Below are 63706 nucleotides of genomic sequence, written 5' to 3' on the forward strand. Positions count from 1 at the left end.
TGAATGCCAGTGACTTCAGTGTGTCCCGAAGAGCCACTCCACGCCCTGTTTTGTGCCCCAGGTGCCTAGCCTGTAGGGTAAATCATAAACCAACAGGCCTTCCCCAACAAGGAGGTCAAGGTATTTCTTCCCAAGGTCCCCTCCCTGCAGGGTCATCTAGGGCTGGCTACGTTCCTTTACCAGAGGCCATGCACGGTTCCTGGCTCCTGATTGGTGGCCCCTCCACAAAGCCCCTTCCTTCTGATAATGGCCTCACCTCTGCCACCAAAAGGCAGAGGGGTGGTGGTATCACCTGGCTGTCACCAGCTGGGGCACTGCACCATCCCTCATGGGTTTCCGACCCCCTCTCCACACCTCCACGGAGCTCCTTTAGGAATGTGCTTCGGGAAACCTACCCTCAGAATGGTCTCTGGGATCCTGTCATTCAGCTATTTGAGGAACACACTGATCACTCCCTCCTGGCCAGGAGAAAAGGGGACACAGGATATCTGGCATTCAGGGGCGTCATGATTCCCCAAAGGAAGCCAGTGGTGGCATGTCCCAAGTACAGGTGGAGGGCAAGGCATTGGAGCATCAAGTGGCTGTGACACCCAGTTGCTATAGCAACCACCGCCCGAGGAATAGTGCGGACGCTGGAGCATCATTTGTCAAAACATGGCCGGGTCCATGGACTGGTGCCACCCACGGACTGCTTGTTGCTGGTCAGAGATGAGATAGGCTCAGAAATTTGGAAGCGTTTGCAGCATTTTGGTCCAGCTACGACATCCAAGTACATGCAAGCATGTGAGCAGTGTTCTTACAGCCCGGGGGAGAAGGGCCCATCCGGACGTTGTCAGAGTTGCTCGTGCTGTGAGCGCATCCTTGGCGTGTCACCAGGTGTGGGGAGTTATGATTATAGTCTTTGCTCTAACCTGAAAGTATTTAAAATGTGGAATCCACTTCTCTCTTTGAAAGATAATTTAAGTTCTCTAACCTACAGAATTAATTGTTGGGACTACTACTAATGAGGAATTGGAGATGCGCTTTTTAAATTTTTTATTTAAATTCAATTTAGTTCGCATGTAGTGAATTATTAGTTTCAGAAGTAGAGTTTAGTGATTCATCAGTTTATATAATACCCAGTGCTCATCACATCATGTGCCCTCCTTTAGAAAAAAAAGATTGTATTTATTCATTTGAGAAACAGAGATACAGAGAGAGATTATTAGTAGGGGAAGAGGCAGAGGCAGAGGGAGAAGCAGGCTCCCCGCCAAGCCAGGAGCCCGATGTGGGGCTCGATTGCAGGACCCTGGGATCATGACCTGAGCTGAAGACAGACACTTAACCATCTGAGCTGCCCAGGTGCCCCTCAGGTGCCTCCTTAATGTCCATCACCCAGTTACCCCATCCCCCCACCCACCACCCCTCCAGCAACCCTCAGTTTGTTCCCTAGAGTTAAGAGTCTCTTATGATTTGTCTCCCTCTCTGTTTTCATCTTATTTTATTTTTCCTTCCCTTCCCCTAGGTTCCTCTGTTTTGTTTCTTTAAAAACATTACTTGCTCCACTTTAGACAAGAGTTTAAAATGAGTATCCTGAGACTCATTTTGAAATTTCTACACTCATTTCTGTCGACATACCTCCGTGTGAGACTAGTTTCTCTACCACTAAAATTACTAAATTTAATAGCCCTGGTCAATTCAATGTATCTAATAAATTAACAAGCAAGAAGCCAGTCCATTAAAACTTCAAAAATGGGAATCATCATTGGGCTTCTTTTTGTTTATTTACAGTTGCAGAATGATGAAATGTTATTACTATAATTATGATTCTTTTTTTTTAAGATTTTATTTAATCATTTGAGAGAGAGAGAGCACAAGCAGGGAGAGAGACACAGAGAGATGGACAAGAAGGCTCCCCCCTGAGCTGGGAGCCCAATGCGGGACTCGATCCCAGGACCCGGAGATCTTGACCTGAGCCAAAGGCAGACGCTTAACCAACTGAGCCACCCAGGCGCCCCAGTGATTCTTTATGTTAATCATCTATATATACTTTCAGTGAAATACACAGCTTTTGTCATTTTAATAGTGTTTTCCCATGCTGTTTATTCTAATTATATTTATTGAAAAGTAATTTTATATGTATTGAATCTAATACTCTGTCTTGTTTTTTTTCATTTATTTTTTAAAGTAAATCACTTTTATTGTATTTTACATAAGTATCAGTCTGCAGTGGATTGAAAATGTCTTCAAAAGACCTTTCCCCACAGACGGTTTGAGAACATTTGAGAAAGCATACCTAGGGCCAGGGAGAAGTTTCGAGCTAAGAACAGCCATCTGGGAATGCAGGTGGAGGCTCTGGAGGTCTTGAAGGTTCTTTTCATCTCCTGAGAAGCAGGGCAGGTGTGGTGGCAGGCCCCAGCCAGGGCATGACTGTGTGGGGCCCAGAATTGCAGTGACAAAGGTTCGGCCCTGCTGGCTTCAGTGACACACGGTGACACACAAGGGAGAGGGGGCCCCTGACACATGAAACAGGGACACCAGACAGACACAAATGAGACAGAACTCTGAATCCCCAAATGTGCCTATACCCCCCTTGACCAGAGGCGGCCCAACCTGGGAAGTAGAGCTCTCTGCGCAAAAGCCTCTCTTTGTGCCTGGCCATACCTGTCTCCCTCAGTACCTGTAGCCCTCAGGACCATGGGGCCTTTGGGGAGTCACAGCCCACCACAACCATTCAGAGAGGTGCAGAGCCCGAGGTTGGAGGGGAGAGCCCTACTGAGACACGTTCCTGACAGAGGGTAGGAGGGAAACCATAGGAAACTCCGGGACCCCCACATCAGCAAAGTTTCTAAGGGTCCAGGAAGTTTGGCTCCAAAGTAGAGGCAAGTTTCTACACCTTATGCCACCTGCCAGGAAAAAGAGAAGCAAAACCATTGGATTTTGGAGCCAACATATAGCACCTTTGAGCTCCTATTCTGACCCACTTCCTGAGTAGCCTGTGGTTGTGAGCAGGGCCTGGAGCAGGAGTCTTCCCCAGCACAGATGCCAGGGTCCCGGAGGAAAGTCATGCCCTCTTCTGCCAACACAATTCTCCACGTGAAACTTGCAGCTGGGCCCTGGGACAGCCTGCACACCTTGACCCTGGGGCAGCAAGTGGTACTGCATGACCCAAAAGGCCCATCAGGAACTGGGTGTTGTCTGCACCAACAAATCACAAAATTGTATGTGCAGAACAGCCTTCCATCTTAAAAATGGAAATGGTAAGCCAGCAAGTCTGGAAGGTAGAGTGTAGGATGAACAGGAAGTTAGGGTTCCTGTTACACCTGCCCCCGCCGCTTCAGTGCTTCTGCCCCAACCACCGCGGGCTCCTTGGGAGATCGCCCTCACAACTAGTTAACAGAGTTCAAGGCCCTGCTCCATGCATGGGCTCCACAGCAAGCCGGAGGTGACTGGTTGCCCCCTACAGTCCCCTCCCCCAGCTCTCAGAGAAAGAACATGGCGAAGGGAAATCTTCCCCGCGGGCAGAACTTCAGGGGACTTACCTGGTTATCCACTCTCTGCGGAAGGAAGTATGGTGGAGGCACAAACACTCGGATTCATGGGCAGTGGCTAACGGGTTGGCTGGCTGGAAAGAGCCTGAAGAGAAGAAGGTTGGAAATTTGGGGGCCAGGTGGTCTGGGTCATTTGAGATGGGCCCAGAGGGTGATGACATCTGGGTCCTGCGTGAACACCTACCCGAGGGCATCCACAGTGGAGGCCACACTCAATAATCAAACGGACAAGTTAAACCACCTGTGCCTGTCAGCCAGCTTCTCTCCCACCTCTCACATGCTTCTTTGAAGGGCTATGTAATGTGGCCATGGTGACAGAGATGGAGGCTGTGCATGGACTCAGGAGCACAGACTTTGCTGCTCCAAGGCCGATCTGGCCACTGTCACTCTTGAGTGGTCAACCTGCCAACAGCACGAGCCAGTGCCAAATCCCCAGGATGGCACGGTTCTTTGGGGGGGATCGGCCGGCCATTTCTTGGCCAGTTCTTTATGTTGGACCCCTGCCACTATGGAAGAATTGCTCTGTCCTCCCTGGAATGATGCACACCCCAAATGCATCTTCACCTTCCCTGTCTGTAGAGCTTCTAGCAGCCCTACCATCAATAGACACAGAGATCACCTTATCTACTGCATGGTATCCCACACAACATGGCCTCCAACCAACAGATGCATTTTACACCGAAGGTGTGCCAGTGGGCTCCCCCATGCCCATCACTAAGAAGCAGCTGGCTTGTGGGAGTGGTGGAAAAGCCTGCCCAAAGGCTCTATTAGGACACCATCTGGGGGAAGCAGCAGTGGAAATGTGAGTGTTCCCCTTTGACCACTTCACTGACACCTTCCTAAAGAAGCCTTGCAATCCCTCCCGGTCACCTTAGATCCTGTGGGAGCTTACAGGTCCCGGCATTCAGGGAGGAATACAATTATGGTTTCTACTACTGGAAGCTGAGAGTGCCCCCTGCCACGTGGGCTCTCCATTCACTGAACCAATAGGCGGATAGAAGGGGTCACTGTACTGGGCAGGGAATGGACCCCCATTACGAGAAAGAAATTGGATTGTTGTAGGCAGTGGGAGAAAGAAGGACTCCATGTGAACCTAGGGCATTCCCTAGGGTGCCTCCTCATATCCCTGGCTAGTACTAGTCGATGGAAAGCACACAACCAATAAAGATGGGCTCACTAAGAAAGGATTCAGATGCTGTAGGAGTAAAGATCTGGAAAAGAATCACCAGATACAGAATGCTGCCTGGTCAAGGCACTGGCAGAGGGTAAGGGGAATGCAGAATGGGCAGTGAAAGAAGGAGCCCCAATTGTCAACACAGGTCTCCTGAACAGCACAAAACAAGGCAATCAGTTTTTTTCTCCACTGTCCCAGCCCACACTTGTTTTCCTGTTATCACACACGAAAAACCCTGGTGGTAGTAAGCATTTTAGGCTTCCAGTAGGACCAATCGAGGAACCAAATTCACCCCCACGATAATGCTATAGCTGGGGGGTTGGCAAACTCTGGCCCATGGACCAAATCCATAAAGCCACCTGTTTTTGTAAAGAAGGTACTATTGGGGCCCAGCCACACTCAGTGTCACTTTATCTGGTGATTCTTTTCCAGATCTTTGGCTATTGCAGCAAAGTCAAATTACAACAAGCAGGAACTGACTCAAAAAGATGCACGCACCCCCATGTTCACTGCAGCAGTATTTATAAGACGCAGAAGCAGCCTATATGTCCATCAGTGGGTGAATGGATAACAATTTGGTATATATACAATGGAATATTATTCAGCTCTAAAAAAGAAGGGAATCTTACCATTTGCAACAATGTGGATGGACGTTGAAGGCGTTAATGCTAAGCGAAATAAGTCAGACAGAGAAAGACAAATATAGTATGAAGTCACCATACGTGGAATCTAAAACCAAAAATAAAAGCAAAAAACCAAACTCATAGACACAGCACAGGTGGATGATTGCCAGAGGTGGGGGTGGGGTGGGAGAAAAAGGTAAAGGGGGTCAAAAGGTAGAAACTTCCAGTTGTAAAATAAATAAGTTCTGGGAATACAACGTAGAGCATGGTTACTATAGTTAATGATACTGTATCGTGTATTTGACAGTTGCTAAGAGAGTAGATCTTAAAAGTTTTCATTATGAGAAAAAAAATTGTAACTACACCTGGTGACAGGTGTTAACTAGATTTATTGTGATGATTATTTCACAATATAGATATGCATTGAATATCATAATTTTGTACACCTGAAGCTTATCTAATGTTATATGTCAATTATATCTCAGTTAAGAAAAGAAAGAAAAAGTTGACCAATCCCTGCTATTACTATTGGAAATTACTGAGCCCCCTGTGGAGACACAAAGTTTTCCTTGAATGAATGGTTGCTGAGAGCAAAAAGGGGTGGGGTATTTGAGATAGCTTCCATTTGCCCCTGCAGACCCACTCCAACCACCTTCATCCTTATCCTGTACCTGTTTGGGCCACCTCAAGGGCTCTCTGTTCCTCTGACTTCCAGCAATGGGAGGCATTTAGCAGGAGATTGGAAGGAGAGTGAGATCAGGGTCAGCCTCCCACAGCCACAGGTCATAGCTCCTCTTGGATGATCTTCTCCACATGGCCCTTCCAGTCTCAGAGTTCCAGAAGCTTCTCCCTTCCCTTAACCCCATGAAGCCCAGACACAGTCATGGGTCTCTGCTGTAATTAGCACCAGAGTCTTGCCTGCCATTTCCCTCCACCCTGCCCATACTTCCACGAAGGATCCTTTTACGAAAATCTCCTCCAACTACCCAATTTGAAGGTATCATCTTATCCTGCAGGAACCATGGACTGGTACAAAATATAACTTGGCTTATTTTTTTCTATAACTAAACTTAATTAGAATCCACCAGGTTTGGGTTCAATTTTAGTAGTTTTCTGGTAATCTCCATTAAATCAAGCTTTCACACTCACCTGTATCACAGACACCTGCCCCTGCCTTCCCTGGGGTTGTATGGAAATAGAGTGACCCTATGATTGACTTATGGGGCAGATAGTCCCAAGTTGACACCTGTTGTCTCAGCATCATTATTAATAGTGCCCCTTTCACTCCCAAAGTCCCAGTTTAGATAGTATGTGCTTTGGTGACCTTGTATAGAAGGTGCTGGGTCTGCCTAGGGCACAATCTTTTTCTTTGTCCAGACTCTCCAGCTGGCATCAGCCACGCTCTGCCTTATCTACTGTGGTTTCTGAGATTTCGATCCTTGCAGTTTCCAGTGGCATCCTCCTCCTCCCTCCTAACAGCAGAGCCTTCCTTGTTCTCTTTCTCTCAGCTTCTTCTGCCTCCTGTTCTAGGCACTTGGGACATTATCAGTGAACAAAACAGGAAGGAGGGAAAAAAGGCCCTGCTTGCAAGGATTTTTCTTCTTTCTGATATTCTAAACAATGTTTTCAAGGCTATGAACTTTCCTCTGAATACCACTTTGTATGCACTCCTCAAGTTTTCGTGTGGATGTTCTTAAACAGTGTCAATTCTAATCCTTCTTCTGCTCTAGGATTATTTAGAAGGGTTTTGCTCTTTATTTTCAAGATTTTTTTTTTTTTTTACTATGCTTTTGTTGTACTGGTATTCCATGTGTGTTCCCTACACCTTCTCTTATTTAGTCCTTACAACAGCTCATCCAGCTAGGGTACCATTCCCATTTTACATATGCAAAAACAGAAGTCTGGAAAGGGCAAGAGGGATAGAGTAGAGATTCAATCCTAACCCAACAGGCTGGAAGAAGCACCCTCTCCCCTGTCCTGAGAGGAACAGGCTCTCTGCTGAAAGAGCCTGCTGGGCATCTGTTCTCAGCCCTGTCCTGAGTTTTGCATCTTCTCAGTGGGTTGCAGCTGAGGGACGATGCTATCCAGTTAGGGATGTGCAGTCTCTCTCTCCCAGGCTGAGAAGCCACCCCTCAGATCCCAGCAGCAGCCCAGGGTCTGCTCTCTGTGCAGCAGAGGGAGAAAGATGCCAGCAGGGAAACTATCTATGGCCTTGCTCAGTCAGCCTTGTTGTCCCAAAGGCAAGGTGGGGTGACCAAAGCCAGGGAGCACTGGGCAAGTGCTGGGTGTCAGGCAAGTAGCCAGGACCATTAGGTGGCCAATTTGCAAAAGGGGCAGTGGGGAGAAGAGCTTTTGCGAGGGGTGACACGAGCCAGTCCTGTGTGGCAATTTGGGACTTGGGGAAGGCTTCCAGGCTGAGGGAACAACAAGGGCCTGGAAGAGGGGACAAGTGACTTCTTGTGCTCACCAGAGAATGGAGCTCATACCTCTGAGCATGGCACCCAAAGTCTTTCATATTATCTCCTGGTCTCCTACTTGCTCTTTGTTGACACACATGGGCACACACACACACACACACACACACACACACACACACACACAACTGCCCAGAAAATGCTGGGCCCTTCTGATAACATCCTGAACCAACATGGGCCATGTGTAGGTTTTGGGGTTAATGGAGCATGTGCCAACCCTGGGAGGTCGCCCCACCTGAAGGTCCCAGCCCCGCCGGATGAATGCATGATGCACCGGGCCTCTCTGGCCCCTCTCCCCATCTGTCCAATGGGCGGATTGGCCCAGAAGGCCCCAGAGTCCCCATAGCCTGTCGCAGTCTGACTCACTCTGCAAACAAGTAACACACAGCTCATTTTCTTCATCTGCTGATGACAAGATGATCTCGAAAAATCCTGTTATGCTGGGAAGGGTGACAGAAAGGCCATCTGGGCAACACCCGTCCCTAAGGCCAATGATCATTCACTTCCCAGCTGTGTTTTTAGGAGAAAATAATTAAGGGTCTGAATACTGCCAAGAGGGTGGCTTTGTGGCTGTCCTTGGCGGTGACCCCACGGCAGAGTCCCCCACTGATTAAGCTCCCTTGCCCTGGCTAGAGCCCCACCTGCGGGTCCTTGTCACAGCCACTTAACCTCAGCTAACGGGGCCCCAGCAATCCCTCTCCGTGGATGGTCCCTCCCCCTCCCTGAGCTGCAGTTCTCAGACCCTCTGTGGCCTCCCCTGCCTCCCCCACCTCCACTGTCCTCTGAGCACCTAGCCTGTGCTATGCCGTTTGCAGAGGGCATCCTCCTCTGTTCTCATAACTGCCTGGGAGCTGGGCTTTCTCAGCCCCATTTTGCAGATGAGGCTCTGGGAGGCAAAGGTGCTTGCAGGGTCACAGGCCAGCAAGACGGGGCACCAGGACTTGGATTCCTCAATATTTCCATTCCCCCTGCACCTCTTCAGATCCAGGTCCTCAGCTCAAAGCCCTGCATCCAGCGCAGTCCCTCCCTCAGTTCCAGACTCACATCTGTGGTGGATGGGGGGAGGGGGGGCTCGGATGTGTCCACAGGCAGCTCAGATCCAACAGGACCCAATCAGTCATCCCTAACGCCCTCAGCCTGCTGCCATCTTGGTTCCAAAGACCAGCAAATGGCTCTCCTGCTGCCCCCAGACCTGGATACTGAGGGCCATGCTGTGGCTCCCTTCCTCCCCACTGCCCCTCACTCATGGCTCCGGAGCTCCGCCCGTGCAACCTCCCAGAGCTCCCTGCTATTGCCAGGCCTGCACCCAAGCCCACCCACCCAGCCTCCTCCTGCCTCAGAGATCTTTGTAGAGTGAAAAGCCCACCAGGTCACTTCTGCTTAAGGACAACCACTGTGCCTCCAACCACAGAACTCGGGTTCTGGCTGGGTGGGGTCCCCACATGCTTCTCTTCTGCCTGATCCCTGTCCTACCCATGTGTGATAGACAAAGGGTTTTACAGCCCATTAGCCATGACTTTAGTCAGGTAACATCAGCTCAGACTTTACTTGGGGATGTCACCCCCACCCCCACGGGGGGTGTGTAACCTAGACCGATGATGACATATACAGTGATTAGCTCAGGGATGCAAGACTCCCCGGACAAGCTGAGGAAATCCCAGGACTTCTGCTGGAAATCTCTGGGGAAGGAAGAGCCCCACTGGAGTTGTTGAGTCAGTAAGACATAAGCCTGGGGCTGCCAGGGGCCAGCAGGTAAGGGAAGCTGACCTGGAGCCAAAGCAGAGCTGAGAGATGGAACACAAGCTCTGAGCACCTGGATCCAGCTGCACCTGGACCTAACCCTGCAATATGGAGTTACGTGAACCAGTAAAGTCCGTTTTTGACTTGCACCAGTTTAAATTTTTTTTCTCCCTATTACACACCATCCAGACCAGTTCTGGGAAGAGTGGGTGGCTGCCTTTGGCTGTTCTTTGCATCATGGCCGGCCCAGGAAGTGCCCAAGGGGTAAAGGAATTCTATCCCCTGGTGGGAGAGAGGGCCATGCAGGAAGTTTCTGAGCGGTTCCCCATCCTTGCCTTTGGTGTTGCTGCATTCCTTCCCGATCCTCTCAAGAAAGGGACAAGATGGTTCCCCTCTTGGGAAAGAGAAGCAATGAGAAAGGAAGGTTCTCACTGCTTCTGTAGCCTCTCTCAGTCTGAGCCCACCTATGACCCTCGGGCACTCAGTGAGTATGATGGATGGGTGTGGTCTTGGACCACCCAGCATCTTCTTTTTTTCCCATCTGAGGACCCTCCCTTGACCTCTCATTCCAGGTGGTTCTCAGCTCCCAGAACTGGTCCCCCTGACTGGGGAAGGGAGCTCACTTCTCTACCTTCCCTGGGGTGGTTCATTGTATAAATGTGGCCACCAGACAGGCCCCCTGTCTGAGGCCCAAGACTACGGGGAGGTGGGGTAAGTGGGGCACAGCACCATGAGGATGCTGTTTGAGCCCCTGGATCTACTTTTTGGGAACAGAACATTTCCTTTCTTTTCTTGCTTAAGTTGATGTATTAGCTCAGCACCATAACAAAATAACCAGGTGATTCAAACAAGAGACATTCGTTTCTCACAGCTCTGCAGCCTTCGGTTCTTTGGGTTCTTGGTGAGGCTCCTCTTCCTGGCACGTAGACTTTCTTGCTGTGTCTTCACATGGCCTTCCCTCGGTGCCTGGGTGCAGAGAGAGAGAAATCTCTCTTCCTCTTCTTGTAAGGACACACATCCCAACAACAGCATCCCACCCCCATGACCTCATCTAAATGTAGTCACCTCCCAAAGGCCTCACCTCCAAATACCATTACACTGGGAGTTAGGCTTTCGACACATGAATTCTGAGGGGTCACAAACATTCAGTCAAACAGCCAGTTCAAAGTGCGTTCCTGCTCCTTGAACCGAGCAGAGGCCTGAGGCCATAACCATGTGGCCCTCCAGGCTGGCCTCATGGCTGGGGTCAGGTTCAGGTGACAGAAGGCAGAAGATGGGCCCAGCCAGAGTCCTGTGCCCAGTGGAGATCTTGAAAGTCCTATCACAGTGGGGCTGTTGAGGCATCCCCGTCACAGGATCTCAGGGACATCTTTGACTGCCAATGAGAGATCACAGTGTCCCATCCAGAATGACGGTCACTGGGCCAGCTGTGAAAGGTAACCTGGCATACAGAGTGGCCAGCACCCCTGAAACAGGCAGTCACCATGCCCTGCCTGTGTGTTTAGGGTTGGTGGGTGTCGAGACGGGGTTAGCATATTCCTTCCAGGAAAGATTCTGCGCTTGCTCGTTATCAGTATCCCTGCCATGACCCCATCCATGCACACTGACACGCCAGGATGGACAGCCAAGAGTCTGGATGTTGGCCTGTTTTCAGTTATTTTTGCTCTCCAACATCTGCAGACACACGAGAAGATCCAAAGTAGTTCACTCCATAGACTGAGATTGGTCAGCTTCATGACGTGGGACAATTTGCATCCCTAGAGGACACAGAGCACCTTGTTCTCCCTGCCCTGGCTCCTTCGCCAAGGAGCGGGCCAGCCAGGAGGGCTGTGCCAAGAGACCAGACCTGCATGTGCCTCCATAGCCTTTGGCCTCACGGGGCCGGCTGGGACCTGAGTCCCAGGCCTGCCACCAGTCACTTTGCAGGTAGGACAGGAGGCCCCTGTTCTTCCTGGGCTAGGATGGGCCCCTCTGCTTCCTAAGAGCATGAATGCCCTTTGGACAAGAAGCCTTTCCTGCCAGGCTTGGAGGCTCTTGATTTCTTTTTTTATGGGAAGATGATGATTGAACTGGGGCGCCTGGGTGGCTCAGTCAGTTAAGCGTCTGCCTTCGGCAGGTCATGATCCCGGGGTCCTGGGATCAAGTCCCGCATTGGGCTCCTTGCTCAGCTGGGAGTCTGCTTCTCCCTCTGCCCCTCCCCTTGCTCATGCTCTCTCTCTCTCTCTCTCTCTCTCTCTCTGATAAAATAAATTAAAAAAATCTTAAAAAAAAAAAAAAAGAAAGACAGTATCCTCAAACTGATTGTGGTGATGGATGTACAAATCTAAGAATAGACTTAAAACCATTGACTTGAGCACTGTAAATGGCTGAATTATATGGTATGTGAATTCTATCTCAACAAAGCTATTACATATAAAACCAAATAACACAGCCTATACACACCCTGTGCCTTCCCCCAAGTCTCAGAGTTGCACAAGCATTTCCTGGTGGGTATGTTTCACACTTCATGACACCAGGCCCCTGTTGACACGTATCGCCACATTTCTCTCTGGAAGGCTGTACTCATTGATGCTTTCTCAGACACTGTATGATAGCCTGCTCTCCTCAATTTTCTGGAAGAGGAGAATGCTTTGCTCAAGGCCATATACCCCAAGGCTGCAGAGAGTCAGAGTGCAAACCTGACCAGCCCAGCTCTGGGCCCGAGGCCTGCTCTCCAGTCTCCACGCCTCCTGCCTGCTCTGGGCCCTAGGACTGCTGCTTTACCAGCAGCACGTGGCCCGCACACAGCCTCCTGCCTGCTCGGAGCCTTGCAGGGTGTAAAAATACTTGCTAGTATCAGACCATCGCACATGGGGGAGGGAGGTTGTGTATGTTTTCACGGATTCTAAATTTAAAAGTCTTAGAGACATACCAGCCAAAGGCAATGGGTAAATGCTGTCGGTATCCCGATTTAAACCCACAAGCAAAAAAAATAAAAATAAAAAATAAACCGATAAGCTATAAAAAGACATTTTTGAGACAATCATGGAATATTGACTATACCCCAATGAATATCAATATTAAAGATGAGGTGAGTGTTAGATAACATAATATATTACTATTAATTTTGTTTGGTGTGATACTGGTATTACAGTCTTAAGAGCCTTACACATCATGAATTATTAAGGAATCAAATCATATCAGGGCTTATTCCAACAAAACAAAAGCTGGAGAGATAGTTGAGACTAAATCAGTTACACGTGAGTAATTGTTGAATCTGGGTGATGGGTATGTGGGGATTCATTAGACTATTTTTGAAATTTTTCAAAACAAAAAGAAGTGTGTGTGTATGTGTGCGTGTGTATACATACTTGCGAAGATCACAGAGATTTTTCCAAAGATAATATTTCTAAGGAAGTTAAAAACTGCACTCTCTGGTTGCCACTGACAAGAAAAGAAAGATGGTTTTTGTAGACAGGTCCAATTATTCCAGAAGATGTGTAAGACTTTCATGGGTCCGCAGAATGGGGAAGCCCCGTCAGCTGTGAGACCCCCTACCTCCTCACGCTCCACGGAAAGTGAAAGTCACGCTAATGATCAGCTCTCACGTCCCAGAAACAGGTGGTGGTGCTACATGCCTCCCAAGAGTTCACAAAGATCAGTGCTTGGAGGACCCGGTCCCAGGAAGGACTCACCTCCACAGCGCACTGCCCAGGAGGGTAATGACCACCAACTCAGTGACTGGGCAGGGGCTGGTGGTAGGGGAGGGCAAACAGTGCATCAGTCCCCGAGGGCAAGGGTCAACCTCACCAGGTAAGCCGGGGGGGGGGGGGGGGGGGGCCCACCCCATCAAGGACAGAATGCGGGAGAAATTCAGGCATGCATGCCTTCAGGCTGGGCTGGAGCCAACGTGGATCTGCTTTCCTCTGTTTTATCTACACTCTTGAATTCTCCCCACTGGGGTCAAGCCAGCACGCAAGGAACACCCCAGTCCTATATTCTAATTCCTAAGTGACTTCACTGGAAAGAAAACTCCTTTTTTCCGATGGGTCCTGCAATTCTCCTCCGGTGACATGCACTGGTTCTTATCAGTCCGATTTAGGTCCCTTGGCCAGGCCAGACCCAACCCCTGTGTTCCGAGGATGGTGCCCTCATTTTGTCTAGGCCTGGGCCAGGCACCCGCCCCAGCAGCCGGGAGGGAAGCCAGCCACATGGGACCCAGCAGGCTGAGAGGAGAGAAGGAGTGATTCCACAGAGGAATCCAGGGTGTTGTCCCCAGAAGGGAGGAAAACAGGCCCAAATGTCCCCCCTACCCACTGGTCACTCCAGAAGTCATAGCCACCCACGAGCCTAGTGAACACCCAGGCAGACCCTCCTTGAAGCCTTCTTCCTGTCCCAGCAGGGTCCAGAAGGTTCTCATGTCTCCACCGCCTCAACGAACATGGAAACCAGGCCGCCACAGGAAGAAAGAATGGCTTCGGGTTTGCTCTGGGGCCCAGACCCTTGCATGGGATGCCTTCTACTGCCCTATGTGCATGGGCCACCCAGAAGCGCACCCTCTCCACTGTCTGATGCAGTGGTCCGGAAGAGTCCTGGACCCCAAACCTTCACTCTCTGTCCTTGCCCTAGGCTCCAAGAATCATAGCCAAACACCACTGCTAGCCTGAACAACTTGGAGGGGACATGGGCCACCACCCTCAGAGAGCCCCTCCTCCACCCAGCCCAAGAACCTGCAGGATATGAGCAGTGGTATGGAGCAGTCCACTCAGCTGCCTACGGGGCCAGGCAGGAAACCAAGGCTGCACCCAGCCTAGGAGGGAGGACGGGGAGATCGTGAAGGGCAAGCCCCTCTAAGGACACAGCCGCACTCAGCTCTGGGCAACCAGAATTGTCAAAATTGCCAGCTCTTCTAACTGGTCAGAGAAACTGGAGGCTCAGCACACAGACCAGGCCCTTCTTAATCTCGTCTCAGCCGACAAGAGGGTGAGAAAGCAAGAATGCAGTATCAGAGTCTCCGCCGAAATCCATGGCAGTCAGAGTGACCAGCCGCCCCAATTTGCCCAGGACCGAGGTGTTCCCGGGGAGGTGGGAACCTCAGTCCTAAAGCCAGGACAGTCCCAGTAAGTCAGACAGCTAGTCTCCTTGGGTTACACCCTCAGACGGGATGACAGAGCATTTCCGGAAGGCAACGTGCAAAGCTAAGGCAACCAGCCGGACTGGGCCAGCTTGAGCAGTGCTCAGCCAGAGCATAACTACTCAGAAACCTGAGGGGCAGGACCCAGACAGGACAGTGTGGGAAAGACCACCAGACTGAACCTGAAGCCTCAGGGAGAAGATTTATATCTTGACTGCACCCCCTCCCTCTCCAGACCTCCTGCTGGCTAGAGCCAACCAGAAGCCAGAGGGCTGGGACCCCCAGGAAGGCCGGTCTCCCAGGGTACAGAGCCAGGGGAGGAGTAAAGAGTGGATCTGGTGCCTTTCTGTCCCAGAGGAGATGCTTGCCTGAAATAATGGAGCCTGAAATAATAGACTGCTTACCATCACCAGCCCCTGCGTCTTGGCCAGGGTACACTGCTGCTCTCCACTCACCAATGTCCAACAGCCAGTGCATGCAATCCCAGATTTCTGCCCGCCCACATGGACCCCCACTCTTTCCTGGCTGGGCAGAGCCCAGGTTTCCCGGGTGCAATGGCCCCAGAAGTGGATTGACAGCATTGGCATTCCCGGGCCAGATCTGGGCTTCACAGCACGATTTGAAATTCCTTCTTTCTTCCATTCTTTTCTAAAGATTTACTTATTTATTCAACAGAGAGAGCAAGAGAGCCCAAGCAGGCTCCCTGCTGAGCAGGGAGTCCAATGAGCCGAAGGCAGATGCTTAACCGACTGAGCCACCCAGACGCCCCAATTTGAAATTCTTTCTAATCAGAAATCAAACTCTGGCTATAAAGCAGTATTTGTGGTACAACCACATTATTTAAGTCATGGCTACCAGGGGCACCTGGGTAGCACAGTAGGTTGAGCATCAGACTCTTGGTTTTGGCTCAGGTTATGATCTTGGGGGTTGTAGGATCAAGCCCCGCATCAGGCTCCACGCTCAGCAGGGAATCTGCCTGAGACTCTCTCTCCCTTTCCCTCTGCCCCTCCCACTCATGCTCTCTCTCTCGCTAAAATAAATAAATAAATCCTTTTTAAAGATAAATAAATAATGACTACCAATGCAAAGAATGATGTTTTAACTAATGATGTATGGTGATTAACATAACAATAAAAAAATTTTAAAAAAGAATGATGTTTTAGGGGGTTGTAAAATGTTGACATGATTAACCCTTAAACATGTTTTTATTCTTGGGCTCCTGGGTGGCTCAGATGGTTAAGCGTCTGCCTTCGGCTCAGGTCAGGATCCCAGGGTCCTGGGATCGAGTCCCGCATCGAGCTCCCTGCTCCTTGGGAGCCTGCTTCTCCCTCTGCCTCTCTCTCTCCCTCTCTCATGAATAAATAAATAAAATCTTTAAAAAAAATGTTTTTATTCTTTATTTCCTAAAATGAATATGCATCTCTTCTGGAAGAAAAAAGTTATAAAGACATAATTAGCCCTATTTTTTTTTAATTAACTTACAGTCATAAAAGAATACGGCAGTTGAGGCTTGTGGCATAACTCCTCCTCGGTCCCTGCAGGACAGAGAAAGAAGGTGGAACGCGTCTGTGGCTCCAAGGAACACCTCAGCAGGATCAGAAGGGATGCGGGGGCTCTTTTGCCCCAGCGCTGGGGTTGGGGGATGGGAGTGGGGTGGAGCCAGCGGCCAACTCCGCGCTAGACAACCCTCCCCCCCTTCCCAAGCTCCGGCCAAGCTCCTGAGGCCTTAATCCCTCCAGACCGACACTCTGGGAGAATTCCTGCCTCAGTTTCCCATCCAGCTCTCCACTTCTGGCCGTCCTCAAACCCTGGTCCCAGGCCAGTCTCTCAGACCCTCCGTCCCCCATGCCTTTTGCGGACAACCCCACCCTCATCCCCAATCCTGCAGAAGGGAAGAGGGAGGAGTGTGGGGAGGTGGTTTCCTGCCCCAAGCCCAGGTCTGGCCTCACTCCTTGCGCTGCTTTGTGCTCCCCACCACAGGTCTCAGCTGAGGACCAGCTACCCCAGGGCAATGATCTCCACCCAGGTCACTATACCCGGGGGTTTCTGACCTGGGTTCCCCGAACCCTGTCTGCTGCCATAGGTACCACTCAAGGTCCGCCTTAGAATCTTGTGCCTCCCCTGCTCCCCTGCAGATGGAGTGATCCAACTCAGAGCTCCAGCTGCAGGCCTCAGTACCCTGCACCCCCAGCTCCCTGGACCCTCTCGTGAAGCCTGGGAATCCGTGTGCTTCACAGCTCTGGGCTGGGCTGGGCTCTCTGGGCTACAGTAGCTGACACCGAGGTCTGCCTGGCATTTCTGCTCTCAGAGGGGAACAAGAAGATCAGGAGTGACAGGTTACTACCCCAGGTCACCCTGCGGCCACAGCCCAGCTGGGGTAAGTAGAGGCTGGTGGCGAGGACCCTGATGACAAAACGGGAGCTGCTGAAAGCCCAGCAGGGCTGGAGTTGGCACAGGAGTTAGAGGGCAGCCCTCATCATACCATGGGTCCCACAACCCTCCCCAGGCCCTAGTGGAAATGTTACAGAAAAAAGCAGCTGAACAGGGCCTGTGGTCAGAGGAGAACAGGCACATTCCAGGTCTACCAGGACAGTCATGGAGCTTAGTGGACTGCGTGGGAGAAGGAAGCAGATCTCCGGGTTGTTTGGGAGAAACCAATCAATGAACAAATCCCCCAACTATATATATAAAAGCTGACCTGAGGTTTGAAAAAACAGTGCAGGTGAAGGAGCCATGTCTGTGGCAGCTCTTTGCAATCCTAACACATGGTCCTACTCTGTCGGCCAGAGGGGTCAAGGTCACTCCTGGAAAGTGAGGCCAGAACCATCCACGGTGATGAGCCAGGCCCTGTGGGCTTCTAGCTCTATTGACTCAGGCTCGTTCTCCCGGGAGCTCAGGTACGGGGCCAGGCTGGGCGAGGTGTTTATGCATGGTCTTCCATCTTCCTTCCTCTGACAGGGGCTAAGCCTGGGCCTCCTGATCCAGACCAGCCCCCTACTTCCGAGCTGGGTGACTCTGGGCAGATTGCTTAATCTTACCAAATCCCAGGGGCCTACTGGGTTGCACCAGGACATGTTCCTGATAAGACCGAGGGCAGGAAGGGGCTCTAACCAGCAGCACCTCATAGGCTGGGGCCACCAGCTGCCTAACTGCACTCATGAACCTCAGATCACTGCTCCCGCAGGTGGAAGGAGTCCGGACTCTATTCCTTTGCCAATGTCAGAAGTCACTTCAGAGTGCCTCAAGGGAAGATGGGAACTTATTGAGCCTTGATACTGAGAATTCCAGGGATAAATCCTGGTTTCAGCCCCAGCTAAACCCAGGGGCTCCCCAAACTGTGCATCTTCCTCTATCCTAGAGATCTGTTTTGCTCTGGATTGCCTCAGTCTCAGACATGCCTTCCCCTACCGCATCCCAAAGTTGACAAGAGGGTCCCCAGCATCACCAGTCTACCCTCCAGCCAGCTGTGCCACCAGGCAGGGAAGAAGCTCAGATTTTCTGATTACCCCCATGTCCCTGAACAGGTTGTCAAGAACCCAGCATGGACCACATGCTGATCCCTGTACCAATGCCAGGGCCAGCGGGACCTAGTGGCTAGGTGGCCAGGCCCAGGCCACATGACTAGTCCCCAAAGCAGGGGGAATAATGGTAACTCAGATGTAGGTACCTCCACAGGGGTCCTAGCATCCACGCCACTCCCCACCAGGGAGCTGTGAATCCCCAAGGAGGAGGAGAGGCAGATCTGGACCCTGGTTGGGGGGGGGTCTTCTCGCTCTCTGTGTGACACTGGATTAGTGTCTCCCTCCCACCACTCCATAAGTGCCAGGTAGGTGCCCAGGCGGGATTATTCTCACTCATCATGAAGTCCCCTTAAGCATCAGGAGAGGCATGAAGCAGCTGCTTAGGAATGAATGAAATGAAATAATGAAATGAAATGAAATGAAATGAAATGAAAGCGACCCTGCACAGTGAAGGGTGAGAGGCAGATACAGAGGCTCCAGGACCGGCTCCGCTATTTCCCAGCAGGGTGAATCAACCAAGCCCCTTCCTTACTGTCACTGAGCCTCAGTATCCTCAACGGGCAAATGCGTAAAACAAACACCTCCTCCCCGTAGGACCTGCAGAGCTGTGGTGAAGCGAGAGAGAGAGAGAGAGAGAGAGAGAGAGAGAGAGAGAGAGAGAGAGAGAAGGAGAGAGAGAGAGCTCACATCAGGAAAAATGCCCCAGACAAGACGCAAAAACCTTCGTTTTGTTCTCTAACACAACTGGGGAGGATCTGTTTAGAATTCAAAAAAAAAATTTTTTTAAGTAAAATAAAAAACACCAGATGGCTTCAAAGTACGCAAATGTTGGGCCAGTTCTCGTGACCTTCCTCGGGAGACCGAAGCCCGGAGCGCAGTGGGAGGGGAGGAGACCGCCAGGAACCAGGGCGGAGGAACGCGGGTCCCAGTGACTCACGGCGGGGCCGGATTTGGGCTCCAGGCCGGCGGGCGGGCGCAGAAACCCCTGGCTGGCGCTGCCAGTGCGCTGAGGACTGATGGGCCAGCGAGGCTCAGGGCGGGGACGGCTCCCCAGGTCACCCCAGCTCCGCTCACGACCTGGGGAATCCCCGCCTTCGAGCTCCAGGTCTCCAGTAAATCCCGGGTTCGAATTCTGCCACCACCAGAATCTGCCAATTCTGGCCGCCCCGTTTGGGCAAAGCCCCTTCCCACCTCGGAGGGGCCCGAGTTTTGTCATCTATCCGTGCGGCTCTAGAGTTCTGACCTCACAGGGAGCGGACCAGGCTTGAAGGGCTCCCGTGCGCCCTCGGAGGGGCCTGGCACACAGAGGGGCGCGCAGGGGAGCGCGTGCACCATGCCGACGTTGTGCTCTGTGCCTTGCACTGCCTGTCTTAATCCTCACCAGGACCCAGTAGGGAGGTTCCACTGTCATCCCATTTTACAGAAGGGAAAACTGAAGCACAGAGCGACTCACTCCCCCGCCCAAGGGCCCACGCCTAGACCGTGTTGAGTCTGGATCTGACCTCACACCGTCAGCCACCCCCCGTCCATCTCCAGGACCCGACGCCCGCTCGCCCCCGGAGCCGGGAACCGCCCCTCACCCAGTTCCCTGACTCCTGGGGGCCCAGTCCTCACCGTTGTCACGACAACCGGGGACCAATGGGGAGCAGGCAGGCGGGAGGAGGCCCCGCCCCGGCCCCGCCTCTGGCGGAGGGCTCCGAGCTAAAAGGGCCGGAGGCCGGGCGGCGGGAGCCGAGGCCCGCGGAGCGCCAGGCGCGCACGGAATTCCGAGTGTCCAGAGCGTGCAGAGTCCCCGAGCCGCGAAGGGCGCAAGCAGCAGCCACGATGTGCGGTGAGTGTGGTGGGCGCGCGTTCCGGGCCCCCAGCCTCTAGGCGCCTGGCCCCGAGAACCGGGCGCCAGGGACCCGGAGGTGGCGCGGATGGTGGCATCGATCTGCCCCCGTCCTAGAACTAGGGGCTTGCACCGGCCGGGCCTGTCTCCTCCTGCCCCCCCCCACCCCGTCCCCGAGTGGCTGTTCTACGGAGGTGTGGGAGAGGAAGGTGCCCAACCCCGGTCTCGGACTTGGTGAGGGCGACCCGGCCCGGCCCCCCAACAGAGGAGACAGAATTGGTCCTGTCCCGGGCCTGGACCTTCACAAATACAGAAGTATCCGCACCCCCCCATCCCAGTACGGAAAGCGCCCCCAAGTCGCCCACAAAGGCGGCCACGCGCAAGCCCACGCATCCCGGGTGCGGGGTGCCCAGCGCGGCTCTCAGCCCACCGCGCCCACCGAGGAGAGGCGACCCCACCTGCACCCTCCCGGCAGCCCGCCGGGCTCGCCCCCGTGGCGTCGGGAGCAGCCCTCGTGCGCTCGGGAAGGGCCTGTGCGTTCTCCTCGCGTCCCAAAATGAACCTCTTTTCCCTGGAAGGGTTGATTGCGTGTTGCCGCCTCTTTGCTGAAAGAGCTCTCGGCGAGGCTTGAGGGGAAAGGCAGCATCGACCGCCGAGCCTCGAGCCGAAGCTGGGAGAAGGAATCCGGGATGGGGAGCAGGGCTGGGCTCGGGCGTCCTGAATTCCGCGGCGACACGGTGCTGTCCGGGGAGGCTGCTGGGCCGTGGGGAGGGCCGCGGCGGCCCGGCGCGCACATCTGCAATTCCTTACTCCCCTGGCTGGGCCGCCTCCGCCGGCTGGGGAGAGAGCCGGGAACTTCTGCTGGGACAAAAGGTCACTGTGCCTTTTTTTTTTTTTCCCTTGAGTGGGATTCAGTTACCCCTTCCAGCCTCCTGTGGCTGGGGGACCTGGTGGGACTTTTGAAGCCATGAAAGGCCTCTGTCTGACTTCGCCCAGGGCTGTGGGGTGGGATGCGCCAGCGGCGAGCCCTGGGCCAGATCTGTACAGGCCTTGTTTCCCAGGCCAGCCGATCCTGAAAGTGAAAAAGAATGTCTGACCAAGGAGCCGGCAGCCCGCTTTGGGATGCAGCCTCCCCCAGCCCAAGCAGACATCAATTTAAATTCCTGAATCTTCAGCAAAAATCTCAGGGCTGCGGGGCATCATTAACAATGTATAGGGCTGCCTGTGGGTGTGTCTGGGCAGAGAGAAGAGGCAAACGTGGCAGTTTTGCCAGAAGCCCTTTTGGTTCTAAACCCCTCGGTGTGGCATTCAAGGCCCTTGATGGGAAGCCGTAGAGCCAGACTAGTGGACCCACCAAGACCCTTGCTCTGGGAGGGTTGGCCCCTCGGGCCCTGGCAGCCTCCCTCCTTCCTCCTCTCAGGTGCCCTGCTGTGCCACCCCGCCCCCAGCACCCCAGCCTTCCTTCCTGCTTCCTACCTGCATCCAGCTTTCTCTGTGGTGCTTTGAGCCTAGTGGAGAGACATGGGCTCAGACTCTCCGGATCTGGGGTTTTGTTCTGCTGTCTTAAGGGGTTGCACATGTTTGGTCCCCTAAGGAAAGGACGAGCTTTGGGCTGTAACTACCTAGGTGCTCACATCAAGGCTCCCCCCTGGCGGATCCCACCCTGCAGGCGTTGGTGAAGCCAGGGAGCCATGTGGAATTCCCACATGGGAAAGTTGTTTCCTTTGCAAGTAGCCAGGAGAAAGTCTCAGCTGGATGCTAATGTGTCTTTTACAGCTCTGCTATACTGGCCAGGCACCCCTCACAGGGAGGAAGCTGTCCCAAGCTCAAATCTCGCAGCAGCAGCAGCCGCCGGCTAGCATTAAACACGTTGTTCTGGGGTTTTTGTGGGTTTTTTTCCCCCTGGATGATGGCCTGTATATGTTTGGCAAGTGATACTGGTTTTCCTTTTATTGTTGTGTCCTTTTGTAGTGCATTTATTTAGGCTTTCAAAAACGTAGTCACTTTTATAGAAAAAACAGTAAGGAAATGGTTGCATACTTGGTACAAGGATACGGCGAAAACTGTGAAGAAGCTCCCGGAAGCAGCCGCTTACCCTCGTCGCTTTCCGTGTGGGGACACTTAGGCCCAAAGAGGTCTGTACCCACCTGTGTCTGAAGAGGAGTTGTTTTAGGTCCTCTTTCTGGGCTGGCTGTGGCCACACTGCGATCCGCCACTTGGAAGCCTCCTCAGAGGTTGAATCTCCAGGGCTGAGTTCCTACAGGGGTCAGCGGTTGCTAATAATGACCAGGCTCAGATTGGTTCTTGCTCCTGGTCGTCTTCCCAGCGTCTCTCGCAGAAAGCCGGACCCAGGCCTAGCTGATCCTCCGCACACTAAGCAGCGCACTGAGAGCTTAGCTGAAGGACACATAGGTCCTCGTAGGTGGTTTTGTTGTGTCTGAGAGTTGCTGGCATTTTGCTGACTTTGTGCCAACAGAAAGGTTGCCATATTCCCTTTCCTCCTCTCCTTTCTTCTTCACTCAGCCACTAGAGATTTACCGCTCCCGGAGAGGTCCTGTGTTTTCCAGGCCCTGGGGCCACAAGGGCATGATCCTGCCCTCAGAGAAGGGGCCAGAAGTTGGAGAGGCGGTGCAGAGGTGGTCACCAAGCAGGGGTGGGATAACGCAGTAGGTCAAACCTGCCAGACGGGGAGGACCCTGGGACCTGTGCCAGACCAGTAGGCACCCGTCTGTCTGTGTGGTACACAGGGCTCACACTATTTCTTACAGCCACCAAATGACACAGTTGGGAGATTTCCCATTAGTAGGTAGGATTTTCGACTTCTCTTGAAAAAAAATCCGAAGATGAGCAACCCCGAGTGTGTCTATCTGAAGAGGGCACCGTGGCCCCTAGGATGATGGGTGCAAGCTTCCTTGGTTCTCCTGCCCAGGTGCCTCACTCCCTGATGTTACCTAATGGCCCCCATTGCAGTCTGAGCATGAGACCCCAGCGTGGTGGAGGCGGGGTGCCCTGACTTTGCCAGGAACAGTGCCACAAGAGCCTGGCCTTGAGTAGGAGCTTCGCAGAGAGAAGAGGGGTGGGGGACAGGTGCACCAGGCTGAATGAAGGCACAGGATGTACTAGAGCATGGTAGCAGGGACCACGCATGCGTGGGCATTGGGCAAAAAGGATTGCACTTCCAGTCTGTGAAATCGTAAAGTTTCCCTATCCTTTAGAACTGCATTTAGTAATTTATGTGGCTGGGTGAAAAAGTTGGCTGTGGAGAATGAACGAATTCTTAGTTTTTGCTAGAAGTTAAAGCCCTCGCTTTGAATTCATTATCTTTTGTCTTAGTTGATGAATTGGTGTCCACCAGCCACTGTAACAAATTACCACAACCTCGCTGGTGTAAAACAACACAAATTTATTTTCTTGCAGTTTTGGAGACCAGAAGTCCAAAAGTCAGTTTTACTGGGCCAAAATCAAGGTGTCAGAAGGGCCCCACTCTCTCGGGATGCTCTGGGGAAGAATCTGTTCCTTGTCACTTCCAGCTTCTGGCGCCTGCCAGATTCCTTGGCTTGTGTCTCCTTATTCCAGTCTGTGCCTCTGTGGTCACGCCCCTTCCCCTGTTCCAGGTCAAATCTCCCTCTGCCTCCCTTTTATAACACTTGTGATTGCCTCCAGGGCCCACCTGGATAATCCAGGAGAATCTCGCATCTCCAGATCTTTAATTTAATTGTATCTATAAAGACCTGTTTCCATATAAGTATTTTTACAGAGTCTAGGGATTAGGGCCTGGTGTCTTTGATGGCCATTATGTATCCTGCTACAGTTGGGCTCTTGCTTTTAGGTGCCTTCCCCAAGAATAGCCTTGTGTTGCTAATCCCAGATGCTCAAGACATGGCCACAAGGATGTTGACCAGAGGGCTACCCGTATACCCTCTATGCCCAACACACACACCCAAGTCCCCTGGTCCCAGAACTTGCAGAATGGACCCACCATAGTCAGAAGGTGAATGTAGGCATCAGTTAAAGACCCCATCCTTCACCGGCATGGCGCCACATACCCAGTTGGACCAAATAGTTCACACAGTTTTTCTAGAAGTCAGGTCTTACGTCCTATAAATATGGCGCTCACTCCGTCTTGCCCTCCATGCATGGACATACTCTTCCCACTCATCTCTTCCCTGCCAGAAGCAGGTATGGTTTTATTCCTCCAGAATCAAGAGGGACCAGGACACACACACACACACACACACACACACACACACACACACACGGTCCATTCGCTTGCATGGTGGTCATGAGAGCTTGTCATGTGCTTAGGGTGCTTGTTTCTCACTTCATCTGAGGAAACAGCCATCCAGGAAGATTACATGACATGGGGGAGAGCTCACCTTTTTGTCCGAGACTTCTTCTGGCTCTGGGAACCCCACCGTATTTGACACCCCTTTCCTCCCTGTAGCAGTTCATTTCATGGACAGATGCCACAGAAGGGACTAAGCTGGAGTTGATGGGGCATAGACTCTGGGGTCAGGTCACTTGCCTTGCCACCTCTCCAAGCCACAAGAACCTTGCAAAACAGAGTCCCTGCTCAGGGATGTGCAGATAAATGTTTGACAAGTGGCTCACCATGGCTATTTTCAGGTTATCATTGTGAGGTCCCTAAGCGTGGAGTTGAGAAGAGATGCGTGTGGTTGGCTCTCAGGAGCTCACATCCTGCCTGCAAGGCTCCCATGGGCCCTCTCAGACAGAGGGTTTCGCAGAGACCAGCTGGAGAGGGGCTCAGCGCTGGAAGTGATCTCCCCACTTCCCCCTCCTCCCTCCCATCATCACGCCATTCCTCCCTTAGTCAGTCTTATTCATCCGGGGTTTCCCAAGTTCACAGGAACCTTCTGGAAATTTTGTGATGTAACATTAGTAGACAGTGCTTTTAAACTGAACGATTATTTTTATACTTAGTGAAATTTGCTTATAAAGGAAGATGGACTTGAGGTAACAAACACCCTAAGGAGAAAGTTCTGGAGATTAATTTGATGCAAAAATAAGCAATTTCATCTGATCATCTGCCTCTTTCACTTTCAAAGGGAATCTTTCCCTGAAAAAAAGTTTGACTTTTTTTTAATAGCCAAATTTTGGCAGGTTAAACAAGACTCACACTTTCTTAAAAGTATTTTTTAGTACAATTGAAAGTATATGTTGCTTCTCCCTTTGCTCTTCGTGAAATCCTAAAATGACAGGGACACCACAAACTTTTTTATTAAAAATAGAAATGCCTTGCAGGCAGGAAGCAGAATCTCCTGTTATCACAGAGATTCCTGTGGTGCGATAACTTTAACCCATGGAGTCCCAGCGAGGCCAGAGGCAGGGGGAGGCTGTGCTGACCCCGAGCCAGGCCCTCGGGTCCCTGTGTCTTTGTGTGAGAACCCTGTCGTGGGACCTCTGCCTTTGCTCTCACTTCTGCGAGGAGGCATCAGCAATTGTCCCCATTTCATCAGTATGGTGTTGCCCAGAGAGGCCATAGCTTCTCTGTCCTCCCTGTTGGCCCAGTGGCCTCCCCGACCTGGGGGCCTCACCCTGGACAGTAGACCTGCACCCCCCTTTCCTAGCATACCACATACACACACCCAAACCTCAAACCCACTGTCACGCCCATACACACTCACACTGACACACACTCCCGCGTACCCAATGCTCAAATTCACACACGTCTGACACTCAAACATACATTCACACTCCTGCACATTCCCACACCACACACACTCATATGTATTCACACACAGCAACATGGCTCACACACACACACACACATACACACACCCCTAACACTCAGACACTCACACATAGACACACTCTCACGAGCACACCACTCGGGAATTTTCTGAGGCAGAAGTCCAACTGGCATGCATGTCCTCTGTCTGGGTGGGGAGTATCCAACTCGAGAACTGGACTAGTTTCTAATCTGTACTAGGCTCGTGGACTTCAAGAAGGTCAGCCCCTTCAATGCTGAGGAGCATGGGATGGTGGTGGAAGAAGCACCCTTACGACTAAGGAGGGGGGTGGTCCCAGTCTGGCTGGGCCCACAGAACGAACCCCTAGCCTTGTGGGGCACAGGCTGAGAAGCAGGGGATGGTGATGGAAGGGGCACCCTTAGTCGGGGGAGGGGGGTGGACCCAGTTGGGCTGGACCCACGGAGCAAGCCCCTAGCCTGGTGGCGCGCAGGCTGGATCCCTCACAGTGATGACAGGGCTTTCATTGTGAAGCTGATGCTTGGAGAGAGGGAGAGATTTTCCAAAACTACAGCCACATTTTCAGAACACAGACCCCAGCTTGCCCACGGTGAATTTGACCTCTCCCCTTGTCCTCTAGACCTCAGACAACCCCTGCTCCCCTCCACCACCCCAGGTATTCCAGGGGTTATAAAGACTCCAGGCGTTCAATGCTCCTAGTTCTAGCCATGTGTTCAGGGAACGTTGCCTCTCGATCTGGTCATTGTCATTATCTGTCACTTGGAGGTTGAGCGTCCCCTGCGTGTGTGGAAGAACCTCACCCTGGTGCCTTTGGTCCTGAGTCACCTGTATGAGCTCTCAAACCATTTTACAGAGGGGGTGTTAGAACCCCCAGCCCCCCAAGGCGAGCCAGGCAGAGGGGCTGCAACCCCCTTTCAAAGGGCTAGTCTCCAACCTGCTTCTCGTCTGGAGCCTTTTCTGGAGTTTATCTCGGCTTTTCTCCCTCTAGAACCTTTGCTCACTCACTTTCCCCCTCAGATTTAAGAGTAGGGCGCTGAAAAGCTGTTTGGAAGCTCTGGAGGCCAGGGTGGGGTGCGGGCACGGGGCATGCGCTGAGCTGGGGTGGTTAGGCCACAGCAGCCTCTGTCCCAGGGCCAGACATTTCTCGAAGCCACCTCGGGAAGATTTCATCATCCTGCCTGTGCAAGGGAGGGAGGGATATAGGGGGGCCAAGATTTACTATCGTTGCCACGGCCTGGAGGGACAGAGAAGGTGGAGGCAGAAGCAGCAACGTCTGTTGGGGGCCAAGAGACGTTTCCTGATGTCAACATGACCCCGGACCCCACGGGGGGGTGGCGGGGACTCGGAAGTCTTCCCATCAGGGGTGAGGTGGGCATCTGTCCCTAGGTGTGAGCTATCTCTCTCTATATGAGCCACTTCTCACCCCTTGGGGTAGGATTGTAAGATGGGGCTTATGCTGATTTTGGGGGGCAACAGGGAGACCCCCCTGCCATCACTCGGATAGCACCTGGCTGCAACTTACTCAGGTCTCTGGCCTTGGAGTCAGAGGTGCCCTGTCTGGGTCCTTGGCCCAGGACCCGGGGAGGGTCAGATGAGATCGGTCCTGAAAGTATTGGCTTCCTGGGTGCCCCGTGCACCTGCTGCTTGGCATCTCACACTCCCCAGGAGCTGGAAGACCCTTGGGGGACCCTGGGCCCGTCCTTTTACGCACTGGAAGGTGTGCTCAGACAGAGCTTTCTCCTTCTTGTGGCCCTTGTTCTTCTGGGTGAGCGGGATGGGGGAGCCATGGAGAAGTCAGTGAAGTCAGACTGAGCTGGATGACAATCCCATGCCTACCAATATCTAATGCCTACAGCAGCACATGGTAAGATGGTGTATATGGGACGTGGGGAAATATTGTGACCGTACAAAGTACCCACGGGCAATAGAAAGGGAATTTCTGCCCTATATCCAGTACCCTCCTCCAAGGCAATCACTGCACCCTCCTGAACCCCCGGGTCTTGGATGCCCTTCCAGAAATACCGTATGCGTCTCCCCACCCTTCCCTGCATAACTTAATCATGTTCTGCGAGCTGCTTTTTCCCTTGACACATCTTGGAGATGTAGCTTGTTTTCCAAGAGATCGCAGAGCCTCGTCTTGTTTTCTGTGGAAGGCCACCTGCCCATGGTCCCACGGTGGCCCTGCCATGTGGCTGTGCTGTGGTCACTTACTGGGTCCCTGCCAAGCATCAGGCTGTCCCCTGTCTTCAATGACCGCAAGCAGCGCTGAGCAACCGTCCTTGTGCGCGCACGCACGCACGCCCCTCTGCACAGCTATCTGTTGGATCCATGCCTAGCAACCGCTCTGGTCAACAGATGTGTACATTTTTAATTTTGAAAGATTGCCAAATTGCCTTCCAGAAAGGGTGCGCAAATTTAAACTCTCACTTGATTGTCAAACTGTTTGATCGTCGCTGATCTCATAGGTAAAAAATGGAGTCTCGGTGGAGCTTTTGTTAGGGATGGTAGGGGTTCCAGAAGGGCATTCTGATGTGAATGGCAAGAGAAATGCCTGGGAGAGCAACTTTATTCCATTTCTTTATTTTTCTAAAATGGTAAGAGCCTGGTGTCAATGCTGGGTGGTTTTTTTGTTGTTGTTTTTTGTTTATTGGTTTGTTTTTCCGCTTCATCTCAAGAGAGTGCAGAGAGAAGCCTGCCGAGAGAGAGCTGCAAGAAAGGAGGGATGGCGCTTAGTTAATGAAAGAGCTTACTGAATAGATGTCTGCATGCAGGAGGTTTTATGTTGAAATTAGATTTATGCTTTCTTGTGCAAAGACCTTGAGAACCACTCCTTGGCAGCCCCCCTCACCACAGGGTTCTCCCAAACTGTACATGAGCGGCTGGGAGCCTCCTGGCTGGGTGTGGACGCAGCTGGTGGTCCTGAGGACAAGGACGCTTTAACCAGCCCCGCCGCCCCTCCTGGGACTTTGGCGGCAGCACCCCCAGCTCCCCACAAAGAAGGCTGCTCAGATCTCAGAGCCAGAGGCACCTCCAAGAACATACGTGCCTGACAGAAGGACTTCATAAGTGCACTTTGGCCCAGCGGAAGGGGAATCGCAGGGGAGAATTAGAGAGCAGAGCCCTAGAGCACTCTCATAAAGGCATTTCAGATTCCCAACCTTTCCTGAGTTGGGATATGAGCCTTTGAGTCATCTGCAGAGTGTCTGCTCCCCTTCGTGAGGTGCCGCTGTAATTCTAGAAGGATTCCCGGGATGCCAGGGAAGACTCCAAAAATGATCTGTGAACAGCTTCCCCCTTCACATAATTGTCTCCCGTGCCTCCGTGGTCTTTACAGTACCTGGAATGTGCCCACGTCTCCACCCCACCCCCAGGAACTTCCTGATATTTTGCAGAATAATTAATGTTATGAAAATTTCACCCGAACATTAAATTGTAGTGGTGGTCGGTCCACAGAGTTGACCCTTGAACAATGGGGGCATTAGGGGCGCCAGCACCCCGTGCCATCGAAAATCTTGTGTGTAACTCTGACTCCCCCAAAATTGAGCTACCGTTGACCGGAAGCCTCACCTAGAAGCATTAACACATATATTGTATGTTATATGGAGCATATACTGTATTCTCATATTAAGTAAGCTAGAGGAAAGCAAATGTTATTAAGAAAATCCTAAGGGAGAGGGGCACCTGCCTTTGGCTGAGGTCATGATCCCGGGGTCCTGGGATCGAGTCCTGTATGGGGCTCCCTGCTCAGCGGGGAACCTGCTTCTCCCTCTGCCTGCCACTACCCCTGCTTGTGCTCTCTCTCTGACAAATAAATAAATAAGTAAATATCTTTTTTAAAAAATCATAAGGAAGAGAAAATATATTTATAGTACAGCACTGTAGTTATCAAAAATAAATAAATAAATAAAAGTGGACCCCAGCAGTCAATCCCATGTTGTTCAGGGGGCAACTGTCCTGAAAACCTTTGAATTATACACTTTAAATGGGAGAATATCATGGTGTGGGACTTATATCCCAATAAAGCTGCTGAAAATTTTTTAATGTTTCCATTAGAAGATAGCTGTTGGATTGTTTGTTTGTTTGTTTGTTTTTAATGTGTAATGGGACAAAAATACATCCTCTGCCCAGACGTGTTGAAGTCTGAAGGGTAGGGTAAATTGTGAGCCTCCTGTGTGACCCAGACACTCAGCACCTTTGCCCGGGGCGGGGGGGGAGGGCTGCCTAAACTGCACACGGGGCCTCAGACTCAGCGGCTCTCACCTGACCTGGACTTAGCCAGGAAGGCAAAAATAGCTGACCGCCAAAATTACCCTCAGCCATGTTAAAAAGAAAGCGTCTGTCCCTGCTCAGAAAGCATGGGGGGCATGTTCTTATATAGAAATTCTGCACTTTCATACTCGTGTGCAAATATATCCCATGTACAGTAACATACAGGACATAAGAATGCAAAATATCATTTTTAGCGCTGTTTAATCTTATTGCCTCGCTTTCGACTGCACCTAGAATGGATTTTAGCAAGTTAAATATTCATCAGCTATGACCATATTCACATTCCTTTAAGGGACGTCCAATCCCTTCTTCAGAGACACTGTATTGATGGGCCCCTGGGTGGCTCAGTCTTTAAGTGTATATATTGTGAAATAATCACCGTAATAAGATTAGCGACCATCTACCCCTCACATAGTTAACACTTTTTCCTTGTGAGGAGAACTCCAAAGATCTACTCTCTTTGCAACTTTCAGATATACAATAGAGTATTCTTAACTGTAGTCCCCATGCTGTGTATTATATCCCCAGGATTTACTTATCTTATAACTAGAAGTTTGTACCCTTTGACCCTCTTTACCTGGTTACCCTATCTCCTGCTCCCCCACCTCTGCCAACCACCAATCTGATCTCTGTAACTGAGTTTGGGTGTTTTTAGATTCCACATATGAGATCATACAATATTCGTCTTCCTCTGTCTGACTTACTTCACTTAGCATAACACCCTCACGTTCCATCCATGTTGCTGCAAATGGCAGGATTTCCTTCTTTTTTATGGCCGAGTCATATTCCATTGTAAATAGATACTATAATTTTTTGATCCATTCATCTATGGATGAACACTTAGCTTGTTTCCATGTCTCGGCTATTGTAAATAATGCTGTAGCAAACATGGGGGTGCAGATATCTGGCAAATTTTTAATCCTGGTCAGACAGGATAATGACAATTCTGTCATCCCAGGAAAACAGTGGGAAAATTAAAAATTAAAATAAAATCATTAAAATCGGGGAAATAAAATCAAGAAATGGGCAGAAGAGATGAACAGACATTTCTGCAAAGAAGACATCCAAATGGCCAACAGACACATGAAAAAATGCTCAACATTGCTCGGCATCAGGGAAACCCAAATCAAAACCTCAATGAGATACCACTTCACACCAGTCAGAATGGCTAAAATTAACAAGTCAGGAAACGTCAGATGTTGGCGGAGATGCGGAGAAAGGGGAACCCTCCTACACTGTTGGTGGGGATGCAAGCTGGTGCAACCACTCTGGAAAACAGTATGGAGGTTCCTCAAAAAGTTGAAAATAGAGCTACCGTACGACCCAGCAATTGCACTACTAGGTATTTACCCCAAAGATACAAATGTAGGTATCCGAAGGGGTACGTGCACCCCAATGTTTATAGCAGCAATGTCCACAATAGCCAAACTGTGGAAAGAGCCTAGATGTCCATCGACAGATGAATGGCTAAAGAAGATGTGGTATATAGGGGCGCCTGGGTGGCTCAGTTGGTTAAGCAACTGCCTTCGGCTCAGGTCATGATCCCAGGGTCCTGGGATCGAGCCCCGCATCGGGCTCCCTGCTCGGCGGGAAGCCTGCTTCTCCCTCTCCCACTCCCCCTGCTTGTGTTCCTCCTCTCTCTGTCTCTCTCTTTCTCTGTCAATTAAATAAATAAAATCTTTAAAAAAAAAAAAGAAATACACTTTAAAAAAAAAAAAGAAGATGTGGTATATATACACAATGGAATATTATGTAGCCTCAAATAAACATGAAATCTTGCCATTTGCAACAATGTGGATGGAACTAGAGGGTATTAGGCTAAGCGAAATAAGTCAATCAGAGAAAGACATGTATCATATGACCTCACTGATACGAGGAATTCTTGATCTCAGGAAACAAACTGAGAGTTGCTGGAGTGGTGGGGGGTGGGAAGGAGGGGGTGGCTGGGTGATGGACATTGGGGAGGGTATGTGTTATGGTGAGTGCTAATGAAAGGGGGGGAATCGGAGGGGGAGAGGAACCCTGAGAGACGATGGACTCTGAGAAACAAACAGGGTTCTAGAGGGGAGGGGGTGGGGGGATGGGTTAGCCTGGTGATGGGTATTAAGGAGGGCGCGCACTGCATGGAGCCCTGGGTGTTATACGCAAAGAATGAATCATGGAACACTACATTAAAAAAAATGAATGAATTAATTAATTTTTAAAATATTGGGGAAATAAACCTTTTAATCCCATTCGTCCCCGAGGCAACACTGCCCAGTAGTTTGGAGCATTTTAAGTTCTGAAGTCAAATCTCCTTGGTTCCTGGTCACAGCCCCCCAGGCTCATGTTCCAGAAAGTAAAGGGGGGTCATGGTAGGTCCAGCCTCGAAGGCTGATGGGAGCTTTGATTCACACCTGTGTGGGAACTCTCGGCCCAGTGCCTGGCACGTAGTGAGTTCTCAATAAGATGAGTTACTCTGAATATTCCTGAAGGCCAGTATTCTTCACGATCCATGCTCTCGCTTCCCTGAATAAAGTAGATTTACAGTCACTCTACTCCACATACATTTATTGAGTAAGGATGGTGTGCCAAGACCTAGTGAGAAATGTAAAGATAGAAGTGTCAGCCGGTGTACTTATCAGGGGATGAAGGTATTCCAAGATGCACGAGCATGGGGGTGGCCCAGAGCAGGGGAGCACATCCAGCAGGGGGCCCGGGAGGGGACAAGCCAGCCCTGAGAGGTAGTGGGAGCTGAGCTTTAAGGAGGGCAGGTTTCCCCCAAGTGCAGCAGGGAGGACAAAAGAACAGAGGGATGACAGAATAGGAAACTCGCAGGGCGGGACAGAGACAGACCAGGGGTCCATAGTCTCAAGCAGGGAGGGGGCGGAGGGGTTTGGGGAGAACCAACAGGACAACTGATACTTCCTATTTGAGAAAATAGTATTTTGAAATACAAATACAGAAAATACAGCCCAATAAAACCTTAGGGCGTGCAGATCTCCCTGGAAGATAGGGATTCTCCAGAGCCAAGAGATGGTTTTACTTTTGCCTTTGTAAAAGCCGCATTTACTAATGTAAAGCTCTAGGCAACAGGGCCGAGCAGAAAGGAGTCGAGGCCTCAGTCCCTGTTTCACCTGCTGTAGGAGGACTCTTCCCAGGCCTGTTCTGTGCAGATCAAGGAGTCCACATAGGACTTCCAGATGTCCCCAAGTGGCCAGGTCGTTTTGCTGATCTTTGCTATTATGTATTTTTTAAAGTTTTTATTTATTTGATCAGAGAGGGAGAGTGAACACAAGCAGGGGGAGCAGCAGGCAGAGGGAGAAGCAGACTCCCCCCGCTGAGCAAGGAGCCCGATGCGGGGCTCAATCCCAGGACCCTGGGATCATGACCTGAGCCGAAGGCAGACGCTTAACCGACTGAGCCACCCAGGCATCCCGATGACATCTTAGTTTTTATGGAAACTGGTATATTCCACTTTTTAATTTTTGTGATGACACATTGTGGGCCATTAAAATTATGTTTTTAGGGTCACCTGGGTGGCTCAGCTGGTTAAGCGTCTACCTTTGGCTCAGGTCGAGATCCCAGGGTCGTGATCCCAGGGTCCTGGGATTGAGCCCTGCTTTGGGCTCCCTGCTCTGCGGGGAGTCTGCTTCTCCTTCTCCCTCTGCCCCTCCCCCTGCTTGTGCACTCGAGCTCTCTCTCTCTCTGTATGAAATAAATAAATAAAATGTTTAAAAAATAAAATAAAATTATGTTTTAATAGATTTTTTGATATTGTGAAGAAATGTTTGTGATATAATTGTATGTGGGGAAAGAGCAGAAAACAATATTAACAAGTAGTATATAGACCATGTAAAACTATGTTAGTGTTACATTAAAACACTGTGACCACAGAAATACAAATTTAATAAAATAACAGTGCAACACCTTTTGCCACTGATTTTTCGAAGTAATGACTGTTAAAAAGAGTAATAAAGAGCTGGAAAGAATGCACGGAGGTGACATACACATTCATTGCATTGCGGTTGCAATGTAAGTTGGTACAGTCTCTCTGGGGGGCTATCCGAAATATATTATATATTCAAAGCGTTAAAAATATACGTCCCTTTTGAGGTGCATGTGGCTGGCTCAGCCAGTAGAGCATGGGACCCTTGATCTTGTGGTGGTGAGTTTGAGCCCAATGTTGGGCATAGAGCTTACTTATTTTTTTTTTAAAGATTTTATTTATTTATCTGTGTGAGAGCGGGGCGCCTGGGTGGCTCAGTTGGTTAAGCGCCTGCCTTCGGCTCAGGTTGTGATCCCAGGGTCCTGGGATCGAGCCCCGCGTCGGGCTCCCTGCTCAGCGGGGAGCCTGCTTCTCCTTCTCCTTCTGCCTGCCGCTCTGCCTACTTGTGCTCTCTCTATCTCTCTGTCAAATAAATATTTATCTGTGTGAGAGAGAACACATGATCACGCAAGGGGTGGGGGACAGAGGGAGAGGGAGAAGCAGACTCCCCGCTGAGCAAGGAGCGTGACACGGGACTCGATCCCAGGACCCCGGGATCATGACCTGAGCCGAAGGCAGACACTTGACTGAGCCACCCAGGCGCCCCTTGATCTTTGCTATTATAAATGAAACCGTGTCTCAGATATTCAGCCATAGGAGAAATTCTCCGCAGTACAATTGTCAGGCCAGGGTGTCTGATATGCTCTTCATATGCCCCCTGAGACCTTTGTCACGGGCTGGGCAGTTGGTGACGTGCGTCCCGAAGCAGGAGGGGAGCACGGCTCTCACTTACGCCAGGGGAAGGCCACGCGTGCAGCCCGGAAGCCATTGGGCGATGCCACCCGTGCAGGTGTCCCCAGAGCTGGTGTTTTCCAGACACTGACCGAGTGACTGATAGACATGTGGTCTTCCCATCTTCCCACAGGAATCTTTGCGTACATGAACTACAGAGTCCCCCGGACGAGGAAGGAGATTTTTGAGACCCTCATTAAGGGCCTACAGAGGCTCGAGTACAGAGGCTATGACTCGGCAGGTGGGTCCTGCGGGCCGCCACGGCGTGCGCAGAGCATTTGTTCGTTTAACGCGAAAACTAGAGAAAAGTAGAAAGAAGAAATAAGGGTAAAAAAAAATCTCCACCCAAAGCACTCCTGTCGATATCTTTGCGTCCCTGCTCTGGTCGCTGCCCACGTTGGGGTGGTCTGGGGGGTGGGGGGTCTCGTACATAGATTTTTTTTTTGTTTTTAACGTGATCGTTACTACAGAATTGTAATTTTATGTCCTGTTTTCATCTCTCTCCCGCATTTTTCGTTCTCCCTGACAGTCTTTCTTGGTGGCTGCACACTCCTCTGATGGATAGGTGGTCCATTTCCCATTTTAAATTAAGCAGCCTGGGGAGCAAGGGGGAGCTGGATAGTTTTATGTCTCTGTTAATTCTTCACAGGGAGCAAGTCAGATGAAGGCTCACAGGAACGCCGAGGAGGGGGGGTACCAGCTATAGCAGGAGAGTGCCCAGTGCACAGCGTGATGAAGACCCTCCGGCGAGCCCGCTGCCCTCAGTGGTGTGCCTGGAGGTGCCTCCCTCGCAGGCAGCCTTCCGGGGCTGCACCCCGGGTAGACGCCCGGCCAGGCAGCCATGGCTTCTTCTTTCTGAGTCAGCGTCCTGAACGCTATCGAGTTCTCTTCCAGGCCACCAGCCTGGCAAACAAGATCTGGTAGACCCACAGCGCTGTGCAGCCCTCACCCGGGGTCATACTTATAACAAAGGCTGGGAGACAAAGCTTGAATGCCAATACAAAAAAAAAAAAAAATCATGTGTATACCACAGGTGTGGCCATCGATGGACATAATAACGAAGTCAAAGAAAGACATATCCAGCTGGTCAAGAAAAGAGGGAACGTCAAGGCTCTTGATGAGGAACTTTATAGTAAGTGGAACATAAGCCCAGTCAGGGCAATAAAGGCAGCATGGGTCAGTTTAAAATCTTTTATTCCAGAAGCACCTAAGACTAAAAATATGAATGGATGGATTCATATGGTAGATAAACAGAAGGCGGGTTCAGCCCACACTGTAAAACTGTGTTCCTCAGGGTGTGGGACGGGTTTGTTCTTTTTTTTAGGAGGTGGTGCATGAGCATTTTTTAAAACTTTTTAGTACTTAAGTATTTATTTTAATTTTTCTGGCAGATGATACTGCTTTTCCATTTATAGTAGCAATCCATAATTTTTTTTTTTTTTAAGTAAGCTCATTTCGGTTAGTGAGTTGGGTTACTGGTAAGTACTGAGTAAACCACAGCAGGGATCTGGCAGAAGTCCCTGGGGTGGGGCCCTTGCGGTAGAAGGTGGGATGTGCTTTTGACGTAGCTGAGGTGTGTCCATATAATGATGTCACCTCACCCCAACGGTACTGTGTCAATGCCTTTTTTTTTCTTTGATCTAGAACAAGACAGCATGGACTTAAAGGTGGAGTTTGAGACCCACTTTGGCATTGCCCACACGCGCTGGGCCACCCATGGGGTCCCCAACGCTGTCAACAGCCATCCACAGCGCTCAGACAAAGGCAACGGTATGTAATATGGCCTCGCCCCCCGCCCCCACCCCCATTCTGAAGGTTCTGCATGGCCCTGATCTGTGCCAGTTTTGACCCACACCCACCACCAGCTGGCTTGCTTATCTCCCAGCCCTCCCTGTCTTCCCTGAGGATCCACACGGGATGGCACTGGTCCCTAGACAGGAGGCAAACTCAGCCTGGCTCCTGGGCGGTGCTGACACTCCAGGCCTCCAGAGGAAAATTGTGGCGTTTCCCGTGACTGCTGCTGGCTCTTGAGACCCAGCCTGAGTGGGACTTGGCAGCATGAGGGGTCGAAGAGTCTGGGCACTGTTCTTCAACAAGGGACTGCAGTGTTCTGGAGGGCTGGGCGCCTCAGGGAAGGATGTGCTTCTTTCCCCCAAGGAGAGTGGTCTTGAGCCAGGGCGGGTGGCAGTGCTGATCTTGGTTCATGTCTGAGGTGCCCGCTCCAATCCTGGGCCCTGCAGTGATGCTTGGCTGCCAAAGGCTTGAGATCTGGAGAAGCAGAAGCTGCAACAGGCAGCCCAGGGGCTCCCTCCAAGCAGCAGAGCCCTCCCCTTGGCTCGCTGCAGGGTTTTTAAACCTATGATCATACCTAGAAATCCCTTGAAAAACTGAAAGGTATGGTAGCTGGGCTCGCAGTACCTTGGAGTTCCACTGCTAAGCAGCGGTCCAGGGTCACAGGTTGGGGACATGGAGACTGCTCAGGACACTCACAGGGATACCAGGCCCTCTGTGGTGTGCTGCAGGCTCCCCAGTTCTCCCAGCTGCCCCCTTGGGCCAGCCCCAGCTCATAGGGCCACATCACATGCCTGGGCCCCCTGGAAAGTTCTCCATGCCATAGTTCTGAATGGCCCCCGGCCCCTCTCGTGGGGGAAGGCCTGGCAGGTCTGGAGATTCCAGTGGGTCTCCATTCTAGGTTAGGCCTGGTCAGGTCAGAAGCCCCCAATGGCCCACACCTGGGCATGATGGGGGAGGGTATCGGGCAGAGAGAATGATCTCTGGTGTCAGCTGGGACCCCCACCCCAAGACATAATGCAAGTTCTTACCAAGCCCCATATTAGAGTAGAAATCAGATACATCAGAGTCGTTGAGGAGTGCTTATTGGCAGGCACTTAGCTACACACTTGGCAGGCCTCATTGCCATTAATCGTCATGGAAGCTGGGCCATGGGAAAGACTGGTGCCTCCCGGCTCAGTGTCCTTTACCCCTGTGAACAGTGGCTCATCCTGCCCAAATTGGAAGGATGAGCCCCAAGCCCCCTGCTCGGCAGAACAGTTGGGGTCTTGGGTAATGAGTTTTTGCTAGGGACTGACCCTTGGATCTGGTCCATGCCCTGAACCATGGGGCATCCCACTACTGGGGCAGGTGCCCCACATCCAGGAGGCAGACAGCAGACCCCATGGTGCTGAAGACCTAGAATGTGCATCCCGCCAAATCCCAAGCCAGATACAGAGGCTGATCCCTGGAGAGAACACTGTCCCCAGACCATGCACCCTGAGATGCTGCCACCCCAGGTGATAAGGTGAACCCCCACTTCAGTGTTGACGATGACTCCGTGTCCCCCCAAGCAAGGAGGTTCCGAGAAGATCCCCCCCCCACACACACCCAAACTTGAAAATGCCTGCCCTGACTCAGGATGAGTAATTGAAAACAACATGAGAAGTAAGCAAAGATTCGTAGAATTTCTTTAGCAACTCATCAGGGATAACTGAAGAGTCTATTTTGAAGGAAGACTTACACCCAGCAAAAGCATTACACAAGAAAATTACACAGAGTTCTCGCAAAAAAAGGAAAAAAAAAAACACAGATTCTGGGAAACAAACTACTGAGGAGAAGCTAAGAGTATTGACTGAAATGAAAAAATGGGACAGGGTTAAGAAAATAATCTGAAGACACCGTGTCAGAGTCAGTATGAAAAATAAGAGGGGGATGGATACGGAGATCCATCAGGTGAATTTATAGAGATCCAACTGGTGAATTACTAACGTCCCCAAGAAGAGAACAGAAGAAATAAAAAAGTTAAAAACAAAAACAAAAACAACAAAAACAAAACTGTAAAGCTGTAATAGAGTTCAGCTGTGCCTAGCACATTTGCCAAAATGGCTTTTCTATTTGAGCCCTCCCAGATTTTGGGTGACCTTCCCAAAGTAAACAATAGGCTGTAAAAAAAAAAAAAGGTAGAGAGGAAACGATGATAAAAATAATGAAAAAGAGTAAAGGACTATCCTGTACTGAAAAAAAAACTTGAATTGGAGAGCCCAAGTTTCACTGAACAATAATATGTAGACACATTCTGGTAGAATTACTCAATCTCAAGGTCAATAAAAGGTCTTTCTATCATCTGGGCTCAGGAGGAATGGGAGTTACTTACCCAGAAAAAAAACCTCAGGCTGGTTTTAGACCAAGTTATTCATTAGCCACTGATTGAGAAAATGCAGTGGTGACTAAGCAGACATATCCCTCGCTCTTCCAGGGTTGACCAGGGGGTCCCCCATGCAGAGAGTAGCCTGATGTGAGCAGGGTTTGCTGCTGGTGCTTGGGGAGGCAGGAGAAGCCGCAGCCCATCCCGCAGACCCTGCAGAGAGAAGTGGTCAGGGCCCCACAGGAATGTGGGTGAGCCCAGGGATGCCAGAATTTCTGGGGATTTTTCCTCCCATGAGAAAATCAGGATTTTTAAATTTATTTTATTTTATTTTATTATTTTATTTTAAGATTTTATTTATTTATCTGAGAGAGAGAGCCCACATGCACAGTGGGGAGGGGCAGAGGGAGAAGCAGGCTCCCCGCGGAGCAGGGAGCTCGATGCGGGGCTTGATTCTAGGACCCTGGGATCATGACCTAAGCCGAAGGTAGCTGCTTAACCGACTGAGCCACCCAGGTGCCCCAAGAAAATCAGGATTTTTAAGTGAAAATTCAAAATTTTTAAACTTAACTCTTTTTACAATATAGTGTGGGTCGAACAAAGCACGCGTGCGGACTGCTAGCTTGTGGCCCCATTGAGCCCAAAGCCGGTTTGGAATGCCTGGGCTGGTTTCTGGATAATGAAGGGTTCACCTGCCCCATTTGACATAAATACCAAAGCATGTTTGACGATGCTGTAGGCCACAAGTCAGAGCTCCGTGTGCAGTCAGGCTGGCTTTTTACCCAAAGAGAACTGTGTATTTCCTTGGGTTTGGACTGTAATTGTAGTAGATGGTAGACCTCAGCTCTCATCAGCAAAAGTGACAGTAAACAGCAGACTCCGTGGGAATAGAACTTGCAGAGTTTCAAGCTGTCAGATCACTGTCCTTCATTTCTGACTTGAACGTCACTATCTCATGGCCTTTCTGTCTTCACCAAACTTCTTTTCCAGAATTCGTGGTCATCCATAACGGGATCATCACAAATTATAAAGACCTGAGGAAGTTTCTGGTAAGATCCTTCCCCTGGGTTGACATGTAAGTCAAGTGGTCTTCCCCGGAAACTTTCCAACCAGCTGTTTCTCACCGGAAACAGAGCGGGGAGCTGAGTGAGACGCGCTCTCAGTCACATACCCTCATTGGAATAAACGGCGTCCCGGCTCGGCCGAGCCCCCCACGTCTTGCTGGAGAAGATAGCAGGGCATTTTCCGTCCCTCAAGTGCTATTGCAGATTCACATAATCAAAAGAACACGAACTTCCTTTCATTAAGGTGTCTGCACTTTAATCAAGTGTTTACATAAACACATCAACTCATACACCAAACGGGAATGTGGGGTGGGAAGGCAGATGGCGAGTGTCTAACGTATGAAGAGGTTGCGGTGTTGGTTGGGATGTGGGTGGATTTGACTCAACATACTTGATCATTTCGACTGCTGTTATTTTGCAATGTCCAGATTAATGGCAAGGTCAGGCTTCTGAGGCAGGATGGTCTCAGGGAATACTGGAATGACTCAGCTGTGCTGGGCTCTGTGCTTCGAGCAGACATTTCTGATCCCCGGTTTCCTTGTTCTTATCTTAAGTCGCTGCGAGAGTGGGTCAAGAGGGAGGACAGGGAGCTGGCCAGGCGACCGAGGTTTCGCAATGCCCCTTATCTGACACTCTGTCCCACGAAATATTCCAGGAAAGCAAAGGCTACGAGTTTGAGTCAGAAACAGATACTGAGACCATTGCCAAGCTGATTAAGTATGTGTTTGACAACAGAGAAACTGAGGACATTACATTTTCAACACTGGTCGAAAGAGTCATTCAGCAGCTGGTGAGTTACGGGTCCCACCTGTATAAATAAATCAACCCTGCCTTCTTCCTTCACTCCTTGGGATCTGCCTGAAGCCTCTTCATTTTGGGCAGTTGGAAAGGTCCTTAGAGGCCTGCAGACACTGACTTTGGGTCCCTCTGGCTGCGTGACTGATTTGGCAGACTGGCCAATGCATACTGGCCACGCAGGGCCTTGGGTCTGCCCAGGATTCCAAAGCATGGGGAATTTCACATGGAAATCCTGATTTATAGCTGGTCGTACATAACCCAAATCTTACCAGGGTCGTGATAAATTAGTACAGGATGGTCAGAATATAGGGGAGAATTTTGCACCAAGGAAGAATTTTGCACCAATAGAACACTGGGAGTCATGAGTTAGGAGAACTAGATCTGTGCTGGTTTGCACTACGTAAGAAGCTAAATCACAAAGGGCAAAGACGGTCCTCACTAAAGAAATAGCAACACGAATATGTTAGTGCCTCCCTCAGGTTTTGTATATGGCAGCCACGGTTCTGAGCACTTCAAGTGCATGAGCTCACAGCAGCCAAACAAGGTAGGACCATTCTCATCTCTGTCACAGCGAGGCACAAATTGGGCAGTTGCCCAGTGAAGGGGCGGAGCTGGGGTTTGAACCCAGGCGCTACCGTGCATCATGAATTTTCCTTCTCAGAGTTGCTCCCAGAGTAGGTGCCGTCCCAGAGGCGCAGGGCAGGACCCCTGGCCCCAGTTCTCATTTCCCGAGGCCCTAACTGCACCTGCCCACCCAGATGGTCATGGAGCTGGGACTCGTTCCTTGTGGGCCTGGGCAGGGTGGGGGGTGTCTGTTGAGCATCATGAAATCCACAAGTTCTGGCCTTTGGTCCTTCAGCGTGGTACTGGCTGTTTTCACTTTCTCCTCCTGCCATCAGACTACACGAGCTGTCCTGCACTCAGCCCCCTGAGGGAGTGGCCTTAGGACCCTCCCACCGGGAGGAGTGGCCCCTGTCTGGGGCAGTGGGCCAGGCTGGCTGGGCCAGAGCACATCGTTCCTCACTCTTGTTTGCTGTGTTTTTGCAGGAAGGTGCATTCGCATTGGTTTTCAAGAGTATCCAGTACCCGGGAGAAGCCGTTGCCACCAGGTGAGGCTCAACACATTGACATTGCAAGAATAAATAAATAAATAAATAAATAAATAAATAAATAAATAAAATGCAATTGCTTAGCTTGCGGCCCAGGGGAGAGGTAGGGCATCTGGCAATCTGGAAGGTAGTCTCTAAGGGACAACTGTGGCTTGGGTATCCCACCCAGCTCTGTGATCAGAGCTTCTGATCTTTAAAAGAGAAACCAAAGAGTTGGATTTTTATTTGAAATCTCCATATTTTCAGAAGTTGACAACAAATTCAAATTAAAGATAAAATTGTATATAGTGAGGGGCAGATCCAGGTTGCAGGTCAGTATTGGAGGTTCTTTTCAGAAAAAGCTTGCAAAATTATGAGAATGAAACTAGGAACAAGGGAACATTGATTTGAATCCAGTAAAGAAGAGGTCTTGAAGGCCCCAAGCTCAAGCCTCATCACCTTCACAGAACAGGGGCTCTAGGAATCAGCTGAGAGGGCCTGGGTCAGCCCACATATCCCTCTGTTAGAGCCCCATGGCCCCCAGTGCTGTGTGGATTCATTCAGGTGGGGGTGTGAGTGCCAGCCTGTTCTTTTATATTCAGATGAGTTCATTATCCATCTGTTCATCCATCCATCTGTCCATCCACCATCAGTCTGGCCATCCATGCACACATCTATCTGTCCCTCTGTCCATCCCTCCCTCCATTCATCCAACTAATATTTCTTGAGCACTTAACTCCATACTGGGCCCTGAGGACCTAGTGACATCCAACCTGGTCTTCCCCTTAAGGACTGAACATTGGTGTGGGAGGACGCAGTGGGGCAGAAGGTCTTGATGCTCTATGTTGGGGGTTGGGGGGACAATGCAGTGGGGGCAGGTGTCAGCCTAGGGGAGTCAGGCAGGAGGACCAGTGTGAGCAAAAGCAAGGGGCCTGGAGTGAGCTCAGCACTGCAGGGATCTGGTGGGACTTTCTGATCTTCCAGTACATACTCACTGAAACCTGCTGTGTGTCAGGCATGGGAGACAGCCGTGAACAAGGTCACGAGCGCACTGCCCCTTGAACTTCAAGGGCTGGTGGGGAGTGAGGATGTGGGTGGAGGCCCAGCTCTGCAGGGCCTCTGGTGCACTGTGGGCTGCAGACTTTGCTCTGAAGTTTCTGAGAAGCCATATTGAGAATGTACCCGTGGCCCTAGGAGACGCACAGGAACAAGGAGGTGGTCCCGCACGGACTGCCATATCCTCTAGGCAGGAACTGATGGGAATGTGTCATGATTTCATTGTCTTTTTTGGCTAGGAACTAATGGACTCTTCAGCAGTTAACTCCTTCAATTGCAGAATTGTAAAAGACCACTGGATCCCTATCAAGTTTAGAAACCCCTTTTAAGATCGGGTATCATCATGGTATTACCATTTTAAATGAACGTAGAAAGGCGGCGGTATGAAGATGCAATAAAGCCTTATTTTTCTAAATTGTCTATAACTAGTGGCTCTGTAACCTCCAGAGCAATCTTTGGGATGTCTTGGGAGCATTATTTGTGGCAAGGTTGAGAGAAACCATAGAGCTCAATCTACAACGATAAAATTTGGGGGAGACGTTTGCCAAGAAAATTAGATAACTGCAATATTTTCTCATTGTCAATATTATAAAGGCTGTTTAAGCTGGATCCCTGTTGGACCCAGAACCGTGTCTCCTTTTTGCTTTAGACTGATTTATTTGAGACGGGGTGGGGGGGCACCTGCATGAAAGTGGGGGGAGGGGTAGAAAGAGAGAGAGAATGTCAAACAGACTCCTTCCTGAGCGTGGAGCCTGATGCAGGGCTCAGCCTCAGGACCCTGAGATCATGACCTGAGCCGAAACCAAGAGTCAGATGCTTAATGAGCTGCGCTACTGAGGTGCCCCCCCCTTTGCTTTAGATACGATAAAAGATGGTCCAAAATATTCAAGGTGCTCACAGCACCTTCTTCAAAACCACAGACTTGGAGAAGCCAGAAGGGGGGCTGGGAAAGGAAACTCGAGTTTGAGGTGCTCACTTGGGTCAGCTACAAGAATGCCCCAAGGCACTGTCCCCTTTGCAATGGAATCCACCTTGTACAGGTGGGAGATTTGAAACTTCTCCCCAAGAGGTATCACTCGGGCCGGCAAAACCACCCTTGAAAGCAGGTTAAGTGGTCCAGAAAGTTGAGCAGACCCAAAGCCAGTCATTATAATGCCCCCCAAAGCTGGAGAGCAACTGAGCCAGGCAAAGGGGTGTGGGGGGCAGGGAAAGAATCTTTGAGCAGATCCTGGGCCTCGAGGGATCCCGCTTTGGAGATGGCAACACATGGAGGCCGGCTGGAGAAGCCGAATGTTCCTGCACGCTTCCAGGGCCTACTAATGTCTCAGCCTCTGTGACCTAACCCGGTGTGGATTCCCTGGGCAGATGGGTGGCACCATGGCAACAAGCTGGAAATCTCCTGCTAGCCTGTGGGTCCTGGCTCCGAGCCCTCGAACATCGTCCAGGGGCCAAGGACTCTGTCCAGTGGCATCTCAACAGGATACTTTCCCCTGGGAGGAGGGCCGGATGCGGGGACCCCTCCTCAGTGCTCAGAGGCCATCCAGCCTTTCCTCAGCCTGGTGCGGCAGTAAGTAACTCGACTCCCTCTTGTCTCTACAGGAGAGGCAGTCCCCTGCTCATTGGGGTGCGGAGCAAATACAAACTCTCCACAGAACAGATCCCCATCTTGTATAGGACACGTAAGTGTTTCGAGAAGGACTTGAACAGGGCAACAGGGCTCTGGTGGAGGCAGCCCCCCTTGGAGACAGGCTGCACACGGCTCCAGGTTGGAGAGGTTTTCCTGCAGCTGAGACTTGGCTCCGTTTTTTGCAGAAGCTTTTTATTATGGATATTTTCAGCTACACACACAAGTCCAGGGACCAGCACGCAGCTCTATTATATAAAGCCGTCCATGCTCTGGGATGAGTGTTGATTGGGTTTGGTTTTGTTTGCAGCCATTTAAATGCTCTTGCAGTGGTACTGTGCTATTTGGGCATCATTTGCACGATTTGGCTGACACAGCCAAAGCTAAAAACTGCAAATTTCTCCCACACATATTCAAAGGGGAAGCTGGAGCCTTGCTTCATGTTATTCAAACAAAATAGTTTAATGGGACTTGCGATCTTTTCCTTCATTCACTAGGCAATTTTGAGAATGTGAAGAATATCTGCAAAACGAGGATGAAGAGGCTGGACAGCTCGACCTGCCTTCATGCCGTTGGCGATAAAGCTGTGGAATTCTTCTTTGCTTCTGATGCAAGGTAGCTGAACCTTGTTTCCTTTCTTTCCTAGGATTATGTAATCAAATGTGACTGGCTAAACACCACCGTTTCTAATGCATCCCTGCATTTCAGCTGTTTTCTCACGCACGGCAAGGGGACAGGGATGATGGCAGATTTCAGATCTCTGTGACCCTTCTCTGAGAATCCTTCTGCACTGAGCACCTCGTGACCAAAGGCCAAGTCCACGGACCTACACAATGTTTTGGGTCTGCACAGAATACCTGAATTATTTGCCAACATTTTAAAAGTGGGAGATTTCCCATAAACATCTGGATTTCTAGCTTCTCTGGGAAATGACCCGGTCTGAGCACACTGGGCTGTGCTCCCTCTCGCCCCGGCTGTCTGGGGCCACTCAAAGGCTGCTCCCTTTTAGGTGGGGCAGGTGTCCCCAGCCCTTTGGTCCTTCTCATACCCCGCCTGCCTCCGCCTACGTCTTACTGCTCATAAAAGACAGAGCCAAGACTTAGGGGTTTGGTCCACTTGATTTCAAAGTCCACGTTCTCATTAAACAGACAAAGCAAATAACTCTGAAATTTGAGCAAGTCAGCTTCATACTCATTTTAGTACAAAAAATTTATACACATACATACACACGTATTCAGAAAAGACCGAGACACTTTCCCAGTCGTCGAAGTAGAAAAGTGCTATAAACACCACCACTCCTTCCTCTGTCCAAACCCTTCTCCTGCCTCCTTCCCGCCAACCTCCAGGAGGGTCTTCCCAGACTGGGGAGGAAGCCTGGAGGACACCAGACGAGATCTCCTGGAACACATGGAGTCATAGGAACCTAGAGCCCTTGGCTGTCAAGTCCGGTTCCTGCCAGAGTCAGCATTGTACTCAATGCGTTCCCCAAACTGTGTTCCTCAGAGTACCCATTTCAATGACAAGCTAATCCTATTGCAGTGATTCTAAGGCACACAATTATCTTATAGATTTTAGCATCTGTCTATGGCATCTTACAATTATAATTTGCTGCAGGTTCTATGGCTTAGAAGTGTATAAAATAATTGTGATCCTTAAGATCAGTGTTACCTTATATTCAATGAATTATAGTAAATGTTTTGAAAGAAAGAAGAAAAAGAAGAAAGAAAGAAAGAAAGAAAGAAAGAAAGAAAGAAAGACAGACAGTCTGCAAGGAGATGAAATAATGATGTGTAGGCAATAGGATCATATGCTTTTAAAATCCAACTGAAAGCCTGTTAGAACTACTCCTTAGAGGCTGGTCCGAGAAGGAAGGCGTGGAAATCTGACCTCCCGGCGGTAAGCTATCCGCTGAGTGGGGCAGTGGGACCCCGTTTCCTCCTGTGCCTCCTCACATGGCTGGCACACTCAACTCTCAGCAAACCTTTCTGGAACAACAACAAAAAGGAATCATTTGGCAGACCTGGAAAAGCTTTTTGTTAATCCCTTAAAATGAATTTTAACAAAAATAGTCCAGAATCTGTTTGGAGAAGACTATAAAAGTTCACCGTGAGAAACAAGAACAGATTTGTAATAAAGGGAGAGACTCCACACTCCTGGGTAAAAAGGCTGAATATTATTTTTTAAAAATTAATTGGCTTAAAATTATTTTAATAATTAGGAATTATTTTTTTAAAGATACTGACTCTCCTTAAATTACCCAGTAAATTCAATGCTATGATTAAAATCCTCAGGATTCCTTTGTTTGCTTAGGTTTGGGGAACTTGAAGAGGTGATCCTACAGTATGTGGTGTGTAGACCAGAAAACCAACACATATTGTGAGAATGACAGAGGTTTCAAATATCCCCCCTTCCCCCCACCCCGCACTGACTGCTGTGGTCCTGAAGCCTATATGGGAGGGGGCTGCATCAGGATGATCTCACTTAATAAATACAACAAACCTCTAGGGAAGGCACAGGGCAGGGATCATCTCTCATTTTACAGGTGGTCGTTTCTCTCTTTAGCTTTGCATCAGGAGCTATGAAGTTTATATTCCTGCACGGGGCATGTGTGGGTGTGACACTGGGTAGGTTGAGGGGTTTTTTTCTTCCCATGGTCCTATAAGCACGACCTTCATGCATTTTTTTTTTACCACTTGTGCTGTTGACTACTTTTCTTTTTCACTTACCAACTTTTCTAGCTCAATTCATTTTTTTAAATATTTTATTTATTTATGTGACACAGAGAGAGCACAAGGAGGGGGAGCAGCAGAGGGAGAGGGAGAAGCAAGCTCCCTGCTGAGCAGGGAGCCTGATGCAGGACTCGATCCCAGGACCCTGGGATCGTGACCTGAGCCAAAGGCAGATGCTCAACCGACTGAGCCACCCAGGCACCCTTAACTCGATTTATTTTTAAAAGAAACTTTGTATTGCCATTTTGCAAGACAAAAATCATCACTTTCCATGCAGAGAAAGTTTTTATAAAAGTAAGCACAGTGACCCCACATTTCATTGGTGGACATATTTGATACTTTGCCCCTAAACCACCCTTTTTTCCTTAGAGGGGGTTTGTGTGTATGTGTGCCTGTGTTATGAAACTGAGTCATTTGTCCTGATGACTTTCCTGCTGTCGGGGTTTTGCTGAATGAAGCCCCCGTGGTGTCACTTCACATGTTCCCCTGCCCCTCGTACTTCTGTGCCCTGGCGTTCACAGGTGTCTAGAAACTTGATCTCCTTCGGGTTTGATTTTTTTGGCAAAACTGCTTCAGATGTGGTGGTGTGTCCGTCCATCCGGAAGCATATATATATCATCGTCTGTCTTTTAGTGCTGTTAAGATTGATCAAGGGGGTGCGCCTGGGAGGCTCAGTCATTAAGCGTCTCCCTTCAGCTCAGGTCATGATCCTGGGGTCCTGGAATCGAGTCCCGCATCGGGCTCCCTGCTCAGCGGGGAGGCTGCTTCTCCCTCTCCCTCTACAACTAATCCCCCCTGCCGCCCACCGCTCATGCTCGCTAATAAATAAATAAAATCTTTTAAAAAATAAAAATAAAATAATTAGGAGTTCACAAATTGACTATCCTAATGCCGTCATTCCTTCTTCATTAGCTATATTCCTTCTATAAAGAGAAACCTGCCTTCATAAACAATGTGCTTATTCTGAAAGCCAGATCATTTTGAAAGGCAAGATAAATGTTTCATTCTTTCCCGTTCCGATTCAGAATAATGTGTTGGTTCCCGAGCATTATCCAAAGGTGACACTGTCTGGATCTTGATTTGAAGAAAGCAATCATAAAAGGACATCTATGAGATTATTGGGGAAATTTGAACAGACCGGACATTTGATGAGATGAAGGAATAACTTAATAATAACTTATTAATTTTAGGTAAATAAGGTTAAAAAATGATCCTTCCCTTTTAGAGATATAAGCTAAAATGTTTACAGATGAAATGTTAGGAAGTCTGGGACTGGCTTCACAATAATTCTGAGGGCAGGGAAGGAGGTGTGAATTGATGTTTAGAGTGTGATGTCCCTGTCCCTCCTAAAATGCCATCCGATGCTACTGATGTGGACCCACACTTGGGAGGCAGGGGCTGCCATCTTGTAACTGTCGAGCGCAGACACCATCTGTGATGCCTGTGTTTCCCTTGCCCCAGCGCCATCATAGAACACACCAACCGGGTCATCTTCCTCGAGGATGACGACATTGCCGCAGTGGCTGATGGGAAACTCTCCATTCATCGGGTCAAGCGTTCGGCTAGTGACGACCCGTCTCGAGCCATCCAGACCTTGCAGATGGAACTGCAGCAAATCATGAAAGGCAGGTGTCCTCTGAGGGTCTGTGTGCAGCGGTCTTGGGTTGGGGGGCAGATACTCTATGGGGGCACTCCTGAGACTCTGCATCCTACCCTGAACAGGCACCACAGCCCTCCTGCCTGCCGTGGCCATTGGGGAGCTCCTGACTAGAACCAGGCACCAGGTCTCCCTGCTCAATCTGAGCAGTCCATCCACGGCCTCCCTTTACCGACTCTCTGGGACGCATTCCGACACCCAGAGGTCATTTCTTCTCTGGGTCAGAAGCCTGCAATAACAGGGGTCTGTGGACTACTTCTTCCTTTCGAGGAGAGCCTGTCTCCCTACACCCCCTTCTGCATAGGGCAGCCTGGGTAAACACTTAGGAATGTGAATCAGACCATCTTCCACCGCTGCTTAAAACCCTTTCTGATGGCTTCCCACTGTTCTTAGAAGAAAATCCACACTTCCTGCCACAGCCCAAAATACCCCATGCCCAGCCTGGCCCCACCTCACTCTACCCTTTTCCCACTATGCTCCGCCTGCCTCTCTGGCCGCCTCACGGTGACGTAGGCCGGCCAAGTGATTGCTCATCAGCAGATCACTGCTCTTGACTGGCTCCTTTGGATCATTTACCCTTCTTTGCTTCATGGTGCCCTTTGTGCAAGTCCCCAGCTGAAGGTAGCAGACGGGCACTCTACCATGTCTGACATCATCACACGTGTGTGTATCCCAGAGAACATTCCCACCCCATGTGTGGACACCTCCAAAGCCTCAGGCACGACACCTGTCAAGGACCTTAACCCTCTGAGGCCAGATCATCTCTTTGACGTCATCCAGTTCCATTCAGATCAGAGCCCTAGAAATGCATGTGTGGCAGAAAAGGTTTTTCTTTTCTTTTTAAAGATTTTATTTATTTATTTGAGAGAGAGAGAGAACATGAGCAGGGGGAGTGGGAGAAGCAGACTCCCCACCGAGCAGGGAGCCCGATGAGGGGCTCCATCCCAGGACCCTGGGATCATCACCTGAGCCGAAGGCAGACGCTTCACCGACTGAGCCACCCAGATGCCCCAGAAAAGGTTTTTCTTTAATACAGAAGCTAGGAGGGTATCTGTTCAAAAGACAATTGCCTATTTCTCTGGGCTTACTTCGTTTGTACTTCCCTAAGTAGGTTGGTTTTTGGAAGTAAAGCATTTTCCTTTCCTCTGGCCTTGCTAAGAGCAGCCACATATTTGCTGCCTATAGCCCTCCCTCCTTCAAGCTGCAGGGTCCGATATGTCAACTGAAGGTAGTAATCTTATCTGGCCTGCTTCCCTCTCACTTGTCACCGTGAGCATGAGGGGGGACAGTCCCCGAGAGACCCCTGGGAATCTGCAGCGGCCTCCACATATGTCTCTGTAACTAACTGCTTAATGGCTTTGCACCCTGATCGCAAGTTAAGCAGTGGTAATGTAACCAGATTAAAATTGACCTGTTCTGTTGATGTTTATTTGACCAGGTAACTTCAGTGCGTTTATGCAGAAGGAGATCTTCGAACAGCCAGAGTCTGTTTTCAACACCATGAGAGGCCGGGTGAATTTTGAGACCAACACAGGTAATCCCTCGTCTGTGCCCTGGGCCGACGCACCTCCCTGGGTGGGGTCAGCATTAACGCGCTGTGTGTGCCCCGCAGTGCTCCTGGGCGGCCTGAAGGACCACCTGAAGGAGATTCGGCGTTGCCGCCGGCTCATCGTGATTGGCTGTGGAACCAGTTACCACGCCGCCGTAGCTGTAAGTGCATCACGCTGGGCCCTTGCTGGTGCTGGGGAGGGAGCGGCGGCCGAGGACAAGATGTGTCTTAGATGCTATGGTGTGTCTGACCCAAATCTGGTGCCCGTGAGCCAGCATGAGAGTTGGCACCGAAGCCTTACTCCCGCGGTGGGGACCAGGCATGCCTGAAATTCCCTGACCACCTGGCCCCAGCCACTTCACAAACCGTCCCCAGAAGCCCAGCTGCCTTGTGTCTCTGTAGCATCTGTGACTGACTTTGGTCCCCATTCCTGTTGGCTTCAGACACGGCAAGTTTTGGAGGAGCTGACGGAGCTCCCTGTGATGGTTGAACTTGCGAGTGATTTTCTGGACAGGAACACACCGGTGTTCAGGGATGATGTTTGCTTTTTCATCAGCCAGTCAGGTAAGGATAACAGGTTTGCGTTAGTTCACCTCAGGGCTCTGTCCTCTTGGTAATACGCCTTGTATCTCCCTCCTGCCTTCATGCAGTGAAGTTCTCTGCACACTGAGCATATGCCAAACTCTCCTGTGCCTATGGTCACTTAACCCTCAGAGCCATCACTTCCTGTCCCGTGTTATGGGGAGGAGGCTGTGCAGCCGGGGCTTCTCACCACTCCTGTCATCCCAAGTCCGGGACTTAAGGGACCACTCACCAAAGGGCTTATTCGTGTGTGCTGGGTGTATTTAGAGAGGTGAAAGTTCTTCCAAATTCTGCTGGTTGAGAGTCACTTCAAGGACTATATGCATGCTTTGCAGTGCCCCTGCTGCCCAGCAGGGGGACACAGAGAGAAACAGCGCACAGGTGTTGGGCTCACGGCACCTTCAGTAAACGCTAAAGCTTGGGCATTTGCTCCAGTCCGGCTGGGCAGAGAGTCAGGGAGGTGATTCATGGCCATATGCTTGGACTCTCTGTGACCTTTAGAAGGATTTTTAAAAACATTTTAATTATGGAAAATTCCAAATCTCTGTAAAAGTAGAGATTCACGTAAGAGGTTACCTGTCCTCAGCAATGATTAGCTCAGCAGAGCTGGTGTCATCCAGATCCTCATTAACCTGTCCCCCCTCCACGGGGTTATTTTGAAGTCAATCCGACATTGTGTCACTTAATAAATACCTCACAATGTATTTCTAAATGGTAAAAGAAAAAAAAAGAAAACATAACCACGATGTCATTATCACCATGAACCCGTTAGCAGCAATGCCCTAATATCCGTTGGGACTTTGAATCCTGCTGCCCAGCTGAATTTTTAAGGCCATTTCCATTTCAATGACAAACTCAGAAAAACGAATACAGACACACCCACCATCTGGCTGCCTACCTGGAGCCACGTGCTGCCCTGGGACTTGAGATGCCAGTGTCGCCTTTGGTTTTGCAATCCCGTCAGAGCCTCAGAATGTTTCCTGAATTGGGTGGGAGCCGTCAACCAAAGAAAAGAAGCTGATTTAGTGTAAAAATAATGGCAGTGGCAGCTTCTGGGAGTCTACACAGCAAGGATTTAGTTTCGTTTTGTCCAGCCCTTCTGGTTAAGTTTAAAAAAAAAATACTGTATTGGGGCGCCTGGGTGGCTCAGTCATTAAACGTCTGCCTTTGGCTTAGGTCATGATCCCGGGGTCCTGGGATTGAGCCCCGCATCGGGCTCCCTGCTCCACAGGAAGCCTGTTTCTCCCTCTCCCACTCCCCGTCTCTAGCTGTCTCTCTCTCTCTGTCAAATAAAAAAAAAAAAATACTGCATCAAACACTGGGGGGGGTGGGGTTGATGAAGATAGAGCCATCTGGCTCCCTGCCTCCGAGCCCTGAGCCCCGCTGGTGCTGAAGAAGGGCTGTGCCCTAGACACATATCTGAAGAGAAAAAGGAGATGGGGACACACGCATATTGCAGAAAAGCCGTGGCCACAAGGACATCGGTGGGCTTAAGTTTCTTTTTAAGGTTTTATTTATTTATTTGACAGAGAGAGACACAGCAGGAGAGGGAACACAAGCAGGGGGAGTGAGAGAGGGAGAAGCAGGCTTTCCCACTGAGCAGGGAACCTGATGCGGGACTCGATCCCAGGACCCTGGGATCATGACCTGAGCCGAAGGCAGACGCTTCACCGACTGAGCCACCCAGGCGCCCCTCGATGGGTTTAATTTTATGATCGGATCATATTTCATTTAGTTTGAGCTTTCAGGACTTACAAATACAGGGCTCCTGTGCTGGCTTATTCATGCACCAATTTAAGTAGCTTTATCATAAAAAATAATTTTGAGTTCGCACTGGCAGGCTGCATGAGGCGTTCTGCTTTAAAACAAGATCTATTTGAGAAATGGGCATTCTTGCTTTTTAAAATGTTAAATCTCAGCACGTTCTGAATAAGGCAGCTTAAAGTCCTAGCAAGGACACTGGGAGCCAGGCGCACCTGGGTTGGCTCGTTTGTCACCCACAGCCGCGTGGCCCCGAGGAAGCAAGGCACCAGTTCCCTCCATCTCCGAGGTCCTCATCCTCAAGGGGGTGATGGCCCCCGTGGGGCTACTGTGAGAGCTCAGAGAAACAGTGATTGATGAAAACATGCTTGCCACATAAAGAGTAGCCAAATCTTGAATCCAAGAATCAACCGGAAAAATTGTCATGTATGAATTTTCCTTTCTGAGAACATGCCAGCTATGTCCGGGCCCTGATTGCTGCCTAAGAGTGAGAGTACAAGAGCTGGAGGGTCGGCGGGGGGGGGGGGGGGGGGGGGTTCGAGCTGGCAGAGCCACGCTCCTGTGAATACGTGGCTGAGAGGGGGGGACCATGTGGCAGGTGAGACTGCAGACACCCTCCTGGCGTTACGCTACTGTAAGGACCGCCGGGCCCTGACCGTGGGTGTCACCAACACCGTGGGCAGCTCCATCTCTCGAGAGACCGACTGCGGTGTCCACATCAATGCGGGGCCAGAGATCGGCGTGGCCAGCACCAAGGTAGGCACCTCCCACCTGTGCCCCGGCCGGGCGGACAGGTGTGCCCCAGGGGAGGGCCTCGGCTAGCTGGGCAGACAGGGGGCTGTGGGGCAGGGGCGCCCACTGATGCGCCTCCTCCCGTGTGGTCCACAAGCACACGTTCGCCTCTGCTCTGCCAGAGTCACCATTTTATCCACAGGCTTACACAAGTCAGTTCATCTCCCTGGTGATGTTTGGTTTGATGATGTCCGAAGACCGAATTTCACTGCAAAACAGAAGGCGAGAGATCATCTGTGGTTTACGGTCTTTACCTGGTATGTTCCAGAACTAAAGTTTCCTTATGACTGTCTCTCATAAACAGTGCTGTTAATCACTTCCTCCTCCTCAAAACTTCGTGGTCACCACTAAATGCCTCCAGAAGCTCCCCCTGGGCTAAGATTAAAGTCCGCACTCTTCACCAGGCCTGAGAACCCTGCACACTTGGCCCCTGCCTCCTCTGACCTCATTCCACTCCCTCCCTTCCTCCTTGGGCTGCCTCATGACCTTCTGATCCTTAGCAGTGCCAAGCTCTTTCCACCACGGGGCCTTTGCACTGGCCCTTTCCTCTACAGAAACCCTCTTCCTCCAGCTCTCCAGCTGATGGCTTCTCATCATTCGAGTCTGAGTACAAATCTCACCTCCTGGGACCCTTCCTGGCCATCCTAACTAGTCCCCTGCCCCAGCTACAAAATGTTAGCCCATTTCTTGTCTTTTTAGCACATGCAATGATCTGAAGTTACCTGTTCTCCCATATACTGGCTTATCTCCTAACTAACATGTCAGCCCACCGAGCATACAACCCTATCTATCAGAATCACTGCTGGATGCCTGGTGTCCAGGCAGGGCAGGTATACAGTAGGTGCTCAGCAAATATCTGAGAAGGAGCAAATGGCCCTGAGCCTTTTCCTGTCCCAGACTGCTCCCTCTGTCTCACCAAACTCCCCTCTTTTGCAGTTCTCAAGATGTGGTCTGTAGGTCCCCAGTCTCACAGTAAACACGTTATTTATAATAAATGCGTTTGCCTTTTTCACTGTGTGGACATTTGCAAAGGCGGTGGTGGCCACCATTGATTGGGGCCTTAGCACACACCACCACGCACCTAGCTTTGCTCAAAGATGTCCTTCACGAAGCAGGAAAATGCATTAATCTTAGTAAATTGCAACACTTTTTAATGTTCTGTTTGACAAAATGGGAAGTGTGCCTAAATCACACTGAAGAGTGTGATGGTTGTTTCCAAGAAAAGCACCCTGGAATTTTAGAGTCGCAAGCTGACTTGAGTACGTGGCAGACATTTTCTCAAAAATGAGCAAAGTTAGCCTGACACTTTGAGAAGAAAAACCGACTATCTCTTGCCAGTGATAAACTTCAGGCTTTCATGTGAAATTTAGGATTTGGGAAAACTTGTAGCTTGTGAGTGTGAGCTTGACCACTTCCCATCACTTAAAGACATCTCTGATCAGGCCATGGTGATTTGAAGACATGTCATTTCTAAAAAAACATATTTTATGATGAAATGTGTCCATTTTTAGAAGATTTGCATAATTCAGTGGACCTATATTTTCCAAACGGCCAATGCATGATGTCACAAAAGTATACACGCATAAAACCTCCATTTAAATAAGTGCAAGTTGGACAGATAAATTTTAATGTCACAAGGTAGGAAAATTTATTGATAGGATTTCAGAGTCTACGTTTGCAACTACTCTTTTAAGAAAGTACTGTTTCTTGGGACGCCTGGATGGCTCAATCAGTAGAGCATGTGACTCTTAATCTCGGGGTTGTGAGTTCGAGCCCATGTTGGGTGCAGAGATTACTTAAATAAATTAATGAATTTTTAAAAAAAGAAATTATCTTTTCTTGACTTTGATATAATATCGGAGAAGAACATTCACAATTATTGGAAAAAGTTATTTATATGCTCCTTCCTTCTCCAACTACAAATCTCTGTGAGGCGGGATTTTCTTCCTACTCTTCAACCAAAAGAACGTATCACAACAGGTTGAATGAGGAAACAGATGTGAGAATCTAAATGGCTTTATTACAAAGTCAGGCATTTAAAGATTTACAAAAATATAAACAGCACTATTATTCTCACTAGCTTTTAAAAACGTATAATGGCTTTATTGTGACTTTTAAATGAATGAATAAAAATATCTTTAATTTTGTCAGCTTCTAATCGGTAAGTATTGATAGAACCAACAGAAACAAAGTGTCCTAAGGATTCACAATCATTTTTAAGAGTGCAAATAAGTCTTGAGGCCAAAAGTTTTGGGAAGTGTTGGTCCAACTTACACTGGTGTCTCCAGCAGGTGGGCTGGATGGGGCGATGGGGCATTAATTTGGGGTGTCAGCCCTGTGGCTGACCAGCTGGTGATTTAGCCTCTCTGAGCCTCAGTTGCCTTACCAGTAAAATGGAGCTAGAAATAACACTTCTCTGATTACCTTACATGCTCGAGAAAGTACGAACACAAACAAAATCCTGGCTAATCACCCAAGTTATTTCCCATAATCTACATTTAAAACCCTTTGAAACTAATGCGAGAGGAAGCCAAGTGTATGAAGTGGTGTGAGTTCCCAAACTTCGTCTATACACCATGATTTTTCTTTGTGAATCTTGCTATAAAATCTAGTATGACTGGCATCCTCTCTGCTGTATTCATGATTTAGGACTGATCAAGGAAGTGCTGTCACTGGATGAGAAGATTCATGACCTGGCCCTGGAGCTCTACACGCAGAGGTCACTCCTGGTCATGGGACGGGGCTATAACTACGCCACGTGCCTGGAAGGAGCCCTGGTGAGCCTCCTCTGCCCAACCCCCCCCCCAACCAGCCCCTGCATGAGGGCTCTCTGCAGTTTCCCTGTTAGCCCTCAAACTTCCAAGGGGAGCTGGAAATCCTGACGGAATGAGCTTCCAAGACCAGCCTGCCTTTTTAAAATTGGTAACTGTCTATGTTGTGGCACTAAAGATCCAAACCCTAGTACGAGAGCTGCTGGAGCGTGGGCAGGTGCCAGGATCACAGGGATACCAAGAGGGTGGGGTAGTGCTGTCCAGGGGCTGAGTCTAGTGCTAGCCTGTAACCCTCTCTATGCTTGCTGCTTATGGATGAGAATGCCCAACCAAAGCAAACGGGAGACCGTGTCACAGGTGAGGCCGCACTAAGGACTCAAGCAAGGGCATCATCCCTGGCCCAGCTTGGCTCCCCTCCTCTTCCTCAGGAGCAAGTCCTTGCTCCTTCCCTGTCACCTCTATTTGAGAGAAACACTCAGAGGGTTTTACAAGTGGTGGGGGTGAGTGGGGGGTGGTTTCCACAAGCCAGAGATGCCTGACCGGCAGTGAGCTCCAAATTCCACAGGCTTCCTCTGCAGGCTCCGACCCCTGCCAAAAGAAGTGAAGGGCTGGGCACGCTGCTTGTTGGGGGGGGGCACCATAGGAGCAAGGCCTGGGGGGAGTCCACTTGCAGCTCCCCCATGCCTCTGCTGCCTGGTGCTGTGGAGGTGGGGCTCAGCTGCAGTGTGCTGGTGAAAGATGCATATTCAGCTGCGTCTCCAAGTCAGTCTTTGGGGGAAGAAAGAAGCTTTTACACCGGCTGCTAGGGCACATCAATGGCCCCTCTGTGGTCTCCTAGGGGCCTGCACTCCAGCTGTCTGCGGCATCCCGGCATCCCGGGTGGAGCCATGCTCCTGCCAGTTTCCCCCCCACCAAAATAAATAGTTCTAGGGAAGTTGAGAAATGTTTCATTTGACACTCACCAGTTCAGTGACGTAGGTTTAATGATAACCTAATAGAAATGGATCTCCCTAAACACAGGGAAGAATTCCAATAACAGCCCAGTGTGTGTGATTTTTGCCTCCTAAGTAAGTTGAAGGAACCCTTTGGAAGTTATTAATGGTCTAGAATTGGGGGCACCGACCAATCAGATCATTGAAGGAAGGTGTATCTAGACAGAATGTAATGCCATCATTACAAACTGTAACCGTGGGAAGGCCATGGGGCCCGGACAGAGGGTGGAAAGGGCAAGCCAGATCAGCGTTGACTTGTCCATCCAAGGGGGGCGGCTGTGCTGGGGGCTGGTCTGGGGACGCAGGCTGCGTGCTGGGCTCTGCGCATGCTCTGGACACCAGCCTGCCCTGGCCCTGGCCTTGAGAGCTGCCCTCAGTGCTGTTGACCACTTCACTCATTCGTTCATCTGCCCTGCAGCCCTCAGCTCCCTGCCTTCTGGATTCATCCCTCCCCCAGCTCCCCTCCCTCCTCTCTGGCTGATCTGCTCCCATCTGCCCGGTGTCACACGGACCCCACCTTGTGTTTCCCCAGAAAATTAAAGAGATAACCTACATGCATTCGGAAGGCATCCTGGCTGGGGAGCTGAAGCACGGACCCTTGGCGCTGATTGACAAGCAGATGCCCGTCATCATGGTCATCATGAAGGACCCTTGCTTTGCCAAATGCCAGAACGCCCTGCAGCAGGTCACAGCCCGCCAGGTGAGGGCTGTCAGCTACGCTGGGGCCCCCTGTCTCCTGTTCTCTCCCATGCACTGGTTATGAGCGGTCCCGACACTGAGCAGGCTTGGCCACACACTCTCTCCCAGAGCCCCTCATGAGTGGCACACACATTCATAAACGACTGGCCAGCCTGTGGCCATGGGCACCACGGCTCCTCAGTGAGACCTTGTGACCCAGATTGGCCTTAGCTGTCCCGGATTCCCAGCGTGGAGCCACCCGGAGGTGGGAGCACAGATCCATCCTGGGAGGGCTCATGAAGTTACAGGGACGTGAGATCCAACAATGCCCTTCAGCCAGCTGCTGGTTTTATATAACAGAAGTTAGAAAACACAAATCGCTTTACTTCCTTGCTTAAAGCCTTCCGGCGGCTTCCCATAAAACTAGAGTGACCACAGGCCTGCATTATCTGGCCCCTTCCTTCTGTTTCCCACTCGGGCCAAGCTGATTTCTGTCTCTATGCCTTGGTGCTGGCTGTTCCTCACCAGTGTCTTCCAATCATAGTACCGTGTTTTGTGGACTCTGCGGCATTTATCTGGAATTCATCATCAGTTATTGGTTGGCTTGCTTCTGTTTTTGTTTTCTACCCCTCAGTTGCGAGTCCCCTGAGAGTGAAGAGTAGGTGTGCCCTGCCCTTGGCAAGGCACACTGAAGCCACTCAACAGATGGGTGCTAGAAATGAATGCCACAGGCTGGCGATCACCTTACTAGGGAAGGGAGAGAAACTCACTCAACAGCATCCAACACTTTGTCCTTCGCACCAGCCACGCACATCACCTCCCCCATACTTGCAGCAGAAGCAAGAGACCACTGTGATCATGGCAATGAGGTTGATCTCAGAAACTCTGCTGTAGGTGAGGGGTTGTTCTTTCAGAGACAGTCTGCATGTCGTGATCCTATTTCTCTGCTTTAGGGTCGCCCGATTATACTGTGCTGCAGGGACGACACTGAGAGTTCCAAGTTCGCGTATAAGACGATCGAGCTGCCCCACACAGTGGACTGCCTCCAGGGCATCCTGAGTGTGATCCCGCTGCAGCTCCTGTCCTTTCATCTGGCTGTTCTCCGAGGATATGATGTACGTCTGAAACCGCGCCGAACCCCCCAAAGGGGGAAAACATAACCCCAGAGTTTGATTTTGTTCTGGAGTGCTTATTGGGTGTAAATATTCATAGGAGACATTTTTTTCATTTAAAACAACTCTCTTTTTAAGGTAACTTACATCCCTTGAAAACAAGTCGCGAGATTATGAAGACCATATTAGACTATAAACTCATCACCCAGAGGGGCAAATTTAATAATTCATTCCAGTCTTTTCCTTGTGTGTGTGAATTTTTGAACATTTTTTGAGATTATATCGAGGATGACATTTTACATCTTCCCTTTAAATATATTTACAAGCATTTTCTTACATCTTGAACTTATTGTAAGCAACATTTACAGTATTCCAAATATAATAACTTACACAAGCAACATGTACAATATTCTCACAGTCTTGTAGCATGGATTGTAACAATGACTTAGCCAGTCTTCTGTTATTTCAACTGTTGCTAATTTGGGAGGAAATGGCTGCATAAATCAGAACTGCAGTGAACATCTCTGCACATGTGTCTTCCTCCCACATTTAAAACTTGTCCTCAGTCTAGCAAATGATTCAACATTTTGAGACTCCCAACATATATTGTCAATTTATGTTCCAGAAAAGAACCAATTTACTACCCCACTGGCAAAAGAGAGCATACAACTCACTGTGTAAAGAAAAAGAAGTTTTATTACAATTTAATTTCGAGAAGCTTTTAAAGATATATAACCATACAAAAAAAAAAACCCACAATGTAACAAATACCTAACGGTGCACATATCCAGAACTGCCATTGGCTAACATTTTGTCATATTTGTTTCTTTAAAAAAAAAAAACATTATTGTAAGCAAAAGAAGACATTGTAGATAAAATTGAAGCCTGCTCTATTGACCATCCCCACTCTGGACTAACAAGTCTCGTAGATTGAGTGTATATCCTTCCAAGAAAAGTGAATATTTAACAGGACACACTGAGTTCATTGGTTTTAATAGCATGGATCAGATCCTTTCAATAGTTTTAACGCAGCATGACACGAATCAGGTGCACACTAAGTGTTTATTGAATGAAATAAACATGATATAGTTGAGTGACGTTTCTGGAATAAGGAACCACTTCCAAGATGCTGGTATCCAGGAACTAGCTCATGGTTCAAGGTGACCAGAACACCCATCTCCTTTTCTTCAAGTACTCTGATAATAGGCTTTATGCCATGGCACATTGCTGAGCTCTAGGGGGTCCTGAGCGGCTACTTTCTCTCATTTTAGGTCGACTTCCCCAGAAATCTGGCCAAGTCTGTAACCGTGGAATAAAGAACAAGGAAGAGCCTGAGGAGGCCGTTGCCACCTGTCGTGTGTGCTTCGAGGCCCGTCCCAGGGACACCCAAGTGGGAAGAACAGTGGGCATTCTGTGTGTTCTGAGTAGATCCCAGTAGAGCTTGACAGCTGCCAGGTGCCTTGTACCCAAGTGCTTCGCTTACAGCAGATACTGTTTCTCTGTGTCCCGAAGTTGCCAGAGGAGAAAGGAATCATTGTTTACACATGGGGATCAGAGCGGACTTCTCCACTACTGTGCAATAGAGACACAGCTCTCTTCAGAGGAACTGTGAACCTTTTTTTAACCAACACTAGTTAGTTTTAAAAGACAAAATATTTATAATGATGATTGTATAGCTTTTAAGTTATTTTTCTAGTATGTGGCTTTCTAGAGCCAAGGTAACTCCCAGACCATGTATCCCCCAGCCTCCTGGCGGGGGGGGGGCATTCATCTCAGATTTGAGCACAAGGCATTGCCCCTCTGGACTCCTTTCTCCTTTCCTGTCCTCTCTGGGCTGCCCCTGAATCCTGTCCCCTGACATCAGGGAAGCCCCCCCCGCTCCCCACCTTCCGATGCCTCCTGTAAATCCCTTCAAAATCTCAATGTCCTTCAACAGTTTCTTCTATAAATCTCTCCGATTCTCCAACTTCGGTTAAATCTGATCATGGCTCTTTTTAAGCCCAGGCAGCATTTTGGTCCCTGCTCCTATCTATAGTAGAACAGCTTGAAATATCCCATGCAAGAGAGTAGTTTCAAGTGGGCCACCTTGCCCTCTATTTAAAAGCGTGCACAATCAAAATACTATGCAATTTTAAGACAATAAAGACAGTACGATTCTTTTCTGGCTTGTGTGTTTAGATTTCTGGTAATCTTATTCTTTTTTGTGTACTTGGATTTTGAGGGCTCCTCAAAACAGGAAATCAGCAGGGTCTGGTGGCAGTGAGCCCTGTTTCTTGATAGCCAATGGCACTGTGCCCACACCTGTGACCTGCATACTTCTAGTGTGAAAATGAGGAGTATTTATTTTACAGGAGGGAACAAACTGTAGGATATTTGGAACTCTTGGTTGAGTCCACTGAACAGCTGTTGGAGGGGGTTGAACCACGTGATGCTGTTTAAGACGGTTGCCCAGAACCCGAAGGCAACATGAAGGGGTGAAACTCTCAAATCCATACCTTTTTTTTTAAAGATTTTATTTATTTGAGAGCGAGAGAGAGAGAGAGTGAGCTAGCGAGAGAGAGAGGATGAGCAGGGGAGAGAGGGAGAAGCAGGCTCCCCGCTGAGCAGGGAGCCCGACGTGGGACTCAATCCCAGGACTCTGGGATCATGACCTGAGCCGAAGGCAGACGCTTCACCTACTGAGCCACCCAGGCGCCCCTCAAATCCATACTTTTTAATTTCCATGAATCCATCATAGTCACCAATTTTATTAATACAGTCAGGCAGGAAGATAAGAAGCCAGGGCCAGGGTTCTGAAGGCTTGTGGGGTCGGAATTCAGGCTCCCAAAGAAAGTGGCTATCCCAGATGGCTTGAATAGTGTCTTCGGTGTGTGTGTGAGTGACTCTAGTTTACCATCAGACCTTTGTTCAGGATTACGTGTGGGCTACTCAGTAACTTTTCCATCCTTTCCTATGCCCTCCCCTGTGTCACAGGGCTTGGCAACCTGGGAATTACATTTCCAAGTTAAAATTCCACCAGTGAGATGCTTCACGGAAGATCTGGGAGGCGGTTTAGAAATCATATTATTTATGGAGAAATCATGTGACTTCTTTCTCCTCAGGCAGAAGCAGACAGAATTATGGCTTTGGCAGAGAGGAGGTCCTTCTATGGCCCTTAGCCCCAAAGCACATGCTACGGCAGTGCTCCCTAAAACTCACCCACCGCCCGGTGCTCCAGGCAATGGCAGCTACCAACAGAGGTTTCCTGTAGCTCCTCCGGAATCCCACTTGTGAAGGGCTGGCAGGAACCCAGGAGCCATGGGGGCATCCTCTGAGCCACGGCCCCCAGCCCTTCCCACAGATTCACCAGGGTGTGTAAGTCTTGCTGGCAACACCAGCAATCCTTTCTCTTTCTTTTTTTTTTAAGATTTTATTTATTTATTTGTCAGAGAGAGAGAGAGAGCCCAAGCAGGGGGAGAGGCAGGAAGAGGGAGAAGCAGGCTCCCCAGTGAGCAAGGAGCCCCATGTGGGACTTGATCCCAGGACCCTGGGATCATGACCTGAGCCGAAGGCAGCCGCTTAGCCGACTGAGCCACCCAGGCGCCCCTCCTTTCTGTCTTTTTAATCAGACTGTGATGGTCATTACAACTTCTGAGGTTAGGAGACTTTACAAACTAGCCAGAACCTTTTTATCTGGATGAGAACCAGAGAAATGCATTTCATCTCCCAAGTGAGTCTTGGGAAACACGGGGCTCTTTACACTTGGGCGCTTAGCAAGACTGAGGTGTGGAATGGCATATTATGCAGCCATCAAAAGGAATGAGATCTTGCCATTTGCAACGACGTGGATGGAACTGGAGGCTGTTATGCCGAGTGAAATAAGTCAATCAGAGAAAGACATGTATCATATGACCTCACTGATATGAGGAATTCTTAATCTCAGGAACAAACTGAGGGTTGCTGGAGTGGTCGGGGGTGGGAGGGATGGGGTGGCTGGGTGATGGACATTGGGGAAGATATGTGCTACGGTGAGCGCTGTGAATTGTGTAAGAGTGTTGAATCACAGATCTGTACTTCTGAAACAAATAACGCAACATATTTTAAGAAAAAAGAAAAAGAAGAAGATAGCAGGAGAGGAAGAATGAAGGGGAGTAAGTCAGAGGGGGAGACGAACCAGGAGAGATGATGGACTCTGAAAAACAAACTGAGGTTTCTGGAGGGGAGGAGGGTGGGGGGATGGGTTAGCCTGGTGATGGGTATTGAGAAGGGCACATTCTGCATGGAGCACTGGGTGTTATGAACAAACAATGAATCATGGAACAGTACACCAAAACAAATTATGTAATATATGGTGATTAACATAACAATAAAAAAATTAAAAAAAAAAAGACTGAGGTGTGGAGCAGGCATCGGACATGTGGCAGAAGTACGGCCAGAGGGAAGAGGCTGCCTCCCGTTCTCAGGGAAATGCTGAGAACTTCTATGGGGGATATGCGTGCCCTCAGCAGAGCATCAGGGGAGAGACCCTCGGGGGCACATGGTCAAGACAAGCCAAGTCCTGATGAGAATCTGG

The 63706-nt window shown here is 50.0% G+C and overlaps 1 protein-coding gene across 1 annotated transcript; it reads left to right on the top strand.

Annotated features, from left to right (window-relative positions):
* Window positions 1-34871: 34871 nt before the first annotated feature.
* GFPT2 (glutamine--fructose-6-phosphate transaminase 2) lies at window positions 34872-60470 on the top strand. Its single transcript, XM_028093783.2, has 18 exons — window positions 34872-35004; window positions 35797-35895; window positions 36408-36533; window positions 39892-39950; window positions 40621-40755; window positions 41811-41872; window positions 44507-44586; window positions 45029-45146; window positions 48722-48885; window positions 50356-50451; window positions 50530-50627; window positions 50910-51030; window positions 53408-53565; window positions 53744-53858; window positions 56251-56378; window positions 57897-58064; window positions 58996-59157; window positions 60426-60470. The coding sequence occupies exons 1-18, from the start codon at window positions 34872-34874 to the stop codon at window positions 60468-60470; spliced, it is 2067 nt and encodes a 688-aa protein (XP_027949584.2).
* Window positions 60471-63706: the final 3236 nt, after the last annotated feature.

The sequence above is a fragment of the Eumetopias jubatus genome, unplaced genomic scaffold (genome assembly GCF_037043125.1).
Source record: "Eumetopias jubatus isolate StellerSeaLion01/CBP00866 unplaced genomic scaffold, mEumJub1_p1.0 scaffold_5, whole genome shotgun sequence".
Taxonomy (NCBI): domain Eukaryota; kingdom Metazoa; phylum Chordata; class Mammalia; order Carnivora; family Otariidae; genus Eumetopias; species Eumetopias jubatus.

Bases quoted from the DNA above. Each gene is read 5' to 3' on its own strand.
- GFPT2 (XM_028093783.2), top strand. From the start codon at position 34,872: ATGTGGTCTTCCCATCTTCCCACAGGAATCTTTGCGTACATGAACTAC. The intron at 39,951-40,620 runs GTAAGATCCTTC...GAAATATTCCAG, and splicing joins AAGACCTGAGGAAGTTTCTG to GAAAGCAAAGGCTACGAGTT. The intron at 59,158-60,425 runs GTACGTCTGAAA...CTCTCATTTTAG, and splicing joins CTGTTCTCCGAGGATATGAT to GTCGACTTCCCCAGAAATCT.